General features: G+C 39.5%; 3 protein-coding genes across 4 annotated transcripts in view; 1 reads left to right on the plus strand and 2 right to left on the minus strand.

Moving 5' to 3' along the window:
* PPP1R9A (protein phosphatase 1, regulatory subunit 9A) overlaps positions 1–18,042 on the plus strand; it is a 328,117-nt gene extending 310,075 nt beyond the window's left edge. The window contains exons 14-19 of the mRNA XM_012647532.1: positions 1,912–1,999; positions 2,094–2,177; positions 12,073–12,271; positions 14,245–14,364; positions 16,295–16,477; positions 17,820–18,042. Coding sequence (XP_012502986.1) covers positions 1,912–1,999; positions 2,094–2,177; positions 12,073–12,271; positions 14,245–14,364; positions 16,295–16,477; positions 17,820–18,032 — 887 coding nt within the window. The 3' untranslated portion in view covers positions 18,033–18,042. The remainder of the gene's footprint in view (positions 1–1,911; positions 2,000–2,093; positions 2,178–12,072; positions 12,272–14,244; positions 14,365–16,294; positions 16,478–17,819) is intronic.
* Positions 18,043–25,716: 7,674 nt separating this feature from the next.
* PON1 (paraoxonase 1) lies at positions 25,717–52,712 on the minus strand. Of its 2 annotated transcripts, none has more exons than XM_012647741.1 (9): positions 52,577–52,694; positions 44,913–44,983; positions 43,326–43,381; positions 41,638–41,782; positions 38,543–38,669; positions 35,135–35,335; positions 34,011–34,092; positions 30,156–30,284; positions 25,717–26,421 (listed from the first exon to the last, which is right to left on the minus strand). In XM_012647741.1, the coding sequence occupies exons 1-9, from the start codon at positions 52,648–52,650 to the stop codon at positions 26,263–26,265; spliced, it is 1,044 nt and encodes a 347-aa protein (XP_012503195.1). In that variant the 5' UTR covers positions 52,651–52,694; the 3' UTR covers positions 25,717–26,262. The 2 variants fall into 2 exon arrangements, with proteins under 2 accessions (XP_012503195.1, XP_012503186.1); XM_012647732.1 differs by having other exon boundaries at positions 25,718–26,421; positions 41,638–41,806; positions 52,577–52,712.
* Positions 52,713–71,255: 18,543 nt separating this feature from the next.
* PON3 (paraoxonase 3) overlaps positions 71,256–72,089 on the minus strand; it is a 25,654-nt gene continuing 24,820 nt past the window's right edge. The window contains exon 9 of the mRNA XM_012647752.1: positions 71,256–71,513. Coding sequence (XP_012503206.1) covers positions 71,355–71,513 — 159 coding nt within the window. The 3' untranslated portion in view covers positions 71,256–71,354. The remainder of the gene's footprint in view (positions 71,514–72,089) is intronic.

Raw genomic sequence — 72,089 nt, forward strand, 5'->3', positions numbered from 1 at the left:
TTTTTAAAATGTCCGTTAGCAAAATCGTCTTGTTTATGCCGTGTCTATGGATTTTTTTTTTCACGTGATTGTGTCACATCTGTGGCAATTTAATTTAGTGACCTGGCGAGTAATGATGCAAATATCCGTAATAAATATTTGAGGATTGAAGTGGATTTTGATACGGGCATATTTCTGACTCTTATATTTCATTATGTACATTTCAAGGAATTGATTATTGAAATCTGAGTATCATTAACTGAAACTATGAAAAGCTCATTGTTAAAAATCCTTGCAGTGGTTGTCAGCGTCCTGTGCTGCTTTAGAGCTTTGAACCCAGACTCCTAAATGAGAAACGTGTGTGCCCTTCATGTTTTTTAAGGATGTATGTCGATGGGTATTTAGAAATTTCTCCCAAGGTACACAATAATCTTAAACAAAATAACCTGCAAGGCTAATTGAACACTTTCTTTTTTTTTTTTTTTTTTTTGAGACAGAGTCTCACTCTGTTGCCCGGGCTAGAGTGCCGTGGCGTCAGCCTGGCTCACAGCAACCTCAGACTCTTGGGCTCAAGCAATCCTACTGCCTCAGCCTCCTGAGTAGCTGGGACTACAGGCATGCGCCACCATGCCTGGCTAATTTTTTCTATGTATTTTTAGTTGTCAGATTAATTTCTTTCTATTTTTAGTAGAGACGGGGTCTCGCTCTTGCTCAGGCTGATTTCGCACTCCTGAGCTCAAACAATCCACCCGCCTCGGCCTCCCGGAGAGCTAGGATTACAGGCGTGAGCCACCGCGCCCGGCCAAATTGAACACTTTCTTGGGACTATTCTCTCTGTACTCCATGCTACAAAGTTCCTAGAAATTTTTAAAAATTTTTTTAAAATTTTAAAAGATAAGAGACAGAAAAACAGACACCAACAGACAATTAGAGAGGAATAATTTCACCCATAAAAACACACCAAATTTAAAACACCGTTTGTTAATCATCTCAGATAATTGGCTATGCTGAAACACAACACTGAATAGCAGCCTTTGCTGAATAGTTCCAGGTAGAGCCGCAGGAGTTATCTACGTTGTCTGAGGTGGACTCTAGTTCCCACACTGACACTGAAAGCCTCTCTTCTGATCAGTTTTTGGCATTGGTTGGAGGGTCCCCATCCCCCAGCAGCTGCTACCCTTGAGTGCCAGCAAAACTGAGAGAGACAAAGATCAGTCAGCTCCAAGTGCTGAGGAGATTCTGGCGTCTTCCACATCATGGGAGGCCAGCCAAGGTGTGCTCTGACCCAGCTATTAAGAAGGCCCTTTCAAAGATATAAATGTTTTATAGCTGTGCTTGCTCCTGCTTAAAAAGTTTCTGTATGTTCCACCCACCTTTGTCCCAGGCCTGGCTGTAGGCCATGAGCAAGGGAGAGACAAGAAGGGAAAACTTTGACTCTCACTTTCCCCCTAAGTCCCCCAGACTCCCAGAGGTGATGTTCTGTACGGGGCATTGGAGCTAGAGGGGCAGTGGAGTGGGTTCCTGTCAGAAGGCGCTAAACCGAAAGGCAAGAGAGGTATGGAGGACAGAGCCTAGGCACTGAAGCCAAGAGTTGGAGCCAGAGAAGGAACAAAAGGAAAGTCACGTTGGCCCCTGCTTTGAATGAAGAGGATGATTTGGTCGTGTTTATTCTTGCTTATCTTGTTCATTCCAATGTGTTTGAAGCTAAAACTCTTGGTGATGAGTGTTGGGCTTCTGTCCAACAGGACCTCTCCTGCTTAACTGAATCTTCTTGAACGTAGCTGTGTTTCCCATACTTACAAAAAGGCATCCATTATTTAGTTTTACGGTTACGAATTTATGCAAATCCCTTAGATTTACAGATGCACTGAGTTTTGACTTATGGCTTTAAAAAATAATAATTGACCTTTTTCATAAATATATATATCCTAGATGGTGCCAAAGGTCCCAAATCATTAAGGGCATCCAGTTCGTTGGTGGTGCACGGAGGAAAAATTAAGCGGAAGTTTGTGGATCTGGGGTAAGCACTTCATGATGTAAAAAGCAAGCCCTCTGTAAAAAGAAGACTAAAAGAGGAAATTTCAACTCCCCCTCTCTGTGTGCTGTCATTATAGGGCACCTTTGCGAAGGAATTCCAACAAGGGAAAGAAATGGAAAGAAAAAGAAAAAGAAGGCAATAGGTTTTCTGCAGGTAGCAGGTATGAGTAGGTGATAAAGAACACAGATTTATTTCTATACCTAAACTTTCTGCCCCCTTTTTCCATTGTTAACCAAAATCAGTGGTCAACATCTTTGAGCTAAAGTGATATGCCTAGAGTTGAGATGAAAAAAAAATGCACAATCAGTTTATATTTGTCTTACTCTAGTTATAGCCTGCATCTGGCCTTGGGCATATCCATTGGTTATTCATTGCAGAGTTATGGTCACATGAAGAGTTTCAATAAATGTTTATCTAAATACAGCGTAAACATATCTATGCATTACTTTAGACATATTTCAGATTTTTTGCCTGACTACCCACAACACTAGTGCTTTCTCTTTTTGTTAAGTCTGAAAGAGTAATTTTTCATGTAAGTACCTTGTTGGCATTCAAGACTGCCCTGCCCCATATGCGTGTAAGAATGACCACCATCTCAAGTGGACTTAGCTATTTAATTGATTTTGCAGGCACTGTCAGCTATGCTTACTGTTCAGTAAGTAACACTTCTCTTTTCTATAGAGAAGTGAGCTTTGAACAAACAACATGTTGTCAAGTTTTCCCAATCTTATTCTGAGACTACATAATTTTAAACTTAGGTTTGTACAGGGAGACAGTATAACATAAAGCTCTGAAGTCCAACTGCCTGGGTATGAATCACAGCCCTCCCACTTATTCCTCTTAAATCTTGGACAAGTTAGTTACCCTCTGTGCCTCCATTTTCTCATGTAAAATGAGAGTAATAACAGTACCTACTGCATAAGATTAGTGTAAGGATTAAATGAATTTTTATATAAAGCTTTAAAATGGTACCTGGCACATAGGAGGTGTTAAAAAATAATAAAGTTAACAAATTGCTGCTATTATTATTATCATTTGCAAGTTACAAGTAGTTTTATCACTTCATTTGATCCTTACAATAAGATTGGGAGGGTAGATAATACTATCAGCCTTTATTGAGGAAGAACTTCTCCTTCTTAGAATTTAATTGAGTTGCCTAGGGTATGCAGCAGGCAATTACTGTCAAGCTGGGGCTTGTGCCTCCTGTCTAGATAGATGTCTTTCCAACACACCGCGCCACCTCTAGTTACTTATGTATCTAATGGTGCTTAAATTTCTTTATGAAATTTAGAAATCACCTCAATAGCATAGACAAAGGAAGAAACAGAAAAAAATTGCTAAAAATAAGAGACCGTAAAATCATTTGAGGGTCATTTACCTTCTTCATTCGTTGTCCCCTGCTGTTTCCTTTTTTCTTTTTTTCTTTTCTTATATACACCTTGGTGAGAAATGTAACTTCTCCTTGGGATTACAGGAGAATGGGATGGGGGATGAAGAGAAAGAATTTCCAAATTAATTGTTTTTGTCAGTCTGGGTTTCTTTTATGCTATACAGTGGAGAAAGGGTAGAAAGCTCTCATTTTAAGGAGGACAACAATCTCAGAAAAAATAAAGGTAAATCTGAAGCCATATGCAACCCAAAAACAATGTAACTGTGCATGGTTTTAGAGTGAGAAATAAAAAATGGTCTACTTTTTGCCTTAAAGTTAAGAATACAAAACTATCAAACATACTCAGGAAAAAATAAAAACAAATAATGAAACCATTTAAGGGAGAGAAAGAGATGCACAAATATACAATGGGAGAGAAACTCAGACACATCAGAAATGACACTGCCCTTCCCTTGGTCTCTGGGCTCAGAAGCAGTCAGTGCCTCTCAGCTTTGAGGCACCACCTAAGATGGATGCTCACACTGACAGCCAGCAAGGAGGTGAATGTTTAACTCAATTTCATCATAGTAGCCAGAGATTATCACTTTCTTGTATAAATTCCAGGTAATAATCAAGCAAATCTTGATTGTGTTGGTGAGCACTCACCTTTACTGCAGGCAAAACCACAGATAGTAGGTGGTCATCAGCATACTGCCTTACCACAGCTCATGTCAGCTTCTGGACCCTCAGCTAGGATTCTAGCTTGGCTGCTTAGCCATCTCTATTTTTTTTTTAAGATAGAGTCTCACTCTGTCACCCAGGCTGGAGTAGAGTGGCATGATCATAGCTCACTACAGCCTCAAACTCCTGGGCTCAAATGATCCTCCTGCCTCACCCTCCTGAGTAGCTGGAGCTACAGGTGCATGCCACCATGCCTGGCTAATTTTTTTTTTTTTTTTTTTTTTTTGGTTTTTTGTAGAGATGAAGTCTTGCTATGTTGCTCAGACTGGTCTTGAACTCCTGGCCTTAAGCCATCCTCCCACCTCAACCTCCCAAAGTGCTAGGGTTATGGGAATGAGCCACTGGGCCCGGCTCATCTCTGTACTTTTAAAGCATTAACTCTGGATTCTCCCTGCTTCAGTAGTCACAAATTATGCCACATGCAACAACACTACAAAATAGTTTTCAATTAGAGTCATAATTTTACAATTATTTATAATTACAGTAGAATTTTAGCAGGATTGAAAAGAATTCATGTAATTGAAATAGTAGAAGAACAAGGGAACAAGAGGGCTATTTTCTGTTTCAAAAATATAATTTTCGAGCTATCACAGCAGTCGGTTAAAACACTAAAAAAAGAAAAAATCTGATGACAGCCTCTGTTCTCCAATATGGATTGATAATGGGCCCAGAACTTTATAAAACATTTTCCAGGAAGAACAGAATTACTGCTTAATAGAAGCTTAATGCAATTGAGTGGGTTTCACAGGCCCCCTGAAAGTAGGTGGGCTATAAGTGCCATTAGCTTATGGGGGTCACACCGTAATTGTAGAGCAGTACCAGGAGTAAACTCACCACCTGGTGAAGCTTTCTCAGAACAAGGAGTAAAGGATTCACAGATTGAGTTGGTAACCTTATCTTTTAGGCTTTTCATCCAATTCTTATTAGATTGTTAAAAAATCTGATGAAATCAGTCAGTTATAACCTGTGGCTGTTAAATTTTAAAGAGGCAAGACTTTTGCTGAGTTTGGCCTTGGTTTTAGTTTTTTTCTTCGCATACAGTAAAAAGTTTACTCTGTTGTGTTCCTTGTGGATACATAATGTCTCAGATTCCTGACCAACATGAGACAAATGGAGAAATTAGATGAAGTTAATAATAACAAATAAATAAACCCAATAAGAAATATGATTTGTTTCTATCCCTTTTCAAATATGTCTCAGTGAACATTCTGATTTAAACAGGTGGCACAGCAGGTAACAAAAGCAGGAAACATTTAATTGTCAGAGCTTGTTCATCCCTTAAAATATATACCAAAGGGTAAAATAAAATACTATTCTAAATTCTAGAGTAAGTAGCCATTGATGTCAGTGAAGTACCCACTTTGGAGCTCTGTAGAGAAGTTCCCAGTTTGGTCACTGAATGGAAAGCCCTGTGAGCAGATGTGTGTATCTCAGGTGAGGCCAGATGGTGGCATGTTGGGAAAGTGATGGGGAAGGGAGACGGCACTCTGTGTGGAAGTGAATTAGAATTCACCTTGAAAGTGTGATCAGTGGAAAGAACACAGAGCTGGAATTCAGGGGAGTAGTCCTGACTTTTCCATAGACAAGCCTCTGAATCTCTGGGACCTTGGTCTCCTATCAAAAAGTGGATTGGACTAAGACTATGTGGTCTCTAACTCACCATCCATCTCTGTATGCACTGTCCAGAATGGTAGCCTCTAGTCAGATGTGGCTTGAAACATTCTGGTCTCTATTGAGATTTGTGTAGGAGAAAATGCATGCTGGATTCAAAGACTTAGTATTAAAAAAACAATGTGAGATATCCTATTAATAATTTTATAATATTGATTACATGTTAAAATAATATTTTATACTTGGAGGGTAAATAAAATATATTATTGAAATTAATTTCACCTCTTTTTTCACGTGGCTACTAGAAAATTTAAATTTACATTGCAGTTTATATCATATTATTTTGGATAGTGTTGATTTGTAGGATTCTGTGAAAAACAAATCCTCCTTTAATTTCTAACTCATTATTCACTTGGTCTATAAGTTAACATGTATTCATTTGTTGTTTATTCTTTTACGTATATTCCACTCTTCTTTGTTCAAAAATAATTTGTTTATATACAAAAGTACATGTGCTACAGCAATGTAATTTATTTAAAAAGTAAATTGAATATAGAAAAATAAAGCAGTAAGTAAGTAAAGTTGGTACTTAAAATACAACATCATCAATAATACCTTCATAGTTAGTAAAACACTGGCCTTTCAGTGAAAGTCAAGAGCGCGATGTCAAAATGGTTAAAAGCCTAAGTTCACATTCCAGCTCTGCCACTTATCTTGGACAAGTTGCTTAATCTCTCTGTGTCTCAGTTTTCTCATCTGTAAAATGGAGACATATGATGCTTCTTTGGGTTGTTGGGAGGATTAAGAGGGTCACATTCAAGTATATTTCAAGTTCTTAATAAATAAAAATGGTTATAGTTACTGTTTATATTTAAAACAAGTTTGATGAGAGGGATGTAAACCAAAGTATTTTTCTCCATGTATGTTTTGCCGACAGTCTTGTTCAGCTAAGGATAACTTTTTTTATATCTTGAAGAATGAATGGGCTGTAGGGATTATGCTTCAGGCAGTTCTTTATAGGATGATATTTCTCTCAAAGAGGCTTTAGATAAATCATGGCATGACAGTGAGATTGAAATTATATCCTGTGACAAGTCCCTGGAGGGCAGCTCTGCCCTGTTACTGAGTAAGGGCAGAGCCCCTGCTTAACAGTTATCTGAGCTGGGTGGAAACACACCCTTTTAGAAGAGTTGAGGGTAAAGATGAGCACTTATGTGAGTAGAAAATACCTCCCCTCTGCCTAAGCCTGGTCCATTGAAAGCAGTCATTTTCTTGGAGACCTTTGAATAATGTCAGCTTAGCCTTTAGTGCAGACTTACTCTTTCATAACTGTCTGTCCCATTTTCAGCTGCATTTATCATTTCAATATTCAATTTTCTTTTTAAGTACTTTTTAAGTACTTCAAGTGCCTGAAAACTGACAAACTTACATTCTGAACAAGGAAACACTTCCCATACTTAAAACAGCTCTTGTAAATCTAAGAATTTAATACTATTACTGTAGTGACTCTAAACATCCCAATACAATTATCAGTATGTGTACATTAAAACACAAATCTAAAATGAGTTTAAAATTTTAAGATAGACTCAGTGGACAAATTTCTCTCTCAGATTTCTGCTAGTACAAATTTTCTTAAATACCTAAGCAATATATTTATCATTCCTAAACTAAACATTTATGTTTTGATGGTATACATTGTGTTTACATGAGCCTCGTGCTATTTCATTTTAAACCATCCCAGACTGGGGAAGACTCATTAAGGGAATAGTTTCACCACCTCAAATGAGTTAAGGCTGAACACTCTATAGTGACCACCTCAGATGGACTGTTGGTTATTGATCAGAAATTCAGGCCAGAATTCATGATATAGGAGCAAGATATGTCCAGGGTGGTTGGCCCTGAGCTGCAGATGGACACATGTTTCTCAAAGCTGTTATCCATTAGAGTCTCCAAGAGCTCTTTTGGTAGCGCTGGCTTTACAACCTCAGTCTCTTTGGTGGATGTTAGAACCTTACAGAATTACTTCGTTTGATTTAGATGAATGAAGTCTGCAACTCTTCCTCTGGTTGCAGCTAGCTTTCTTCAGTTAACTTCCTTTACTCCCTGTTTGAATTCTATATTCTTTTTATACTTAATGTGTTCTGGTGGTTTCTGAACTCTTAGTGATATTTTGATGACATCCAATTAGATTCTGAATACTTCGCATACCTATATTCAAAGTTAAAACAACAACAACAACAACAACAAAAATCACCATGGACTGTTTAGCTGAGCAATTTAATTTTGGAGGGTCAGCCCCAAGTAAAACTGATTTCAAGATGTATATAAACAAGTTAGTTGCTCTGTAGAGTTATTAGACATAAACCATTCAAATGCCAGGAAACAGCTACCCTCCAAGTGACATCTTTCGATTATGAAGACTGAATTTGAAGCCATTCTTTGTCCCAGTTCCTAATAATAAAAGTATCAAGGATATAGCAGTGGCTTGTGATTCTATTTTTTCCAAAAACAATAGCAAGCCATACAAGTATAGCTAAAAAAGAAATAAAGGAAGTGTAGAACATACACCTATTTTGATCTGAAAATTATTTTCAATTCCATCAAGAGTTCATTTTTACCAATATTGATTTGGGGGAGGAAGGAAGAAAGGAGAAAAAGAGAGAAAGAGAAAGGAAAGGAAGGAGAGAGGGAAAGAAGGAAGAGGATATGAAAAAGGAGGGAAAGAAGGACTTTATGTTGTTTCTAGCAGATTTCTGCACAAAATAAAAGGGACTGTAAGAGTGGTCAAAATAAAATAACTGCTACCAAACTCTTTTTGCTCCTTTTGTAGGCCCAAGAGTTCAATTTTTCCAGAAGGAAATTGACATTTATTTTAGAAAGCATGTCTGGTAAGCTGATAGGACTATAATTTTAAAGTGATTGAGTGATTCCTTTTGAAATGACTATTCTCTAGGTCCAAGCGAATGGAAGCATACCACTGTTCAGTTATTTAAGGATACTAGGAGGCACACAAGGGTTACATCAGTTCATGGAGTTTTAAAGTCACAAATACACAAAGAAATGAAGGAGACAGGATATAGCCTTAGCAGGGGCACAGATGGGCCTCATGGGGAACTGGAAAATGCTCTTCAAAACACCCTAGAATCAGGCGGTTTTCAACTGTGGAGACACTAGTCTCTTGGGCTCTCATCGCTCTCTATCTGACTCTTCCTCCATTCTGTGCATTATCTTGGTGTGTAAAGCTGGAGGAAGAAAGCCTCTGGGTATCACCAGAAGCCAAGCTTCTGTGATCTCCTTGACCACAAGGTGTAAGAACCACGTGGCCTCAAGACCTGTCCTCAGTGCTGGATACACAAGTCCACATGGAATTACTGCTCTTGAATATTTTCCTGGCAGTTAGAATTTTGGGAAGGAGTTTAATTAGATGGCCTATTTATAAACTTTAAAACAGTATCCATATATTTAAGCACTACCATACTTTATTGGAATTGTGAATGGAACTCCTAAAAAATTCCCCTGATTCAGAAATGTGTAACCAGAGGGGATAATGATCATCAGGTCCAGTTTTTCCTCACATATGTCCAATTATTAGGGAATGGGACTACAGAGAAAATATTTTTATGTTTCTATGCAGTTAGGGCTTTCTGAGCATCTTTACTGGAATGTGGGACCTAAGCTAAAAGACAAGCCTCAAAAGTTAAATTATGACTGGATAGTGAGAACTCCAGAGAGATTTCCCTCCCCAGAAGTATGTGGTTACATTTGAAGGGGGTAAAGTGGAGTAGGGAGATGAGACCCTGTTCCATGGAGACATTCCCAGGGTTGTAAAGCTGGAGCCACGAGTTTTATCTTCCCTCCAGAGACACATGTTTACATTCCAAAAGGTAAGAATCCCAGATCCTTCCCAAGTTGCATTTGTCTACATTGAGAATGTAAGATGTCTCCTCCGTCTCTCAGAGGGGCTTCGGGGGAGACAGCTGTCACTCTTCTGTCTAACCATCCAAATTCGTATTTTTGGAGTTCCTCACCTACGTTGTAGACCAAGTGTAAGATGACGTCTGGTTCTCATTGCATCACCCTGAAAGGGGATATGGGGAACCAGTTCAATAATTTTCTGTGAGTAAATAACAATCTGCTCTGCTCCAGAGACCTCGTATTTGCATTCAGGATAATATTGATAAATATAGATATTAAAATTTTTGAGCTGGCTCAGATCTGTGTTAAAATGCAGATTCCAGGTCAATTCCTCTATTGCCCTCCCCCAGATTCTAATTCAGTAAATCTGGGTGCCCATGACCTGTACTTAAACAGCTCCCCTGGTGATTCTTACCAGGCCTAGGGATTAAAAAGTGCTTCTTACAGATGACAGATCTGTTTCTGCTAGCACGCTTCCTTAAATTCAGTTACTGTACCACCCCTCCTCCCACCTTTTGATAGTATGTAGGTGGGTTTAAGGATACAATTTTTTTTAGTTTAAATGTTGCGACGAAATTGAAGATTGCCATATCTCTGGTTGATCTTTTTTATCCTTGCACACCCCTTTGTTTTGTTTCCTTCTTAAAGATAAACACTGTTAAAATCATCATATCTTCTGGAATCTTTAGTGTGAACAACAATTTCACTCACCCAACCTGCTGATCTCAATATTTTACCAAAACTTCACTGACTTCTCCATTTAATCATCATTCTTATAATCCCTTTACATTTGTATCTTCATAGTTTGCAAGATGTTTTTACATTTACTGTCCTATTTGATTCTCACAAAAATATCTGGGAATAAATAGGAGTTATACTATTTATATAAATTTGAAATATATAGCATTTCAAAATATATTTGAAATGAGATATGAGAAGACTGAAATACAGTATTCATGTGGGACAGAAGTTGTCTAGCTATGGTGTTTAGGCACTTTAAATTGCAAGATAATCTCTTTGTTGCCATGATATCAACAGCTATAAAATAATAGGTGTTCCATCAGATATCATTTGGACTAATTGGGGCTGACCCTACTTCTTCCAAGATGCACATAAACTGCTGCCCTTTCCTGCTTTGGTTCCTTGAACTCCTGGCCTCAAGCGTCCCAAAATGTTGGGATTACAGGTGTGAGCCACCACACCAAGCCAGTTCCTGATAATTATTTTTCTCTTAACCAAAAGATAACTACAAATATTAAAGTGTCTACATTAAGAGAAAAAAATCTGTTTTTTTCTCTTATGTTGGAAGGGATAAATGCCTTTGAATCCTTGATTGATTGATTGAGTCAGCGTTTCGCTCTGTTTCCCGGGCTAGAGTGCAGTGGTGTCAGGATAGCTCCCTGCAACCTCAAACTCCTGGGCTCAAGTAATAGTAGTTGTTACTACAGACAAACGCCACCACACCTGCCTAATTTTTTCTATTTTTAGTAGAGACAGAGTCTCTCTGTTGCTCAGGCTGTTCTTGAACTCCTGACCTCAAGAGATCCTCCCACCTCGGCCTCCCAGAGTGTTTAGGATTACAGATATGAGCCACCAAGCCCAACCTGAATCCTTTAAATGTTAAACAATACTTTAAAAAAAAAATGTTAAACAAGACTTTTATACTTCGACAGTTTTCAAAGCACTTTCCCACATATGCTCTCATTTAATTCTTAACAACCACATATGAGGTACATAGAAGTAACCACTTTTTACAGATGGAGAACCTAGAGTTTGGGAGAAAGCCTCAGGCCATGTGGCCTGGAGGTGGTAGACCCTGACCTCCAAGTGGGACGTGAGGGTTTCAGGTCTCGGGCTCCTCCTGTGAAAAGACACTAAGATTATGATGAAAAACCAATAAGCTGAATGTTCTGCTTAAAGTCTCATGAGCCCTGAAATTTTAAATTATTTAAATATATCATTTTCTAAAGTCTCAGACCCTTGGGAACATGAGTTCAGAGGAAAACAGAAAAGAGTGCTGGTTATGAGCTAATATCACCGGCCGTAAGGCACTGATGTATCGCCAGATAGAGGCAGTGCTGTGATGACTAACCCACCTAATAGCAGTTCCTAAAAGACTGTGCCCCTCCCTGATTATAATTCATCTACATACACTTATTAAGAACATTTAATAAAAATTCACCATGGCAATAGCAATACAAAAATGTTGATCATTGTCATAGAATCCATTTAGATGCAAAAAAGATAGCTATTAAGACCTAGTGTTATAGTCAAAAGGGCAAAAGTTTTACTCTGTTAAGCAGAACAATTTCTCAAACTTTTAATTGCAACTGTATTCAAAGTTTTTTTCAGAATTCAGTTTAATAAGTCTTGTATCTGCCCTTTCTCTGTCTAACACACCATTCTTTTTACAAAACAGGATCTTCAGAGGCAGGCTGGAAAACTGGAAACCCAAGCCACCCTCCGCAGCTCAGGCCTCCACTCGCTCCCCTTGCATGCCTTTCTCGTGGTTTAACGAAAGCCGGAAAGGATCCTATTCCTTCAGGAACCTGCCTTCACCTACAAGTCCCCTTCAGCCTTCTCTCACGACTCTAATTTCAGATAAAAAGGGGTCCAAGGTAGAATACACGTGGATTAAAAAAGCAAACGAGTAACCCAAACCCCTCCTCCTCTTCCATGTTGGGAAGGCATTCTCAACTGGTGTGTGTGGTCTGGATCTGAGAAACCCATGTGATAACACTGCAATAAACAATGCATGGTATTTCTTTTGTGGGGGAAAAGGAAGCCTCAATTAACCATCGCCTTCTTTAATACTTTTCTATTCTAGATTCTACATTACTCTTTGATTTGCCTGTCTTTTCACATATTGCTATTTAATCTCAGTTTGACAGTTAAGCCATGCTGGGAAAGATGCATTTGAATCATAGAACAGAATGATAGATCTGTTTACCAAGTAATCTACTTTAAATTACATTACAAAACTATTTCACTGTGCTCTTCGTGATTTACTGGAAAACAAATAAATTTGGGACTGAATATGTGTTCAGTTTCATATAAATGAAACTCTTTAAGACAAACCAATGCTGATCCTTACTACTTCTTTTAATCAAACTTCCATGTTGAGCAACTGTTGTAATTCTATCACAAAGTTCTTTAACTTTAGCAGAATTAGGAATTACATGCATGGGTTTTATTTGTTTTTAAATGCATCGTGGTTATTTCCAGCATGACACTGCAAACCTTATCTAACATTGTATCGAAACACAAACGGTGGCTAACTTTCACATGTTGTTTGGTCTCCTTTTGTCTGTGTTCACTTTTCTTTCTCAAACAGAAACGTGATTAATGTTACTTGAATTTAATTCTTTTCTTGAGGTCAACAGCTCTCAAAGGGTTTAGGCTAGGGTTTGGGGCTGTGTCTCCATTGACAAAACCAAATGGTAATATTCTATGTTAAATGCCCTGCTGTTTAAATGTTCTACCGGCTCTGATTTAGACTCCTTTTCTGAAGTTTTAGCAAACCTTGGCATTTGTTTGGTACTAATTCTCCAGCCTCTGTCATGGTATTTATTTTTGATAGCCAACTAAACCAAATACAAGGGAACCTGATGGAAAACTAATAGTCCAATTCCTAAGGAAGTAGAATATGAAACAAGATGGTATTGGCCAAATGCTTAGAGTTCCTGAGCACTTGGCCGTTCTAGAATCATTAGCAAAAGAAGTTTTGACAGCAGTAGAGCACTTTGATCTTGAAACATTTTCAGTATTGGATCTGAGACATCTAAACGTTCCTTGAATAATTGTACCATTATCTTGCACTGAAGAGACTCCAGATTTGGTTTAAAATGTTTTCACAAATGCAGCTACGTAGTCATTGTGAAGTTGTTTTGATTTTAATATCCACTGAACATTTTGATGAAGTTCTGGGAAAATTGTCTTTACACACTTCCACCTCCCCCAGCCCCAGGTGCTTATGTGGAAACGTGTGTCTGTTCTGTGCCACTCTGCTGGTGCCATGAGAGAGTTGAATTTTAACATGTAACTACTACTGTATTGTCAGACTGTGACCTCCCCTGGAACTCATCATCTTGAAGGGTACATCTAGGAGAGGATCTGCCATTTCTCACAGTATTTATCATGGCCAGCAACAAGAGATCCCTCCCAGGGGGTGCTCTAGCTACCTTTCTAATATTAATTGCCATCTGTTCTAATAATTCAGCCTCTCCACACCATCTTGTATTTTTACTTACACTGTTACTCATCACTATTAGGGTCAAAGAAGATAGGCTTATTAATATTACTCCTCTGAACAGTTGCAGAGGATAATGAATTCTGTACCCTTGAAGAGAGATTGAAGAATCATTTTTCTAAAACACCTATCCTTTCATCAGATGGAGAAAGCGCCCAGAATTCCCTGTCAACCGCAGAAGGGACAGTGTTCTCAACCACTGCCCCATTGAAGGTCATCCCCAAACCAAACAAGAATTTCTTCTTAGATTGTTTAAAAAGAGGCTTTTAGAACTTGCAAATGCACCTACCTCTGCATCATTCCCTGTACTCATTTAACACTAAACTTCATTTATTTTTACAGAGTTTTACCTTCAATGATGACTTCAGTCCCAGCAGCACCAGTTCCGCAGACCTGAGCGGCTTAGGAGCAGAATCCAAAACACCAGGACTCTCTCAGTCCTTAGCGCTGTCATCTGACGAGGTACTTCGATGGCACCATGATGGAACTGCTTTCTCAAATTGGACGTTTTACTCATGAGCTATCACTGGGAAAATGTTTTTTAGTTTAGATTTTGCATAGAAATAATCAGGACCATGGTTTTATATTTAATGTGAAGTCTTCATGACTTCTCTCCCCCTGTCTGGCAGCATGAAAGCCCAGTGTTGTTTCTTTACACTTTCCAGGGACCCCTTTTACATATATATGTAAACACATATGGTAGGGAGACTGGGCACTAGAGAGCAGAAATGGGGGAACAGCTCAGGAATCACATGGAAGTTTGCATATTATCCACTCCCTTTCCCTCTTGCTTCCCCCACAATCACCCCATCCCAGGATTCTGATACTCCCTCTGAATGGGGGCGGCCCCTGATTAAGAATCAGTGCAATGGAGAAGCACAGCTTTGATAAGGAAGGCAACCAGGGGGAGAAGCACTTATTTAGAAGCCAGGGTCAAAGTCAGCATCGGCTGAGAATCATCAGGAGATAAACACGTACAAGAGAGGCAGGAAACTGCATTAGCAAGTGACTTAGTTTCCGAAAAAGAGTGGTGGGGGTACAGGAAGCACTGTATATAAAGATATTTTTGTTCTAAATATTTGTTCTTATTGATTTCTTTCTAACATGATTTTTGTTTCATAAAACTATTTTTCTTTCTCGTAAACTTTTCTGCCCATGTTCTTCAAGCTTGGTGAGGTTTTAATTTTATTAAAACTGTGTGCTGTATATGTTGTGTCTGTTTCTGTAACACTTTTCTTCTTGATTCTTTTGTCGCTCCCTCACTCAGAGCCTGGATATGATAGATGACGAGGTGAGCTATCAGTGGGCTGTGTGTGGTGGTGTATGCGGTATTGTTTGAACTTGCTTTTCTCTCTTTGCAGATGATTTAAAAATCAGACAATACAAGAACGCTTTCCTCTGTAGTGGAGGGTTTCCTTGCGTTAAATAGCTTCAGTTTCCGCCTTTTTCTCTATCTTAGTTTAAAAGATGTCCCTGAGTCAAGAGGATCTCCAAATTCCACCTCTAGAGTTCCTCGATGTATCTCCCATCACCATCACCTTGGCACAGCCCATTCTTTTTCACCTCCTGTTCCTCCCTCTCGGCTTACCCCATTCCCTCTTCTGTGTTCCCCATGTGGGTCACCAAGGTGACTCTGGTCTTTCCTCCAGGACCTATCATCACCTTCATCTTCTCTCAGCTTAGTGGTTCTAGGAACCAACCTGCCCCTTTGTACTATTAAAAGGCGTATTCTGCAGTGGACAGACAGAGCCAAAAGTCTGGAATAAACCCCTAACTGTTGAGCTCTATCACTTCCTAGCTGCATGATCTTGGACAGATCATATAGACTTTCTGAGCCTCAGTTTCCTCATTTATTTAAAGTAATTATGGGTATTACCTGCCCTACCTTCCTCACAGGTTTTCTTGCTACTCAAGTGAAATAATGGTGGTTAAATTTTCCCTAAGAAGGCTAGAGGGCTTAATGCTCTCTTCAAAGTGAAAGATACCTCAATATTTTTTAATGTATTTTTACAAAACTCTAATTTCTTATCAGTGGGTAGATGCAGAGTGATGCACTCATTGCATGTAGAGGTTTATGAAATATTTATTTTCTACATCTGATAATATTTCCAGAGGATTTTAATGTAAAAGCTTGCAACATTAGAGTGTATTTCCTTAAACTTTCTACACTAACAATTCTGCTTTATTTGGGGGAATTTTTAAATTTCCAAATATCTAAAAACATGTAGGTAATAAGTATGTTTCTTTCTAACACAGCTAAAACCATTAGCTTATCATTTTATGGTTTAAAAATAATTGTGGCTCTCCTAGGTCAAGAAATTCCTTTTGATAGCATCATATGAGCCATAGCATTTTTTTCCTTTAACACCACTGCATAACATTCCTATCTCAGATCCTTGATGATGGACAGTCTCCCAAACACAGTCAGTTTCAGAGTCGGGCCGTACATGAATGGAGTGTGCAGCAGGTTTCTCACTGGTTAATGAGCATAAATCTGGAGCGGTATGTATCTGAATTCTGTGCCCAAAACATCACTGGAGAGCAGCTCCTGCAGTTGGATGGAAATAAACTTAAGGTAAAGAATTATATGTCTATGTTAGGTTACCAGGTATAATTTGTATTGCTCATAGTACCTAAAATGTTTTCATTAGATAAGAGCATTCTGCATATCTGAGAGGTAATTCTCATCAAAAGTCAGCAGAAAGGATGGTGAATTATTTCTAAGTAGTAAATGAAATTTCAGAAAGTCCATCAGGGGTTCTAAATCAAACGGTAGGCTGCCGAATAGAAGAGCTAGGGACCCACTCCATTGCTTCCACCTAGCAACACATGGCCCATATATTAACTCTGCTTACTTACTTTTGATATAATATGAGTTTTAATAATGGTCAATGTGGACTCTTTTCATCGCATTAGAGTTAAGACCCAGATCCATGAATCTTCTTTTTCTTATTCATGTCTCCTTCACCCTCACTCTTCCCCATGTACCACTCCAAAACAGGGACGATATCTCCCCAGAACTTATTTCCCCGAAAATGTGCAGGCCGTGTCTTCCCTCCCCCCTCCATTGCATTCTCATTTCCACTCATCCAGTCCATCGCTCTCAGAGACCAAGGTGCCACCCACCCCTGTGGGAAAGGGCAAAAGGAGCTTACAGCAAGTGGCTTGCACCCTCCCCACCAACACCTCCCCCCTGCTAGGCTGATGGGCAGGTGAGTATCTCTTGACAGTCTTGAAAAGGTTAGAGATCAATCAATAGCTTGTGAATATGAAGGCTCCATTGACAAGGCTGTCCCTGTTGGGGAGATGGATGCATCCCGCTGTTGATTCTGAAGGTCACGAAACATTTAAAGTACATAACCAACTCCCCTTATTCTGAATTCCAAGCTCATCGAGCAACCTCCTCATTATAATCAGCCTTCCTTTATAGGTCTGCCTACAGGGAGAGAATGGCTAGTCATGCTGACATGAGCATTCTGGCCCCAAAGACATTTTTGGTTCTCATTGTAAATGAATACATTGGCAGAAAGGAAGCCATTTCAATTCTTCTTGCCCTTCTTGGAGCCCTCTGTGGCAGCAGGTGCCCACTTGTACCCTTTGAAAATATCGATGAGGTTAGCAATACTTTTACCTGTAAATGTCTATAGCCCAAAGGTTGGAGGAGTCAAACTATACCCTTTTTGCATTCATTCACCCATTAATTACCAATTTGGAAAGCATTTACTTAATGAGCTTTAGAATGTACTTTGCAAGGGATGTTGAAGAACAAAAGAACAAATAAAGCACAGCCCCCCAGCGTATAAATCAGGTCTTACCTCTTCTACCTATGTTTAGTTTATGAGCCTGAACATATTGTGATATCAATGCCATCAGATGGGGCCATTGGTTTTCAAATTCACTTTGTGTTTCCTTCTTAGGCTCTTGGAATGACATCATCCCAGGACCGAGCCACAATCAAGAAAATGCTCAAGGAAATGAAGATATCTCTAGAGAAGGCTCGGAAGGCCCAAGAGAAAATGGAAAAGCAGAGAGAAAAGCTCAGGAGGAAGGAACAAGAGCAAATGCAGAGGAAGTCCAGGAAGTCCGAAAAGATGACATCAACTACAAGGGAGGGCGCTGGTGAGCAGTAATACACCCGCTCTCTTACAGAAATTCTCTCATCTTCCTGCCCTGTTCTCCTCTGGAGGATGAAGAGAAACTGATTATAGGGGTAATTCTACTCTAGGCAAATTAAAGAACCATGTGTTGAATGACTGCATTTTCTGCAATAGAATGGACTCTTAATTTCAACCTACTGATATAATCCCCAGCCACCTTTGGTTTATTAACAAACCAGAGATCTCATTTGTGAGAGATACAAAGTAGTTGTGTTTCTCTCTTCTCTTACTTACCAACGTCTTGTGTTGTGTTGGGTGTGTTGTGTCACTTGGAGAACTGGCCCAACGAGAGCATGACATGCCCTGATGTTGTTAATGGATCACTGCCTTTTCGGTATGGATCCTAAAACTGTGCCGTTGCACACATCTGCATGGCAGAGAGCACCCTGCCTTGAGATCTGGGATCACTACTTACGTCTAGGGCTGCAGAGTCCACTCCAGTGTGTAGGAACAGTTCCCCTCAATTCTTTGTCTGGACAGTGAGACCACCCTGCTGGGGAAGTATGGGTGCTCTGCCACACAATGACGTACTAAGGGAAAAGGCAAGGAAGCTGTTCTGCTTGCTGGGCATCAGAATGAGAGAAAAGAATTATAGTTATGTGTTAACTATAGAAGAAAGCAAAGGCCTTAAGAGTGTGGATGTCGGTATTACCTTGGGGGTCTGAGGGTATCATTTATCCTCCAGATATAGCTGAACAGGGGAGAAAAAAATCAGACTTTAATGCAGCTGTGGAACATTGGGATCTGTTGTTTACTTTGCTACCGCTGCGTTTTCAGTATTTCAGCAACACTGGCAAACACAACACAGTTCCTTTCTTTCCCCCAACAAATTGAACAGGAAATTGATTTTTAAGGAAACCACCATTTTCAGGTTTCCCCTCCTGGGAAACATTCTGGCTGGTCTTCAGCCCGCCTGTGACACAATCAGGAACTCATCACATATTTTCTACTCAAGATATCCCAAGTGGGCTCAGTTACTGTTTTAACAAATGTACTTTTAAGAAAAATAGAAATACCAGTTAGAGAAAATTTAGATTTGAGTAACATTCAACCAGAGAACCGGTTTTTTTGAACACAAAGAATGTTCCTGGAAAGGAGAGCTGTCAGTTGTATTTTAGAGATATTTTTCATGGTTTTTCTGAGCCATTCCCTTCCACACGTTAGAGATTTCCACTTTACAGTTAAAATTTGTGCAAGGCAGTACATAGGGTGTACATTAGTAGCGGAGGAATTTATACTTAATTTAAAGCCAGTATTAAAGAGTTCAGTATTTCACCAAAGTCAAGTGCAGGAGACTGGGGCAGAAGGAGAAAATAAGCTCATCTTGAGATATTTCAAATGAAAAGGGGTTTATTTTATTTATTTGTTTGTTTACCTGTTATGCTTATGTTTCTGGTTCTCTTTGGTACGTTGGCTCTAAATATGAGGTCATCCACTTTCCAAGGGACAAGTTTCAGAGTAAGACTTGAGGTCACGTGACTTGTTGGACAAGTATTTTACTTCCTTTACTACGTGGAGGTGTCTGCTTTGTTCCCAGCACTGTCCATATCCCCGCTGGAAGTGTAGGGCTTGGGGGAAAGCTTTCAAGCATTACAGGTGACAGATAAGGTAAGGGGACTCCTACCCTTATAGCCCCATCTCGTATTTTAAACATCATGGTTTGATTTATTTTATTTTATTTTATTTTTTGGCTTATCTGAATATCCAAGTTCTGGAATTGTCTAAATTAGAAATTGTTAATTGTGTTCTTTCCTCGAGGCCTGTCTCCTTTTCAGTGCCAGAGTATTGTCTGTTATGCTTCAGCCCCTTGTCACTAGGTACAGATCGTTTATTCAGCCCTCAGAAACATCAACATAAAGTAACTCTGTATTTTACAATGATTAAAGTCACCACTATATTTTTCTCTCTATCTTCCTTTTGGGGTATTATAACAAAACTGCCATATACTATTAATATACTATTAATATTTTGAGATATCTGGTGCTTTGCTATTTATTAATACCATGAGAAATAGGAGCCACTATTAGTGAACTATAAAATTTGGCAAATCTTTTCTAATACTAAAAAACTAAATTAGTAAAAATCTGGTAATACTAGTGCTTGCTATTGTAAATGTTTGCCATTTTTGCTGATCTTTGGGAAAAAAGTGACCTGGATCACACTGGAAGTTTCACTATATTCATTTCAAGAGTGGAAATAGAAGGATAATTATCATAAGTTATGTTTACACTCGGGTAATATTTGAAAATGGATGTACATATTGGAAATGTCTGTAAGTCTCTGTCTCTGCACCTAATTTATGATCTGTTATATTGCATTTTCTTAAATGTCTTAGAAGTATTTGTAACTTTATTTGTACACTTACAATGTTTAGATGAATGTCCAACTGACAATGTTATATATCAAATTCTTTTTCTTTAAATCATTTAGTTTGTATAACTATTTTGATTTTTTTAAGTTAAATTATAGTAAATTTAGGTCTAAATGAATTATCTTAACATTACTGCTTAAAACTGCTGACATTGTAAAAGACACTTGATTTTATTGTCCAACAAAGGATAAAATGTAAACTGCTTGATATAAGAGTATGAAAACAAAGTGAAAGACCTCAGATCTTGTGAGCATTTTGTTTTCCTATTATTTCTTTTATTGACTATAGTGCATGATACTTAATTGAAAGTTCCAATGTCTTGCACAATTGCTACTTTAATGCTAGTGGTTTTCAGTGTCCATACAATTTAACACAGAATTGTCGCTTCATGAACCTTAAAAACTGCAGTTTTTTATTAGCAGAAAATGAACAAAAAGGGAATATCTGGTTACTATAAACTTTATTCTCTAAAAAAGAGCTCAGTATGACTCTAACAATAGCCAAAAGTGTTTTGGGGATTAGGTTATGCTTCGTGGGGAGGGGATGTGTGGAGAGGCCAAGCCCTAGACAGACAGCATTGTATGAGTTGTATCTGGGTTATTTCTAGTACAGGACTTTAGTTTTATAACAGATTTCTTAAAGACCACCACCCTTAAAGTAACTCACAGTTTATGTAATACTTTTCTTATTTTTTTTCCTGAATCAGAAGTTTACTTCAGAGTGTTAAGTTAGGGCAGAAACCTCATTTCATCCATTCTAACACTTTGACGAAGTTCACCTTTAGTTTCATGACAATAAAGCTATTCTGTGGCTCGCATCCTTTAGCTGGGATTGACATCGATTTCCCAGATGCAATATCACATAAGCCTTTTTAGCCCATGGCACTTGATGATTACAGCGTCATAGGTGCTAATAACTAAACTCTACTTTCGACTGACATAAAATGGAACCGTCTATGGTGTGTTCCTTTGTTGCTGGAAATGAGGAACCAACCCTTGCCACTGCCTGTGACCCTATAGTCATCTCTAGCCTGAAATCTTAAAATATCCCAGGCCCAAGCTACAAAAATGATCACAGGATGTTTGTTCTAGCACCTCAGCCTTTATGGTTTTTGCTGAAGACAAAGAAAATCTAGGTTCTTTGTGCAGTAGGGTTAACATGTGCTTGAAAATTACGTTTTAGAAAAGGTAAATGAAAATTTGCATTTGTATATGTATTCTAATTCATTTATAAATATTAAAGGTTATATAGACTAAGCTTCAAGAGGAGACCCAATGTTTAACAATAGTGGTCAAAAAGATTCTAAAGGAAGGTGTCCCAATAATTCTAAGAGAAACATCTACACTTTGGATGTGTTGTAGCCCCCTCGTTACACTGAGATTTCTAAGAATTACCAAATTCTACTTGCATAACTAATGGTACTCCCAACAGAGCTAGAGATGAGTGGCACTTTTGTGGACAATAGTCACTAGGGTTCATGTTACCTACTTCATGCAAAGACCTTAGTGTTTTCTGAATTAAAAGGTAAAATGGAAAAGCCCAGTCTTTTTATCTTTTTAAATTTATCTTCAATCAAGCATCTACCTGTGCACTATTCTAAAGCTAAGCATTTAAGGATGAGTTCTAGAAAGAAAATGTCCATATGTTCTACTAGAATTGTTTTGATTATTATATGGGTGGGGGGAAGTAAATTCTCAAAAGAAAGTAGTGTTATGAGAAATCTGAATGTGCTTCAGTGATTTCATTCCTGAAAACCAGCCTGGGTATGTTGGCAGATTTTGTTTGCATTTGTCTTGGGTATTTAAAGTCTCAGGAAATTTAATCTTGGTCCAAAACACTGGGGAAAAAATAACACCAGACAAAACACATTTGAGTAACTTGAAGTAGCAGCATAGAATAGGCCCAACTAAGAAACAGAGAGCAAAGAAAAATCCTGTAGAATCAGTTTTCCCCTGGAAAGCAAAAGCATCAAGTTCTATTTATGGTACACAGAGGGTCCTCACGTGCTTGCGCGTGGGTGTCTGTGTGGTCTTGTTGAGGAAATGGTTGTTACTTGAAGGGTCACATATGTGAGCATATGGACCATGCACAGCCTGTGACCTGCTTCCAGATTCTCAGAGTAGGGAGTGAAATGAACATGATAATTTCCAATGCTTGAGCCTACCCCAATCCCAAAACCACTAGGGATTCAACAGTAAGACGTAAGGAATAAGAGAACAACAGACAACTTCTTGATAACGTGCATGCCGTTTGCATAGATGTTCAGAACTACTTATGTGTGGAGTATAACTCCCACCTTATACATATACACACAAGCCACAATCATGGCATAAAATAATGTGTATAGAACTTGATAATGTCAGTTAGGACCCCAAGCTGTAATCATAGCCTTACTGCCACTTTTTGTGTTGTGTATACATTGAATGCTCATAGATTTTAAAAGATTTTTTGATCTAAGTATTTCTACTAAATGCACTTATCCTTCTACATGTTTATATATTTTGGTAAAATTGATTTATTAGATACTTGGTATTTTAGTATGATAAAATGTCTTCAAATGTTTGGGTAATGCTTTGATGTGAAGATTGCACATTGCTGAGTTAGAGCTCAGAAGAAATTTATGCAGCTTTGGGCATTTTCCAGACTTGCAGACTGCAGTTTTCTTGGCTAAAAATTGCACTGTAATGCATTCTTATGAATTTGTTCACACTTCTAAAACATAATTGGTAGCCGTGATGCTGAAGTCACTCACTAGTGACTCTCTGGTAGCAGTGGTGCCATCACATGACCATTTATTTACTTGCGTAAGTAATGACATTTTGGTCATTGCCAAAAATAACACAATTGGTTGTGAGTGTGAGTATGTTGTTGGAAGGGGTACACTTCTGTTTCTTTCAGCTATTTTATTTATACACCCAGGTTTTCTGGTAAGGATTTAATCATTCATTCATGAAGGAACAATTAGCCAGAAATAATTAGATGACCGGAAACAGTGAGAATGAAGAGGCACTCCAGCTAGATAACACCTCCCAACAATGTCGAATTTAGTTAGTGCTTAGTGAGATTCCTTAAATATATATATGTATATGTTTTTCTCAACCTTATTTAATGTCATAACTACTGCTTTTGTGTTTTTTAATGGTGTTGCAATTAAACCACTAGTACACCTGCTACATATTACTGACAAAACTGGACAGCTGAAAAACAAAAAAAGAATCAATTCTGTTCCACTGTAAGAAGTTGATTTATTTTTGGCTTTCTTTATATATTGCTGAAGGAAAAGAGTTGTTTCAAAATAATTTTAAGTCCAATAAATATGGATAGCATGTTACCTAAAACTTTTAATTTGTACATTTTGATATCTGATTATTTGCATGGAAGAGACAATAGTGCCACGTATGAATCGTTCTCTTGTGCGTGGTTAATATGTACTTCTCTAGATTGTTCCGTTTCAAGTGACATTCCTTACTCTTCGGTTTTCAGAGGCATTCATAGCAAAATACCACAGCAGTCCTTTGTTTTCTGACCAATCTAACAATACCTGTGATTAAATTGACTTTGTTAGTGTAAATAAATTTCTTGCCAATGAGTATTATTGTTGTTAGACAACGAATGCAAATAAAAAGAGAAATACCGAGATCCGTGGAAGTAATTTTTTCCCCCCTCCCATTTTCACCTTCCACTAAAACAAGCCTTGACTGGGTAAACCTGTATTAACTGTCAAAACATATCTGTCAATCAAGAGGAAAGTGCACATTTTTCATGGAAATTAAACTAAAAATAAGTTTTAACTCTGGTAAAGTGTAAATTGGCAGCTAGAATTACATTTGAAAGCACAATTATGGAACTGGGCATGAGATAAAAGAGCAAAGCCTCCACTCAGAGCTCCCTCGCCAGCTCTTGTTCCCGTCGCTGCTGCTTCAGCATCAAAGTCTCTGTTACCTGCGCCCAGGAAGGCCTGTGACAAGTCCATTAAGCAGTCAGCCTCACACAGTGAGGGGCAAGCTGAGAAAGAACCAGGGCCATCCTAGAGTACAGGGTTATTTTAAACAATTTTGTCTCTAAAGCCTTAAAAATTCAGAAGACTTGGATATAACAAGTGAGTGGTATAATTTCATTCTTTAACACACACACACACACACACACACACACACAATAATTTATCTGTGGCTAAACCTTTGGCAATGCAAAAGTTTAGATCTAGGCATCACAGAATAAATGAATGAAGCTATTTTCCTTGTTAGGGAGTGTGTTATGAAATTCCTAACCAAGGCATGTCCCTTTTTATCTTGAGTATATGCTACATCTAATTGGATAGCTTTCTTTTTATTGGCAGAATTTGTTTATTCTAAGAACAAGGAAGAACATAATATGGTCATTTTATTGCAGATGTTATGGAGGCTAACTACTCAAGAGATTTCTTTTTAAATGAGGAAATATGTGGGGTTTTCCTCCTAAGCACCACGTTCATTGATGGTTTCAAAACAATATTTCAGAGAAGCCGGCTTCCTGGGTCATGAATAGCATCTCTGAATAATTGAGCATTCATAGGGCACATGATATTATGCTCACTGAAATCGTGACTAAAATAACTCCAGTCCTGATGTGAAGAAAGTGTTTCTTGATAAATAGCATGTTCCTGTTTATTACTTTAAGTCAGTGTTCTTAAACTGTTGGTGGTTCTCAATTTTTCAGCAAAACATTTTCGCCCAAATGCCAGACCATCATCATGACAAGTGCCTTAGAAAAACTTTGTTGCTAAATTGACTACCTTAATTTAATGTCCCAAAGAAATAATTCAACATGGAGGCTATACCTTCAAAATGAACAAATAAATGAAGATAGATAACCTTTATATATCAGCTTTTATAACAAAATAATGTCATGTTTTCTTCCTACTCATGTCCCTCGGAAGATAGCCAAAGGTTGTTGACCTTTTCTATTTGTTTTTTTACCTTTTTATTTTTTTTCTGGCCTCCACAGAAAGTTAGAATGGGGGAAAACAACAACAACAACAACAACCACAAAACACCCCAGCACCACCACCTCAACAACAATACAGTCTTTAGGGGCACTTAACTTTGCCTGAATCAATTTATGGGCTTTATTCTGTATCTAATCATTGAAGCAAACAAACTCCCTCCTTTAACCAGGTCAAAGAAACTATAACGTACAAAATTTGTGCCAAGATAACAGACACTCATAATTTTCAGGTGTGACACTTCCAAGAATTTCAAGATTTTCCAATATTGCATTGCTACAGGAGAATTGAAAATGTGAGAGTAAAAGGAGAGTTGGGGTAATTTAGATTAATATTTACTGAAAAAGTCATATCCAGAAGGGGAAAATGAAAGTCTGACTATGCCAGTATGCCTGAGGCTTAGGGGTAGCTTTGTAGTGCACGTCCAGTTTTCTGCATGTGCACTGAGTGGAGCTCTGAGGACCTGTGAGCTAAACCTGTTATTGTCTGTCTTCTGAGCAAGACCTGGCAAAGCAGCAATATGTTCATGTGCTTTCAGGGAACACATAAGTTTTAGGGAAAGTACTTTTGGGGTCACATACAGTTATTTAAGACCTGACAGTTGGTGTAACAAATTTAGCCATTTTAATGAGAAGGATTTTTATTGGTAAATGAAGTTTTCAAGTATTCCAAGACTGATTTGATATCACATTCTTCAAAAAAGCCAGTTAAACAGCACTTGGATGCCTCTTGATGTCCAAATTTAGTGTCCATGTTCACTGTTCAGCTGAGATCACTAAGACATTTAGAATGTGGCAAGTGGTTGAAATGATGGGCTCAGAGTTTCCATGGCCTGGGTGCAAACTGGCCTGTTAGAGCTCACAGTAAAGAGCCTTGTGGACCACAGTGCCAACCAGTATTTTTCCCTTGTACACAGAGGCCACCGTGCTGCCTTGCAACACTGTGCCATTATCTGCGTAAACCAATGTCACTTTGGGTTCTTCTGTTAAAATGTTCTGGATTCGAAGCACCTATCAAAGAAATAACAGTACGTTAACATGTTTTTAAAAGTCACGAAAGACAACTTTAAGCAGGGAGTCCTTTCTCCATGAGAAGCCATATTACCTCACGTAATTAGATAAATGATATTTTGATCCAAAATTACATTGAACACACCTGTTTCCTGATTTGTGGATTGATGGGTTTTGATTATGTGATCGTCAACAAAGATAGCACACAGACCCACCAGAGCTGGGTAGGAAATGTAAGTGGGACTGTCGTCAAGATGGGAAGCTGTCACTCAGCAACAGCCAAATTGTTGCCATGTTGTAATCCAGGTCAGTTTTTGTGTATTTTCAGATAAACCAGGAATTTATATGTTTACACTTAATTCCTGGTTTTTAAATGCAAGTAATCAAAGAAAAAAAAGTATGGCCCTCCCAAAATCCCATATCTCTGTACCACACTCATCCATTCTTCTGAACTTAAGTTCTCATCTCTAAATGTATAAGATTTTATGAGTTAAATTTCCTTCACTTAGTTGAGAAATTTGATTGTATCATTAGCAACAGTGTAGGATCATGTTAAGCTGACCATAAGAAATAGCCAATATTTAATCATTCTGGCTGACAAAAATAGCAATTTCATATGATTCAATCTAATATAAAGAACACTACACTGAACTGAGGCAGGAGACCTGAGTCCCAACTTGGATCTTCCCCTTACCATTTATTGGTTTCTCACCTGTAGAATGAGATGAGTGGGATTAGATTATCTCCAGATTCCCTCTCAACTCTAACTTTCTATTACTAAGCCTTTAGAATAAAATACAGTGACTTGAAAACAGGATACCTACATCACAAAAACACCAAAGGTGGCAGACTAGGAAGGCTAGTGCATGGATATAAAAGGGTCAATGGGAACATTCAAAATAAACACTCATACACTGTTGGTGGGACTGCAAACTAGTACAATCTCTGTGGAAAGATATGGCGATACCTCAAAGAGCTACAAGGAGAACTACCATTTGATCCAGCAATCCTATTACTGGGCATTTACCCAAAAGAACAAAAGACATTCTATAAAAAAGACATCTGCACTAGAATGTTTATAGCAGCACAATTCACAATTCCAAAGATGTGGAGACAACCCAAGTGCCCATCAATACATGAGTGGATTAATAAATTGTGGTATATGTATACCATGGAGTTCTACTCAGCCACAAAAAACAATGGTGAACTAGCACCTCTCGTATTATCCTGGATAGCACTGGAACCCATTCTACTAAGTGAAGTATCACAAGAATGGAAAAACGAACACCACATGTACTCACCATCAAATTGGTTTTAATGGATCAACACTTAAGTGCACATTAGTAATAACTTTCATCAAGTGTCACACAGATGGGAGGGGGGAAGAAGGGATGGGTATATACACACCTAATGGGTGTGGTGCACACCGTCTGAGGGATGGACATGCTTGAAGCTCTGACTCAGGTGGGGCAAGGGCAATATACATAACCTAAACATTTGTACCCCCATAATATGCTGAAATAAAAAAAAATGACCTCTTTAAAAATGGCTGGCACCAAAGACAGATGTCTTAGGAAATTACCACAGCATTAACATGTAGTAGTTACTTACAGGGAAATAGTTGATGGTGCACCTTGGCTTAACTAAGCTTCTTGTTAATAAAACTAAATCACTCTTCTACAGGGCAGAGCATTAGATAATGAATTGTTACTACTTTTTGCTATTCCTTAGCAGATCCATCATTAGAAAGAAGTATTTTTTTTTAAGAAGTATTTTCTTTCCAGAACAATAAACCAAGTTCATGCTATAGCAAATGATCCAAGTTCACCAAATGAGCTAACAAGCAAGAACAAATTAGAATCTAACATTCTGCTCAGTTCTAACAGTGAATACTCCACAGCATACATCTCTTCAATTCTATCAAACATACCATGCAGCAATCCTAATAGCTAAAAGCTAGCAAAAAGCACAAAGGATTGACATTACACATGATCACAATTCTTCCTGTAAGCCTCGAGATAAAATGTATGAGAACCATAATGTAATTGGAAATATATATTTGATTTTTTTAATACAAAAGATATGGGCTTTTTTCTATTGAGTGGGTAAGACTGACACTTAAAACTAAGCTTTAAAAATACAGCAGTAGACAAATATGTCAAAATAATACCATGTATTTGATGTAAATAACAAGTCTAATTAGTACATACTGAAAACTCCACATAGAAAATACCCCCTAAGTCATAGTAAATGTTCAAATGCCTATAGCAAAGTGGGTTTCAAGACATCTGCACTCAAATATTTATAGCAGCATAATTCACAATTGCAAAGATGTGGAAACAACCCAAGTGCCCATCAATACATGAGTGGGTTGATAAAATGTGGTATATGTATACCATGGAGTTCTACTCAGCCATAAACAAAATGGTGAACTAATACCTCTTGTATTAACCTGGATGGAACTGGAACACATTATTCTAAGTGAAGTATCACAATAATTGAAAGACAAACACCACATGTACTCACCATTAAATTAGAACTAATTGAGCAACACTAATGTGCATATATGGGAAATACCATTCATCAGAAATCAAGCAGGGGGGAGGGGGAGGAGGGAATAGGTAAATTCACCCCTAATGGGTATAATGCACACTATCTGGGGGATGGGCACACTTACAACTTTGACTCAAATGGTACAAAAGCAGTTTATGTAACCAAAATGTTTTGTACCGCTGTAATATTTTGAAATAATAAAAAGAAAGAAAACCAAATCCTTATTTGCATTGCCAAAATGATTCACTGAATAAAGACCACGGACCAAAAATGGAGTGTTTGAGTACTATGACTAAGATGGAAGAAGAGATCTTCTAAGCCAGAATAATCCCAGCAAGTAATTTATCTCCCCATTCTGCAGGGAAGATCTAGAGAGGCTAAACCCACCTACCTACATCGCAAAATGTGCTCTAGGACTGGTCCACTGTCCTGATATGTCCATATATGGACACACAGGAAGTGGGAGTTGAATAGAAAGCCAGGTAACACGCAAATGATTAAACCATAGCAGTGAAGAATATGTTTTTTAAACTGGTGAGGATTCCCAAATTAGAGAAACTCACTATTGAAATAAAGATAGGGACCTCTGTGCAGTGCTGGGTCTCCTCATCCTGGCCCCCCAGGCCAGCTCTCCACTCTGCTGACTTCGACAGAAGCCTCCTTCGAAGCGGCTCCCTTCGCTCTCCACTGCCAGCAGCAGCATCAGCAAGCAATGGGAAGACTGAAGACAGAGAGGGAGGTGGGGTATTTACTCTCCCGGCTTCCTCCCTCGGACGTTGCTGCTAGTTGGCTACATCTCTCAACCAGAGGCCAGGTTCCTCTCAAGACAACTCTCTCCACACACCACTGTCTCCTTGATCTGGCTTGAGGTAGCCATTTCCTACTCCGCTTGCCAGCCCCCGGGTCCTGCATTGTCCTCTGTTGCTTCCCATACACTCTGCCCAGAACTTTGCATAGAATCCCTCTATTAAACTCCCCTCAAACTACCAATTTATATGTGCCATCTGTTTCCTGCCTAGACTCTGACTAAAGCCCTTCCAAAAACCTTTTTTATCCTGATCATTTGGACCATCTATCCATGTCCCCCCTTTTATTTGCACATATAATTGAGAATTATGTTTTCAACTAAAAAATAGTAGCTGGGAATAAAGTCACTGATCAAGTTCATTTTTCAAACTAACCTCGGATGCAGGAGGATTCTCTGGGTCATGGTAAAAGAGTCTCATGCCATCGGGATGGCATCCAACCCAAAGGTCCCCTGTCACAGGATCCACGGATATGTTATCCACCAGTGTGTCAAAGTCAAGGGTCTTCCAAGATTAAAAACAAGGAGAGAACAAAAGACAGAAAGTTGAACACAATTGCAATGGAGCAATATGTCAGACAAAACTATCCTATAATCCTTGGTCACTACACTGCTGTTTCCAGGGACAGAACGATTCTGTCCCATTTCGATAGGGCTCAGAAAATTCCTCTTGCCTTCCATCTATGCTAGCATTTTGTCAGTTTCCAGGGTAGATGGGGTAGGATGAAGATACAGAAAGCCAAGTAAGACTGTTAAAAGTCAAATGAAATCATTTGGACTCACATCTGTGCATGAACCTAAAACTGAAAAAAAAGAGTTTTAAGTGCAGCATAAAACAGTTCCTTCTAAAATGACATGTGCAAATGATATTTTTATAAGCATTCAAAAAACAACCAGGAAATGTAGATTCATCTCTGATGAGAACATCAATGAATGTGGGCTTTTTACTGGCTAATCATAGGCTGTGCAGCCCTAGAAGAAATGATCACCCGGGGTCTAATTTTTGCCTTGGAGTTGACAAAAGTTTGTTCTTCAGTTTCCTGATGTTATTTAACTCCCTGCTCTTCTGCTGTTTATTCTCTAAATTTAAGTTGCAAGCGTGTGATGACTGCACAGATTGCTGTTGAGGCTTTGTAGCAGGATCATAAATAGTACCAATGGTTCTTAATTCCACCATTCATCATCTTGGCTGCTGTCTACTGGGGAGAAATCCCATCTATTTGTTCACCTCCAACTCTCAGCCGTAGAAACAATATCCACCAGGTACCTCAGTGCCCAGAGACCCTGTAAATAACTGGTGGTGACTCACTGCAAAGGCCAGAGCGTGGGCGGGCAGCAGCAGCGAGGGACACTGCCCCGTGCTTCCTACTCCAAATGAAAGCTGCACTCGCGCGCCCACGGAGGAATTAGAGGGCTCAAGCGTCAAGGCAGAGCCTCATCTCACCTTCCTGCAGAGCCATCACTCCTTACCCTGGAAACAGGCAAGGTAGCCGAAGGAGGCAGCTGAGCACGCATCCCCTGGTCAAAATCAGCTCCAGGCTTCCTCCATACCCTCCCCACTCCCCGCCCGCATCCATCCCAGAGTCAGCACGCTGCTCTGATGTATTCATTTCTTTAAATGAGGAACATGTTTGTCTCAGCGCTCTGCTATTATCTTTGGAAAGGGTACAGCCATAGCGGATGAAACCTACTGAGCTGACAGTCAGAGGTGGGAGTGGGAGAAGGACACGGAAGCCTGGGGTCCCATCCGTTCAACACGCAATTACTGAGCTCCTACGTGTGCTCTGCAAGAGCTCAGCACCTAGAGAGTGCTGAGTATCCGGCAGACACGGTCCCTGCCGAGGAAGAGCTGACGGTCCAGCAGGGAGCCTGTTCTGAGTCCAGAAATCAACTCTTGCCTTGCAAATAAGTAATTCCTAGCCATGCTGACTCACTGCAAGGCACGTGGGTATCACATCTCACCCTCCCACACATCCAAGTGGAAAATTTTATATTCCTTAAGCAGGGCAACTTAATAAATTATTCTTTTGAGAAAAATTGTATTCTCTGTTAACAAATATCCCAATTTTTAAGAATTGAAGTTCATCGAAGTGTGGCTAATCTATTAACTAAGTCCTGAGATCTTTTTTGGAAGGAGGACAATTATTTTTATTGTGGTAAAATATATATAACATAAAATTTGCCATTTAACCATTTTTAAGTGTACAACTAAGTGGCATTAAGTACAATCACAATGTTGTACAACCATCAGCACTATCTCCAGAACTTTTAATCATCCCAAGCATAAAACCTGCACCCATTAAACGATAACTCCCTATTCCTCTTCCCCCGAGTCCCTGGTAACCACCATTCTATTATCTGTTCCTCTAACTTTATTTGCCTATTCTAGGTTCTTCGTGTAAGTGGAATCATGCAGTATTTGTCTTTTTGTGTCTGGCTTATTTCACTTAGCACAATGTTTTCGAGGTTCGTCCGTGTTATAGCATGTATCAGAACTTCATTCCTTTTTAAGGCTGAAAAATACACCATTCTATGTTTATACCATATTTTGGGAGAACATAAACCCATCCATATCTCATCACAAATTTTAAGATTACCCTCAGCTACTTCATCAAATTACTTGGCACTCCCAGGTATTAATTAAGTGATATTAGTTAATACTATCCTTCAAAAGAAAGAATAAAACTCCAGTTGAGAGGTAGCCTCTACTGAGTCGTTATGATGGGAGACAGGCATGATCTGTCGCCAGGACTGGGACCCAAACCTGAAATAAGCCTCACCTTCCCATCTTGCCTTGGTGGGAGCAGAGCCCCAGCATTCTGTCCTGAATGTATATTGAACCAGGTTCTATTCTTATAAAATTCTTTAACTTTCAATTTACAGAAAAGTACCTCTTGTTAAAACCACAGTTTGTTTTTATTCCCTGAGCCAGTATGCGTGTGTGAAATTCCATTTTTCTTCAGCTAATACCAAACTCCCTGCCAATGATTTTTAATGTCAAACACGATGTTACATTTGATGTTGCTTCAAGATAATTTTCTCTGAGTGAAGCCCCTCATGACAGTAGCTCAGATGTGCTGATGGGAACAGTCATTCAATTGGGAGGGACAGTGCTTCCTGCTGTGGGCGGGTATGGCAGGAGAGCAATGTCTTGTTGTTTTTCCACGGTGGGGGCCTGCTTTCATTATGTTCCATTTTGTTCTTAGTCTGTCTTTCCCCTCCTTTGTGTTTTTATCCCTTTTGACTCAAACCTTCAGACTGGACCGGAACTTGCGGGGGAAGAAGATGAACCCCTGAAGCACGCCCAACTCCACCACTTTAATTTAACAAGTATTCATCAAGAGGGCCGACTAGCTGTTGAGAGCTGTTCCAAGAACAAATAGGAAAAAAACGTGTCCTTGTGGAGCTTATACCTTAGCGGGGGAGTCAGATAATAAAGATGGAAAATAAAATGTATAGTATGTTGGTAATAAATGCTGAAAGGAAAAATAAAGCCATAAAGGAGACAGGAAATAAGTGGGGTGGGGGAGCAGAGCTGCAAGTTTAGATTAGGTGATGAGGGAAGGCCTCACTGAGGTGACATGTTAGTAAAAACTGGAAGGAGACGAAGGAGAGCACCATGGAGATCTGGAGGAAAATCCCAGAATGGGGAACAGTGCCTTGTCCTGAGGCAGGGCCATGCCTGGGGAGCTCCAGGAACACCCAGAGGCAGGAGAAGCAGGGCAGGGGCCCAATGGCTGGAGAAAAAGGCAGAGGGGTGATGGGTGGCCGGATACCACAGCAGCCACCCTGAGCACGTGGGCTTTATAAGTACTCTGGAGAGCAGTTCTGTATTAAATACATGTTGAGACTATTTCTTGGCTGTTCCATCAACGTAGAGGGAACAAGAGAGAGAAAAAGGAGGGAGGAAGGGTGGAAGAGGGGAAGGAGAAAAGGGAGGAAGACATGGAGAAAGGGAGGGAGGACCTGGAAACACATCACCAAGCTTAAAACTGACTGGAGCAGAAAGAATCAAAGTTTCATAGGCGAGATGTGTGGTTCACTGTTTACTCTGCAGTTGAGTCAAAGTGAACAGCAAACACATAACCAGGCTGATGATTCTTAATAAAGGAGTGAAAAATTGGTTCTTACACACTCCAATTAGACAATCCTTTTTTCCTCACATTTAATTTCACGAATCAATTAGAATCTAATTATCACTCTGCAAACTTATAGTGTTAATACATCTTACCTTCAATGGAGTTAAAGTCCAATTAGCATGCTTTTCATACACATGAATCTTATGAGCCAGCGATTCAGCCACGTAGACATACCTTCAAAGAAGAAAGAGCTACATCAAAGTACTTGAAGTAATGCAATTCAAAAGGTTACAGTGAAGTTGTAATAACTCTTCCTAGCGGAGAACTTTGCTTAGGAACTGGGAAATGGAGCCCATCTCAAAGTACACTAAATTCTGAAAGAATTCAGTGAGTTTACAGTGCACAAAGAGGTTTAATCTCTGAAGTTATTTCTGAAGGCGAGAAGCTATTTGTCCCCAGTCAGTATGGAAACATGGGCAACACCACACACCATAAAGATCTTGTGGATAGTCTAAGCACTGTGCATCCCAGAAGAAAAAGAGAAACTACTGCTTAATTAGCTCCTATTTTTGAAGACCAGGTGATCATATGAATAGTTGAAAGCTGTTCATGTTGCTTTTTCTAAATATATGTTACTAACTCTCTGAAGTCCTTGATGACATTAGGTGAGGAAGGATATAAATGGATGGATATACAGACTTATGTATACACTGATGCCACCCAAAGTGCAGTCCCCAGACCAGTGCTGGTCCGTAAGTTGTTTGTTATAGGGCCACCCCTAAATAATATTACAAATCAACTACATCACTAAGCACGCTGCTTAGTTACGCTTAGTTACGCTTAGTTATTTCACAGGAAGACTTTCTTGATGAAGGAAGCAGTGCCTTGATTTACATTTTGGGGCAAGCTTCTTATTTTTTCACAAACCAGCACTATTGTTATATATACATGCATGCTATTAATCTCATTACACACTCGAAAATCTTCCCTCAAAACAAAGCCACTTAGTAATATTAAATCTTTATCACAGTTCCCCCTCTTGAAATGTACTTTTTTTCCAAAAAGAAAATGAAACCAATATGCCTTCACAAAATAAAAGGCTTTGATTCGATCATTTTTACCCCCTGAAAAATTAAGATATTTTACATTTTTTCCTAATTTCATCTCACTAGGATAACATGTTAAAATGGATAACGTTACTTAGAAAAGGCATGTGTTCCCAAAGATATCTCATGAGAATCCGAGTAAATCATCGCATTTTAAAGAGTTTCCATACTTGCCATCAGGTGAAATGCTGATTCCATTAGCAAAATCAAATCCTTCCGCCACTACTCCAGCTTCATCTGGAGTATAGTAAACAACATACGACCATGATAAACCCAAATAGAACTCCCAGGAGCGTAGGTAGGGGTGGACAAAATAGTGATCATTTGTGGCATAAAAGTGCTCAGGTCCCACAGCGACGACATCATTCACACTGCAATTAAAACACACACATATAATATATACAGGTGAAAGTATTGAACACGATAGGATTATGAATTGTCATCATGACTGTCTATTCCTAAAATCAAGATAGGGGATGGAGCCCTCACACTGGCTGTAATGGCACAGAATTAATATGACATCAGTGCTACATAGACAATCCTCACAGACAATAACTGGTCTAAGAAATCCTAAGAGGTGATTATAGCACTGTAACATAAAAATCTTATTAGCTGACTCTTAAAAATAGTGTTATGGTGTGTGTGTCCATGTGTGTGTGTGTGTTTGTGTGTGTGTGTGTGTGTGTAGATATACTAAATTCAGTGGGCATTAAATTGGGGCAGAAATCATTATCAAGGCAAAATGTATCTGTGCTCACATAGAACTCACTCCCTATCAGTCCCAGGCATCATAAGGCAATGGAAAAAACACTGAATGGGCAGCCTGGAGCCTTGTATTTTAGTTGAAGCTCTGCGACTATTAGCTGTGTGATCTAGGGAAAATCAATCCTTTCACATGTTGGGGTCTCAGTTTCCTTATCTGTGAAAAGAGGATGATGGACTGGTCTATCTTCCAGACTTAAGGTTTTGTGATTCTAAAAGGAATAAAATGTCCAGGAACAAGAATGCTCAGAAACAGTATGGTATGGCTTTTTTTCTTCCTGCTTAGGATTCACTCTCTGTTACTGAAAATGTTAAGATATATGAGCCTATTTTTCTGCTTTAATAGGTACAACAGTGAAGACATAAGTGAGTCATTCTTTGCTGATTGAGGTGATGGAAGTTCCCCAGGGCCATGGTCTTGGAGAAAATGATCTCTGTTCTATTGCAGAGGGCGTAATGGCCAGCGCTTCCGCTCTGACACAGTTCTGAGCTCTTGAGCAAGTTAGACAAGCGTGCAGAGCCTCAGTTTTCTCACCTGTAAAAAGAGGTTAAATAATTTTCCCAAAGTCATATAGCTCGTTAGTTGAAGACTAAGGGTCAGAATCTTAATTTGTGGATTTGCAGTGGGAATGACAATGAGACGATGCCTGGGGTGTGCCGTGCAGGGAGCCTGCCACTCAATAAATCCTCAGTCAACCATAGTCCCCCTTACCACATGAGAAAAGCTCTAGGAATTCAGGATTAGTCTGGACAGACTCCAGACATAGATCTGCAAGCTGGCTTTACTTTCTCTTTTTTGAAACTAAATTTCTGAAATTAGTATGCATTACTGTCATTTCTCTGTTTTCCATAGGAAGGAGCAGAGTGGAATGAATGGTTTGGAGTAATAGCTTTGAAATCTGATGGACTCCATTTGAATCCTGACACTGCTTGCTATCGTCACAACGTGGGGCCACAGCATGTCATTAAACTTTGAACCACTTCTCTGAACCTCAGTTTTCTCTCTATACTTTGAAAGGGTGGGGTAAGAATAAAAAGGAATAATTAATGTAAAGGCCTTGCTACCATGCCTAGCATACAGTAAATGACCACTAACAATAGCTGTGACATTATTATAATGACAGGCTTAAATGATAATAAATTCAGTAATGGGAACATTAATGTTATTAACAACCATAAAATACAAAGCAAAAAAATACACATGGCTAATCCATGAGTTGAGAGAGCAGAATTCTACTTAACTGTGGCAGTTATTTTCAGTCTTGTTCTATGCTGCCAAAGACCAATATTTTTGCAACTGGCCCAGGAAAAAAATCCTCCAACTCCAGGAAACTGGACAAACCTGAGAATGTCCAAGATTAAATGGCAAAGCAAAATAAGTTTCCGCTATTTTGCAGTGGTGTGGAGCACCAGCTCTGGACTCAAGCTACCAGGATTAAAATCCCAACTGTACCATTTACTGATGGGGTCATCTGGGCCAATTTAACAAATCTCCAATCTCAAATTTTTTTAACTCACAATGGATATAATAATAAAACACAATTAAGACAGTATTTGTAAAAAGAAAATAATTTGTTTAAATTGGTTAGTGCAGCACCTGACTTACAGTTAAAGCTCATTAAGTCATTATTATTGCTATTATTATCATCATTAGCCCAGTTTCTTCATTCTACATACTTTCCCCCACTTTAGATCTTGGTATTCTTCCCATTCTCCAAACACTCAGTGATATCATTCTCTCTCCAAAATACTTTTGTTGAATGAATATATGAATAAACTCTTCCACCAAGAGCTGTTCTCTGAATTTTCACTCATCCTAGGGGTGCAGAAGAAGACCTGGGCTGTAGTTCCCACTCAGCCTCTAACTAACTGACCTTCGTTAGTAAATCAATTTCTCTACAATCTCAGTTTCCTCATCTCCAAACCACCAGGTAAGAAAGGAGAGGAAGGAGCACCGATAACACAGAGTGCACGCTGTGTGCCAAGTACTTCACTAGGCACCTGCAAAGAGTACAAATCTGGATTTACAAATACAGAGGCAGTCACATGCGGTACAGAAATTATACAAATAGAGTTGGGATTCTAGAACATCATAACAATTAGGAGGTAAAGATTGTTTTGGAAGACAGTGTCAGGTTGTTATCCTAAATCCATCTCTAGATTCATAAGCCGTATCTTCACAGGGAGCAAGCAGAGAAGTTGACTTTACTTTGGGTTGACTGGGATTGGGGATCCTTGGGTGTTTTCTTTCTCCATGTGTTATATGGTCGAGGAGCCTAGAATGGAACTGAGTGTCGCCATAGATCTGCTTGTACCTAAATGCAACCAAATAGAGTGGAGGTAGTACAGGAAGGTCTTAGATGCACTAGATTTTGGATTGTTTCTTAGATAAGTGTTTCTAATTCGCAGAAACATCTATGATTCTGTTTTTTAAAATAAAGATGAAAATAAATAAATTAGTCTATAAAGCCTGACTTTGTCTATAAAGCCTATATGGGTTTGAAATACTAACTCTGGTTTTGAAGAAGAGCAGAGTTTTGTGTTTTGTTTTGTTTGGTTTGGTAAAAGCTTGAATAGAGATCCTGAGGCCAGAAACCAGGTGCCAGCTTCAACCAACCCAGCAAATGAAGGCAAAGAAAATGGGCCTCCTCTGAAGCGTTTGAGTCCTCGAAATATTCTGCAGAAGGACATTGGAGGAGTTTTCAATCGTTAGAAAGGAAAGTTGAAGAGCCATACCCACCTTGGCCAAAAGGAAACACTAAAACACCAGCGCTATTAAAGGAAAATATTAATAGAAATATGAAACAGTTCAGTACCTAGGCAGAAGTTTGTGTCTGATGGTTTTTAGATGCAAAAGTGATTTTTCTTCTTCTTGAAATTTAAACAACTCTACCGTGGTCTTGGAATCTGGATGGTTCACCACCAGCAGGTACACGGCATTGTCTGAGAGGAGATTAAAAACAAAAATTGAAACATTAACTGAGCTCTCAGCTATCAGCCCTCTCTCCAAAAAGTAATTTCAACCCACCTCCAGCTAGTACTTAGGATGTCAGGCAGATGGAATATTTTCATCTCTTTGTAGAGAGAAGCATTTTTGATTGCTCCTTTTCCAAAGAAAAGTGGCTCAAGGAAGAACCAGTGACAGTCTCTAAAAACTCAAAACTCCACTGGTGGGAAAAAAACCCTCAACTTAAGAATGAGCATCACTGTCACTAGAATTCGAAAGAGCTCATTAAGCATTCTAGTTCAAATGGTCTCCCAGAAATGCAGAGTTGAGATAAAAAGGTTAAAAGATGTGGGAACTCCCAATAGGAGAAGTTGTGCTCAGGTATAATTTATACTGTGTAAGATGATAAATTCCATAAGAAGAACATATGAAAGATAGTAGCAAATAGAAGCAGCTTCTGTGAGTCAGTGGGATTTGGGGACATGAAGGAGACTAGTCTAAGTGGTCAAAAAGGTGTGAATCAGAGTTGGTGAGTGAAGTTAGATTATGGTCTTTGCCTTAAGAAGCAGGAAGTCTTTGGAAATCACTAACAGATCAAATTGGTATTTAAAGGAAATGATGCAAAGCTTAGCAGGTTGAATTGAGGACATATGAACAGAGAAGCCAGCTAAGAAGCTTTTCATTTACCCATTCAACAAACCAATGTTTATTCTAGTTGATGTTAAACCCTACAAAGAAAAAATACAAGATATAGAGAGTAATGAGATGTTTTCTTCATGGAAGTCACGGATGTTCTCTCTGATGAGGGGATGTTAGAGCAAAGATCTACATGAAATAAGAGAGCAAACCATGTGGCTATCTGGGGAAAGAGCATTCCAGGCTGAGGGAAGGAGGCATGCAAAGGCCCTGAGGCAGAGCCTCGTGGACACATTCACTTAACAGCGAGGTTGTGTTTGGAGCAGAGTGAAGGAAGGAAAGAGTGAAAGAGTGGGAAGGCGGAAGCCATAGGGAGCCAGAGTCAGTCTCGCCAGGGTTTAGGGTGGGGATCCCGGATTTGCTTACTGGGGGCTTTGAGTCAAGGAATAGCATGTACTGAGACTACATCAGTAATCCGGGCATGTAGAGAGAAGGAACTAGACCAGAATGATGCCACGGACAAAAAGGCAGGAAAGGACTTGAGAGGCATTTGACAGAAGTATCAAAAGACTATGGTAATGGCTGAGAAATGAGAGAGTCAGAAATCAAATACAAGTGAGAATTAAAACCAGAATTCATATTTTGCATGGTAGATTCTACTTCTAGAAATTTATCCCAAGAAAATAGTCACAGAAGATACATGTACGAGAATGTTCATTTTGGCATTGTTTGCAATGAGCATGACTGCTGTAACAACTTAAAGATCCATGAGCAGAGGAACTACATTCTGCATTGTAAAGTAGCTCCGAACGCGCTGTCAGAGAAAGAAGTCTGTGACATGGTGTTTAATGCAAAAGCAATTTATAGAAGGGGTTGTATAATATCACCCCATTTTTATTTTAAAAAATATACACACACCCAATACTATATTTCTTTGCTCTTAAAAATATTTTAAAAATAAAATGTAACAGTGATAAATGGGTGCACAGATGGAGAGACCATTGCAAGGGATATATATAAATCATATGGGTAAGAGGTGAAGATGGGAAGATAAAAGGATGGAAAATCATTTTTCAACGTTTTGCATTTAAAGTGGCTATAGGAGAGGAACTCAGATGGAAGTATCTGTTATAGTAAGCACCTCCAGTAATGGAAGTGAAGGGCTAATGAAAAAAATAATAATTATATCCCATATTTGGGGATGTTCTCCTAGAAAGCAGACACCATGACACTGGTTTGAAATTTCTGAAATAGAGAAAATAAAGAGAAAGTAAAACATGGAACCTCTGAGGGCATGCTCAGAGAACTGGCAATGAGTGAGAAAACAATGAATGGGGGAGAAAACCTGCAGCAGGATCAGAACTAGGACAGATAAGCACATTGGAATATCAGGGAAGAGCCAGTTTTGTGAAGGAGAAAATGAGGCGAAAGGAGGAAGGAAGGAGAGGGAGGAAGGGAAGAGAGAGAGGAGGTTAATAAGGACATCACTGATGGCTTTCAAGGCAGCAATTTTAGCTACCCATGTGGGGAAAGTCCAAAAGAAAGACTGAATGAGGGATTATCTGATGACGAAATGCAGGCAACAGATATAGGCATGGTTCTTAACCCCAGCCTTACATTTTTATCACCTAGACAACTTTTAACAAGTACTGCCACCAGGCCCTCCTCAGACCAACTGAACTGGAATCTTTGGGGCTGAGGCCTGGGCACTGAGTCATTTTAAAATCCCCAGGTGCTTCTGTGTGCAACAGGGAGTGAGAATTAACATAGCAAACAAAGAAATGACAGCAATACAAGGGGAGAAATAGGATGAAGGCTTAACGGACAGGAACAACATGTTATGTTGAAAAGTATCACAATGTGGAGAAGTAGTTCGAACAAAGAACACAGGGACAAGGAGGCATTAAGGTGACGGGGCCAGGAAAGAGCTGACCATGGTGACTTCCTGTCACTGGATCCATTGGTAGCAGATGCCTTAGGTTAGAAAAATCTCTTCCTACAAATGCCTGAGACTTTAAAATTGCTTAAAATAGAAAACCTATAATGATTAGGGCTGAATATTATTATTATAGTAATTATAAGGAAAATGTGAATGTTGGTATTTTACAAAATTAGGTGCTTTACAAATCTTAAATATTTTAGCATTCTCAAGTATTTAAGCAGGTTTAATATTAATTCAATTAACATAGGGGTAAGTTTAAAACCCAGAATAAGAACACTATTCATGATTATGCTTTGGTTGGATGAGAAAAAAAAATTCATTCATTGGCATGCTTTTTCTGATTTTTTAAAAAAATTTGATTTTGTTTAAATAGTAAATGCTGTTACCTTCATCTGTGAATGTGCTAATCCCATGAGGGGTAAATGAAGATAAATCAAAGTTACTTCCAGTGATCTTCAATTCCAACGCTGTTGGATGTTTTTCATTCAGGTCCATCAGAAGTATTTTTCCAGACTTATCAGGTTCTAAATCCTTTTGTACAAGAGATTTTAATCCCTCAAAGGAGAAAAAGCAGGCACATTACAAATACTTCAAATGCTAATGTAGATGGTGGATAGCACATGAGTTTACACTGTCTGCTCTGAACCACAGGACTGGCCACGGGGCCACACGGGAAGCCTCTTAACTGGCAATAGGTCCCCAGGGGACTCTGGAAGCCACATTCTCCACCAGGCCACCCCACACATACCCTTCCATCCCCTGCAGCAAAGTCATATATGAACCATGCCACAACTTCCAACCTTTGAGGAAGATCAAAAATGGAAGGGTAGGCCTGGCGCGGTGGCTCACACCTGCAATCCTAGCACTCTGGAAGACTGAGGTGGGAGGATCGCTAGAGCTCAGGAGTTCGAGACCAGCCTAAGTGAAAGCAAGACCTTGTCTCTACTAAAAATAGAAAAATAGGCCAGACATGGTGGTGCATGCCTGTAGTCCCAGCTACTTGGGAGGCTGAGGCAGGAGGATCACTTGAGCCCCGGAGTTTGAGGTTACATTGAGCTATGATGATGTCACTGCCCTTTACCAAGGGTGACGAAGTGGACCCTATCTCAAAAAAAAAAAAAAAGGAAGAGCAGACTAAAGGGGCAATTACTAATAATCTTTGATAATATAAGCAAGGAATACAAAGAGAACATTGGTTATGGTTTTTAAACTGTTCCCTGGCAGGTCCTGGGAAGAATCCCAGGGACAGAGGCTTAGAAAAAGTCCAGTGGGGCCAAGGAACTACTCCTCCTTCAATCAGAACAACAAGAAAGCTGTTGTTTTATATATTGGAGATCCATATATGATTTTGTTGCTTTAAAAAGGTTTGTAAGACACAGCTTTAGAGGATGACTAGTCTTCCATTTTCATAAGAGAAAACTGGACTAAATAAATTAGAATAGGTAGCAGAGGTTTTTAAATGGCTGGATGACTTATCTATTGTATCCTATCAACGAACTTTGTTATGCTATGATCCCTAGGCCAGATGGTTGACTTGTTTTGTTTTGAGCTATATTACCTACCATAGTGATCTACATGCAGGAGAGTTTCAACAAAAATGGTGGGTTTTCTCTTCAAGGCTTGGGAATTGTAGGATGACCTATCAACAATTTTAAATTAAAGGGTTTATTTTAAAGTGTAAAAGAAGGTAACAATTGAAATGACTTGTAAGGGAATCTACATAAACATACATTTAATTCAGCAAATATTTGAGTACAACAGTTAAGTGCTTCAAGGGATAGACAGTTGAATGGGAAGCCATTCTTGAAAGCATTGAGCTCCCAGATGAATTGCTACAATGGAAGCTAAGGTCATGTAAAAAGTTCAGTGTAGACACAGGAACACAGATATGCATAGAACACATATGATCATAGTTATAAGACTAGTGCAATGTGGATAGAGTTTCTTTTTTGAACCATATGGCTGCTCATTTATTTGAAGGTGGGCAGTGGTATGCAGAAGGCATAAGTGAAGGACTTAAACTGCCAGTTCTAGAAAATATTCTAAAACCCAGTAAGTGAAAGGAAACACTCACAGAGCTAATGAAAGCTAGTCCATTACTCAGGATCTCCAAGTCTTCAGAGCCATGTTCTGCGAGAAAAAAGAATAGACAGTACAGATTGTTTCATATTAATATATTGCAGGAAGATGATGATCCATTTCTTCATCACTCTTTGCTTGAAAGAGGGACTATATGTTAGCTCTTCTTTGATAGATTCAGAATATTCATTCTCCCATTTATTTATTCAAATTGATGAATGTGATTTTATGGAAATTAAAAGCATATTCATATCATTAGGTGTCATTAAAATTTACACTTAATGTATTTGTTTTAAATTGATGGACTAGAACTTTATTCTGAGAGCCTGAATCCTCTTATGTAAAGTTTATGAAAATTCAACAACATATACAAAAGATACGATTATTTGAAAAGCTTACTGTTTTTCTAAAGATATAAACTACAACTATATATTGATATTTAATACTTCCAAACCAATTAAATCCTTTGAAAACCATATCAGAAATATAAGCAAATTCCAAATGCTTGATTTAAAATGGGGATACATTTTAACTGACCAAGGACATGACTTTATTATTAATTATAAATATCGGTAAAATGTCACTATCTTCAAGTTATTATATAATAGTTACACTTTAAGTGCATGTAAATTTTTAAAATTGCAATTAATCTAGAGACAAATGAACTGATTTTGAATTTATACTCTAAGTGGAGATATATGTTTTTCAAATACCCAGTGATATTTGATATTGATATCATATTTTTCTAGAAAAAATATTGTACCATAAGATACCTAGACAAGTATAATATTAACTAAGTCTTCTGGTCTAGCCATCTGAACCTTAGTCAACTGAGATAAATAATTCTAAAAAAAATAAAAAGAAAAACAAAAAACACTCAAAGTATAACAAAAGCATGGAGCTCAAATAAGTTGTCCTCAAATAACAAAGCTGGTTGGTTGAAACCGCATGAGGAGTTGAGCCCTGGGACACTCCCTGTTAAGGGCCTACCAGCTGAGTCCCCTGTCCTTTTAGCTTGGCTGACAGGGCTGGTCTCCCAAGGTGGAGGCCCAACAATTACTTTCCCAGCTTCCTTTGCAGCTAGAGCACCAGCCTGTCCTCCAACTCCAACTAATGAGATCTAAGGGGAAATATGCTGAGAGCTTCCGGGAAAAATTTTTCCTTCCTGATATTAAAAGAGAGATTCATGAAGAGAAGCCTTGTGGTAATTACAAAGGCCTGTGAGAGCTTTTTTTTAAAAAAAAAAATTTTATCCTTTACTGACTGCTTTATGTCTCACTTCCTTCCATCTCCTGCCATTTCCTCAGGTTAGATTACCATGAAATCAAACATCATTCTATTATTTTTGCTCTATTGACCAAACAAAAATAAACAATTAAAACTGCCAACACCTTGGCGATACGTTGATGAAGTTGAATGTCAAATAACATGGTATTTGTAATTAACTACTGACTCTATAATAAATACCTTCCTAAGTTTAAAGTTTTATTTTTGGACAAAGTTAAACAGGTACGTTAATCAAATAAATAGCAAGATAATATGGCAAATTGAAATGAGACAATTCTTCCTTTCACATACATACCAATGCCTTTAACTAAATTACAGTTAGGAAGTTCCACTGGTTTTACTTCTCGGAAAGCAGAAATTCGTGTTCTGTGGGTGAGAAAGAAATAAAACACACATAAAACTGTTCAGAAGTTATAATTAAGTCGCAAAGGTAAGCAGCCCACAAAAGTTCTCCTTAATTGTACTTTGTTCAACCCGAGTTAGTGATTCCTGGCACCTGTAATTCTACCAAGTAAGGCAAGACAAGTGGAGTCCTCTGGGCACAATTAGTATTTATTTAGTGGAGATGGATCGACACACAAAAAGGATACAAAGTGTTCAGTCTGGTGCTCTGTGCACTTTGGCAGGAGCAGGAACTATTTCATCATTTGTGGAAGGACTCCTATGTGGAAAGTTTGGGTAAGTGGCAATATGGTTTCGTTTATTCCATCGATGTTTTAGGGTTGCTGACAGATGGGCCTCCCACCCATCTGCCCAGTCTGCTTCCACAGCCTGGATTGGGCATCTCCTTTGGAATGTAGTACTTGAAAAATGCAGGTATATTTAGAGGATTTGTAACTTCAAAAAATCATACCCCAGGCCTACCTAAAAAAAGGCATTTCACACAGGCGCATGCACACACACATACACACGAGCAACTAACTTAATATGAGTTCATAAACATCATGGGGAATGTCTGCGTAAAAGACAAAGATAAAATGAACGGATGTGAAGTTCCAGCATGCTGCCTGAGCAGAGCAAATCTATGGATGAGGCATTTGGAAGAAACAGACCACAACATGAGCACAGCCAAGAGATTTAAATATTAACTTTTTTTTTGGATAACTAATGATATAATACAGTCATAGCGAGTTGTGATAATTATCCAAGAATCCCTAGAAATCTTATTTGGCTACAGATAGGCCAAGAAATTCATAACTTGCCCTGCTGATAATTTAGTCTCACAGAAGGAGAAGGCGAACAGACACTGGAAAAAATTCTTACCAACATAGTATAAAGTGATAGGAATTTGGGGGCAGTTGATCTTTCATTCATACACTGAGAGAAATTTTTGTATGTTCCTACTATCAGGCCCTTGGCTGGCAATTCTACCCTCTAAGAAAGTCTGACCTAAGAGGCTAGTAGTGGAGTCCAGTAATCTGCTTTGTAAAAGCGCCACAGTTTGTCCTGATGTTCAACCAGAGTAGAGAAGCACCAGTCTAGGCGCTAGAGATACAGAGATGAACGATTAGGTGAGGAAGACTTGGCCTGCCAGGAGGTTGTGGTTCCTTGACTGATAGACATGACCCTAGAAAGGAGGCTTCAAAGGAAAGTTGGAATCAATTATCATTAAAGGAAAACTGATACGTCATATTCTTCTTTACAGATATGAAAAAGGAAACAAGAAGGCAAAGCTGAGAGAAACAGATGCTACCCACAGGGCCGTGGTGCATTTGTTTGTTTTGGTCTTTGTACCAGCAACTCCCACTCCCCTGGCAGGGATCCAGTTCCTGCTGGACTCCACGGTTTTCCTTGCAGTCAAGACACGAACAATGGACCCTACTCCTCCAGCAGCAAGTGCCTTTTCATGTCATTGCAATAACATAGCACTGCTATTTTCAGAGGGGCTCTCAAAGCCTTTATAAATATACTTCCCTTATTTAAGCAAAATGTGTTTCCAAAATAAGTGGTGGGTGAACACCACTACCAAGTCCCAGCTTTGTTTCTGCTCGCCTCCAGATTTTCTGTGCTGTGAGTTGAAGTATGCTGCTTCCTCTCAGCATCCAGTAATCATGGCCTCTCAATTTCAGGGTTCAGAGCAAGAAGGCTTGCTCTATACAAATGTATCTGTAAAATATCTGCTTGTTTGGCATGAACGTGAAAGTTTTGTCCCAATAATATGGCTCTGTTTGGAGAAACTACTCCAAATCAGAAAGGATGTGGAAAACATGATGTAATTGAAACTCGGGGCAGCCTCTGAATGAAATACTATTTTCTTTAGAAATATAGTAGCTGCCTTAGACATTATGAGGTATACAGCTAGTATTTAATACACTATTTAATATGCCCCATAAATGTCTTCAGTGTTCTTCCGGGTAATGTGGATCTCAAAAGATTTGGTTCAGATCCAAACAAATACACATTCTGTATTTTAGCTCAGTGTCTTTTAAAAAAAGAAAACATGCCACACAGCAAAAAATTGTTTACTTTGTTGGACAAACCAAATCGGTTCTCAAATAATGACTGGTGCTTATAAAAAGTTGTTGTTATACAGTAGCTCCAAAACAAACCACCTGACCAAGAGGGAAGTCAGCCTGTGTTTAGTATTTGTATTGGACACCAGTTTCATAATCACTGACTTATGTGAACACTGGTGCAGAAATTCTATAAACTCTTTGCTGTTTTTGATACCTGCTTTTCGTTCTGTTTTGTTTCATAAAAATGATGAATTTCAGAAAATAAAATGTCAGCGTTGAATAAAAAAATGGAAATCTGACATTATAATCACAAAAGTTCACAGTAAAGAAATAAAAGGAGAGGTGATATAACAGTGGCTTACAAGCTGTTCAGACTGAGATTCATGTTAGGAAAAGCATTTTCCATGGTACAAATACATACCATGTACACATGTACACATATACATCTGAAACAAGGTTCACAAAACATTATTCACCCTCGTCTAGGTGATACATGTTTAATTTTTCTATTCAATTCTGTTCCATTTATTTTAAAATGTTGGTAATAATCTACTAAATTGATTTTGATACCCACCATTTTGAAAAACCCCAGTCTAGGGAAAGTATGGTAAATAGTCATAGAATGCCCCAAGGGACTCAAAGGACAGGTACAAGATGTTAAGGGCGAAGGTCATAACCAAGGACAATGCAAAGAGTGGCATGGAAGAGATTCAAGGATGTCACATTGCTGAATGGGCCAAGACTTATGAAAAATGCCAAGGATAGCCAAATTAGCTTTTCTTAGACTCAAAACCACATGGGAAGAATAAGGTTCATTAAATGTGATGGGTTCACAGAGGACAGAGAAAGGCAGACCTGTTTGGCTCCTATTCTAATTCAGGTTCCTCTCTCCTGGAAGATGAACTCTAACCTGGAAAAGGTAGAATAATCACAGTTAAAGGGAGCCCAGGGTAAGCAAGGAGGCATTAAGTCACCACCCAGTTGCTTTGGGTTCCAATTTGTGGCCCAAACAAGTCATATCTCAACAGGATAATCATTGCTACTGCAGTTCATGTACTGTATATATCCACGTTTAATCCTCAAACACCTCCCTGAGGTGTTATTTCCCCTATTTTACAGATGACTAAGATTAAGTAGCTTTCCAAGACCACAAAATTAGGAAATGGTCGAACTGGGATTGGAGCTCAAGCATGAATGTGAAGCTTGCATTCCGTCCTCTAACCAGGCAAAATATACAGATAACACCACTTAAAAGCTGGAAGAAGCACCTGAAGACTAATCCACCTGCATTATTATGATCCAGTTCATATTTTTTTCTACCTTATTTTCAAATTATCAGGAAATATCTTGCCAAAGGATTGATTGAGTCTAAATGTTCCAGGTCTAAGAGATAAAGTTCAATGTCTGAAATGTGTCCCTGACGCACAGCCTCTGAACTCTACCCAGAAATCACACAACCTTCGGCAGTGAACTTGTCTTAGACATCTTTGTGTTGCCAAAAAGAAATACCTGAGGCTAGATAATTTGTAAAGAGAAAAGGTTTATGTGGCTCATGAGTTTGGATGGCTGGAAAGTTCAAGATTGGGCATCTGCCTCTAGTGAGGGTCTCAGGCTGCTTCCACTTATGGCAAAAGGCGAGACAGTGTGTGCAGAGATTACATGGTGAGAGAAAGGAACCAAGAGAGAAAGGGAGAGGTGCCAGGCTCTTTTTAATAACCAGCTCCCTCAGGGACTAATAGAGTGACAACTCACTTAGCTCCAGGGAGGACATTAATCTATTCAAGAGGGATCCACGTCTATGATCCAAACACCTCCCATTAGGCCCCACTCCCTTCTGTACAAATACACACTGGTTCCTTGCCAAAAAAAAAAAAAGCAAGGATCTTTAGCTATGCATTAAGAAATCCATTCTGGAACTTTTCTTGGAGCTAAATTCACCCTCATCAGTCTATTTTCTGCTATTGCACACTCCCATTCATTCAAATTCCTTTTTGAGGACTAACTATGTGCCAAGCCCTGTGCTAAGGGCTCTCACATATACTTCCTCATTTAATCTCCTTAGCCTCCTTTGAGACAAAGATGAATATTTTCCCTGTTTTACAGATAAGAAAATGGAGGCTCCAAGAAGGTAAGTAATTTGCATATGGCCGTTTATTTAAAAGAGTAGAGTTAGGATTTGAAATTAGGTGTCATGATACCAAGGACTTTTTCCTGTATCTTTCTCTCTTCTTTTCATTTGCTCACCCTTTTCCCTCCACATAGAATGCCTTTTACCTCCTTACCCAACTAGGAAGAACACGCTCATGATGTTTTGCAGTGTCTCCTGATCTCCCGTGGTGGGACTATCAACTCTTTAGTTTATCCTCATGAACCTTCACATACACATCTGTCAAGTCTCCTACCATGTTCTTTTGCAGTTGTTGGTTTTTGGTCTTGTTGCTCCTAGAAAACTTTGAAATTAATGAGTGAACACTACATCCTATTTATCCCTATGACTTCCAGCATGAACACAGTGCTGGCAGACAGAAGGCACTCGACAGATTTCTGTTAAAGTGTTTTGTGGAGCCACGAGGCTATTGCATCAGACCGAGAAGATGGTGTTGATGGCATTGATGGGGTGACTGGAGGGTTGGATGGTTATTTGTCCTTAGCCTAGGGTTTCAAAGAGATAGGATCATAACATTTACTCATCACTCATCACTCATTACCCATTACTCATCACTCATCAGATTTCATAAGTGGGTTTTTGAGACTATACTTGGCAATTATAAAAGTTAACACTTAGAGGGTACCTATTATGTGCCATATTTTATATATATCCTACTGTGATACATATTATTATCCTATAATTTTCTGGAGAAGCAGGCTAGAATTTTTCTTGGGGTAAAGTGGTAAAGTAATTTGAAAGTTGCAGAAATGAGATCTAACACAGGTTGTCAGGAATTCGCCATTGCCCTCTTCCCACTACAGTGTGTTGCCTGCAGTGAGCATGGGGTAGCAGAAGTGCATTGAGAGGCCGAAGGCTAGCTCTGTGGTTTCCTTCTAAAGAAGGGAAACACAATGGTCTCATGCATTACCATTTGCAATTGAGGAACAGGGAAGTTGCCATACAGATGCAGCGCTGCAACACTCCACAGCCACAGAGGCAATGTCCAAGGTGGTCCCTGGACTTGTGCAGTGCATCCTCCACAAGGCCACATGCAGCTGACTACGAAGAAGGACAGGAGACTCTTGGTCCTGGGGAGTTCTCCCAGCTTCTTCTCTGTGCTGCTTCCACTTTGGAAGCTCAGGACATCCCTAGAGGCATCCCTTATATGTGTCCACTAGTTCCCTCTAGCCCAGGCCTATATAACTTCCTGCAAACCCCCCACGGGGACAGCCTATCTAGGAAGAAAAAAGGACATATTCACTTTGGGGATTTGGCTTACTCCTGGTGCAGGTCTCAGGACATAATCTCTTTCCTTCTCTACCTTGAGCAGATTCATGATCTTCTCTGGGACTCAGGTGCCTTATCTCCAAAATGAAAATAAAGGTCATTTAATGATCCTCCAGGATCTCTTGGTCTGATTCTAACATGAGCAATAGCAGAATTTGAATGTCCTTTAGAAAGGAACATACATATCCCCTGGGGAGTTTGTTAAATAATGCTGCTTCTGATGCAATCAGAAGTGTGGGGTGGGGCCTGAGATTCTGCGTGTCCATCAAGCTCCTAGGTGACACTTGAGGAGTAGTGAGATTTTAGGCGCTTCCAACAGCGAGTGCAATTTCCCTTCTGTCCCTCGTCTGGGCTACTCCAGGAGCCTCTGCACCCATCCTCTATCTATTAATATACATCTCTCTATATGATCTCCTTTGGTGGCAAACAGATTAATGGAAATTCGCAATATAATTTTTACATGATTTGAAAGCCAAAATCAGTAACTGCTTCTTACTTTTTTCTAACACTTTGTGATTTCAAAATTAACAATAAAAAAATCCACAATAATTTATGAAAACCTATCAGAAAATTAGCTTCTAATTAGCCCATAAGATTACAGAATTTTTTTAAAAATGAAAAATGTTCAATTTAATTTCGTTAATGTTTTACTTCAGAGTAAATAAGATACTATGGACTCAGCCTTAGAGATTAGGATGATTATCTAGACTTTGAACTTCTGCAAAAACTTACCATGAAACTTCTGATACATTCTTAAAACACTTTTTCCCCCTTTTATAGTACCTAAAAGTTTATTTAATACTTTAAAGAGAAGCAGGGAACTAACATTTACCAATAACTATGTCCCAGGCATGGTGTTAGCTGTTTCCTATGAGTGTGTATTACCGGTTCCAGGTTACTGAAGCAGCTGAGGTTTAGAGATGTAAAGTCATTTGTCGGATCCCACACTAAAAGACCAGACCCAGAACCCAAGACATCAAATGCCGCTTACAGGGTTCCTTCTTTCCTCGATGGGCCCCCACTGGAGCGGGTGGGCCACCGCAGTGTGCATTAGCTCACATATGCTCTCGTCCACACTCGGGTTTTTTGTCACCGTCAGCATGGTCTCAAATTGAGAATCTTCAAGCCAGGAAGGTTTGCACCAGGACCATAAAGTCAAGGCAGAGAAGGGGTGCGGGCTCCCTTCCCTAATTCACACAACTTGGTCATTTGGCGGTGTTTTTTTTTTTTTTTTTGAGACAGAGTCTCACTGTGTTGCCCGGGCTAGAGTGCTGTGGCGTCAGCCTAGCTCACAGCAACCTCAAACTCCTGGGCTCAAGCGATCCTCCTGCCTCAGCCTCCGGAGTAGCTGGGACTACAGGCATGCGCCACCATGCCCGGCTAATTTTTTCTATATATATTTTTAGTTGTCCAGATAATTTCTTTCTAATTTTAGTAGAGACGGGGTCTGGCTCTTGCTCAGGCTGGTTTCGAACTCCTGAGCTCGAACGATCCGCCAGCCTCAGCCTGCCAGAGTGCTAGAGTTACAGGCGTGAGCCACCGCGCCCGGCCTAATTTTTTTTTTTTTAAATTAGCCAGGTACAGGGGTCTGTATTCCCAGCTGCTCAGGTGACTGAGGCAGGAGGATCTTGTTCAGGCTGGTGTTGAACTCGTGGCCTCAAGCAATACTCCCACCTCGGCCTCCCCAAAGTACTGGGATTACAGGCATGAGCCACCAAGCCTGGCCTGGCGGTGTTTTTTTGTTTTTGCCAGGTTGAGAAGTGAATCTGTACCCAAAGCACACAGATCTTCGTTAAAAATTAGTTTACTGACAACTTGGCCACTCACACCAGTGACAATTGTTTCCTTACCCATCTCACAGACCATGAGCAAGGGTAGGTTTTCAAGTGGCGCATCAGAGTTGGCCAAACATTTATGAAACCCCTGCAGGATGTGCATCCAGCACCTGCCTGTGTATTTTCTAACAGCCTGGACCCTACTTTCCGGGGTGAGGGTGGCGCGAGGCGGAGCTCCTGGAGCTGGCAAGGGGAGTGGGAGGGACAGGGCCTGCAGCGCAACCGAACTTACTGGAAAGAAGCCCGGTGGTCCCTGAAGAGTGCCAGTGCTAGCCCCAGGACGGTGAGCACGAGCAGCTTCGCCATGGCGTGGGACAGTCGGACGGAGGACAGGGCGCGGCGCCGAGGGCTGGGAGAGGCTGCCCGCCCCAGCCCCGCTCCGGCCGCCCCGCCCCGCCCCGCCCGCAGGCGGCCGCTCGCAGCGCGGCAGGTGGCAGGTGGCAGGTGGCAGGTGCACCGAGCGCGCGGGCTCCCCGTCGGTGCTCCGGGCTGGGAGCTGCGCCGAGCGCCTCATTTTGCTCCCTCAGACTTTAAAAAGAAAGAACAATACCTCAGAGAGCTAAAAATAGAAATACCATTCGATCCAGCAATAGCACTATTAGGCATCTACCCAAAAGAGCACAAAACATTCTACGATAAAGACATCTGCACCCGAATGTTTATGGCAGCACAATTCACTATTGCAAGAATGTGGAAACAACCCAAGTGGCCGTCAATCCATGAGTGGATTATCAAAATTTGGAATATGTTTACAATGGAATATTACTCAATCATAAGAAACGACAGTGATCTAGCACCTCTTACACTTTCCTGGATTAAACTTAAGCCCATTATCCAAAGTGGGGCACCACAAGAGCAGAAGAACGGGATCCATTTGTACTCACCATCAAATTGGTACTAACTGATCAACACATAAATGCACGTATAAGAATAACACCTATTGGATGTAGGGCAGGGGGGGAGGGCGGCGGGAGGAAGGGGGAGGAGGGAGGAGGGGACAGGTATTTGTATACACAAGGAGTGCAATGCGCACTACCCGAAGGATGGACATATTTGAAACACGGACTTGGTGGGGGTGGGGGGGAAACCAAGGGCAACATACGTAACCTCAACATCTGTACCCCCATAATATGCTGAAATAAAAGAAAAAGAAAAAAAAAAGAGAGAACATGGAGAACAGGTGCCTCGTTCGGTCAGGGAGGGGTGATCAAGCAAGTTGAAGGAAATAGAGAGCCGTGGGAAAGGCCAGCCTAGCTTCGGTGAGCGTTCGGTTTGTGCCAACAAGGTCCTAATCCTTGTGTCTCAGACGAATCAGTAACTTGATCATGGTGACCCAGCCGAAAAAGACGAGGAAAGGAGGGCTGTGGTAGGAGCCCCAAGATCTAGCCGTTCTCACCATGCTACTACCGTGTCACCTTCCCACATCGGGATTTCAAGCATCCCTTCTGACCTTACAGCTCACTCAAGTACAGCATTCCCCAGTGCACTCATTTCCCCATACAGAAAAAAAAATAAAGCAGGGGAAGGGGATAGGGAGGGCTCTCTGTTTGAGAGCCAGCAGTCAGGGAAGACCTCAGTGGCAAGGCGACTTCTGAGCAAAGACCCAGAGGAGGTGCCTCTGTACAACCACGTCTCTCTTCTCTACTGTTAAGATGAATGAAGTGTTTCCTGCTTTGCTAAAGGCCAGCCCCTTCCTTTGCTCCCAATCGCTTTCCTTCTCCCTTTTGGTCCAAATTACACATTCTTCTGTAATATCCATCTCTTCCTCTTTTCTGGAATATTGCCATCAGATACCAACATGCTTTAGTTATCACCCATAGTTTTTTGGGGAAAAACTCTCTTGGACCCCATATTCTAACTACTGCCCTTTCTCTCTGCTTCTCCTGAACACTCGCTTTTTACACCTTGAGCTTCTATGTGAGAAATCTGAGCACTCCACTGGAGCGTCCAGCTGTGAACACAAGGAGAGGGGAAGTGGCCGACTAGGGCCAGCCTTCTAGCCATCCCCACCAAGGAAACAGACATGCAAATGAAGCCTTCTTGGACCCTTTAGACCAGCCTGGCCACCAGCTGAATACCTCTGAGACACCGTGGAGCAGAGGAATCCACCTAGGAGAGAAGGATCACAGAATCCAAGGGAAATATCTGACAAGAGGGGAGTGCTGATCTGTGTCCAATGCGGTTATGAATCTTAAGTATGATTAAGGCAGAGAAGTAACCACTGATAACATAGATACAATGGGTGGTTTAATAAGAGCAAATTCTACAGTTGGGTCAAAGGAACATAAGCCATATTGTAATAGGATGGATTAAGGAGAAAATGGAACATTGGAGATATTCCCCAAAGTTAGTTGCTAAGCCAAACAATCATCTGGTGCTCATAAACTATGGGTAAGGAATCTGAGTAGGGCTCAGCAGGTTGCCTGGTCGACATTCTCACTGGGATGTTTAAGAGTCTTTTCAAAATGTGCCCAAAACAGAACTCTCGATCCTCCTACCTCCACTAGTTATGCCTCCAAGTTCTCCACACTTCAATAAATGGCACCACTACCATCCAGTTGTTCAGGCCCAGAATCTAGATATCCTGTTTCATCCGTCTCTTCCCCTCACACCCCCTTCCGCCAAATATATGGGTCACTTCCATAAGCTCTACTCTGTATTAGTTACCTATTGCTGTGTAACAAATTACACCAAAATCTAGCTGTTAAAAACAGCAAACATTTATTATCTCATAGTTTCTGTGGGTTAGGAGTCCAGGCATGGCATGGCTAGATACCTCTGGATCAAAGTCTCTCATGAGTTGGCAGCTGAGCTGTGAGCCAGAGATGCCATCTCACCTGAAGGCCCAACTGGGATGAGTGGACGAGGTGAGATCAGCTCCCAAAATCACTCACACGGCTCTAGGGAGGCAGCTGTTTCTTGCCACATGGGCCTCTCCACACAGCCACAGCAGCACGAGATAGCTGACTTCCCTCCGGACGAGCCATCTGACAGCATGTCCCCAAAACAGAAGCCACAATTTTTTATTAACCTGACTTCAGAAGTGACATCCCCTAACTTTTGCCATATTCTACTTATTAGAAGCAAACTATTAATATTGTACTAACTCCAGTTTACATTCAAGGGGAGAGAAACTGAGCTCACTCTTGAGGGGAGGTGTATCTAAGTATGTGTAGACGTATCTAAAACCACCACAATTTCCAGATAAATCTTGACTCAACCCACTTCTCTCCATTTCCACTGCCATCACTCTGGTCCAGGCTACTATTGTCCCCAGGCTAGAACAGCCTCTCCATTGTTCTCTCTCTAACCACCCCCCTTCTAATCCATTCTCCTCACTGAGGCCCCAGTAATCTTTTAAATATATAAATCAGATTATATAATTTCCCTGCTTAAAATCCTTTCTCTCACGGCTTCTCATTTTACTTTTTTACCATGGCCTAAAAGGCCCCACGAGATCTGGCCTGTGCTCACCCTCTGACCTAATTTCTTACCACTCATTCAGCATAAGGTGCTGCAACCTTAGCTTTCTTACTATCCTGTACACACGCTAAGCTTGCTGCCCTTCACCGTCTGCCTTTGTTGTTCTTTGGCTACGATGCTCTCCCCATCCCCTCACTTGCTCCCTGACTGCTCCTTGCATGTCTCTTTCTTGTCATTCGGGTCTTAGTTTAAATATTACTTCTCCCAAGAGGCCTTCCCTGGTATCAGCATCTATAGTAGCCTCCCCTATAGCCTCTCCCCACACACTCACTGAGACCCCAGAGCTGGTGTTGAATGGTTGGCATCAGTACAGAGTTACTATTTAATAGTTGTTAAAATAGTGACATGTTTCTATCCTGGCTGGTGAATAGCCACTTTCTCAATGTCCCACCCCACCCCAAAGAGGCCCCCCCTTCCCTAGAGCCCACCCCTCACTTCACCACGATCTAGCAACTTAGGGAATATTGCCTGGCACAGCAGGTCTCTAGGATCCTTCTTTGTTCACTTGTGACTGATTTGACTGACTGAGGCTGTGCTGTACCTGTTGTTAGGGGCTCTGTCGCCCTGCCTTTATAGCGCTCTTCACCATATGAAACCGTCTTTTACCTATTTGTTTACCTGTATGCAGCTGTCTTCCTCCACTAGCATGTAAACTTCAGAAGGGCACAGGCCTTAACTGTTTGCTACCTTCTCTTACAGGAGAGAAGTGTATTTCTCTGAAGTCTAAATCTAGTTGATCTTGAGATTTGCTCCTCCAAATAGAGATCTTGACCCTCACTAGTGCTTAATCTATTTAGATTAGTCACAGGGAAGGTCTCATTATTTCCCATCCTCTCTTTCTCCCAACTTGCCCCTCTTTCTTCCCCTAAGTTTTCCAAATTGACAAGATTCACTTTACGTAAGGTTATTTAGGATACACTTGCTTCTAGAATTGTGAAAAGATATGAAAATTGTTCCTCGAAGGAGCTAAGGTTCCTAAAGTCAAGGAGAGAAGTTGTGAGGATGGAGGTAGGATGTGGGGACGTTTAAGTTGTGCTCAGTGTTAACTTGGGCTCTGAGGGTATGTGGGATACTGGATCTGGGAACGAACAAGTTAGTTCAGATAGTGACTCATTTTCTGAGGAACAGTCGTGCTCAGTTCTTGCTGGGCTTAAAAAAAAATAGATGCATTATTAAGTCTAGTAATGGGATTCTTATTCCAAGAATAAATATCATCCAGAGGCCAATGCCAAGAACCTGCCTCTTCACAAAAGAACTTGAGTATAGGATCATAAAGAAAATGTGGTACATACACACAATAGAATACCATTTAGCCTTTAAAAAGAAGAAAATCCTGCCATTTGTAACAACATTGATAAACCTAGAAGACATTACGTTAAGTGAAATAAACTGGGCACAGAAAGACAAATACTACATGATTTCACTTGTAGGTAGAACCTAAAAAATGTTACACTCAGAAGTAGAGAGTAGAAAGATGGCTACCAGGGGCTGGGGGAGGGGGAGTGTTGGGAGATGTTGGTCAAAGGATACAAAATTTCAGTTAGGAGGAATAAGTTCAAGAGGTCTGTTGTACAACATGGTGACTATAGTTAATAACAATGCTATTATTCTCTATTGCCAAGAGAACAGATTTTAAGTGTTCTCAGAATAAGAAATAAGTATGTGATGGAATGCATATGTTAATTAGCTCAATTAGCCATTCCACAATGTATACATATTTCAAACATCATATTGTACATGACAAATATATACAATTTTTATTTGTCAATTAAAAAAAGAATAAGCATAGGCTCTGTTCACAAGGATCTTACCATTTAAAGTACAAAATTATAGTGCAAAGTAACCATAAATTATACAATTTTTCAATTTTTTTTCAGTTTATTTTGTTCTACTCTATGAGACCTTAGAGCAGTGATTCTTAACCTTTTATGAATGAACCCAACTAATTTTGAGACTCTGACAAATGTGATAAAACCTGTCCTTGGATTCATACATACATACAATGCTCACATTGCATTTCTGGAACTTTCCCTACAAAACCTTGAAGCCCATTATGACCAGGTGAGACATTAAGAATTGTTATCTAAAAAAAAAAAAGAAATTAAAACTCTTGAGCAATTAATGACATCTAGTGTGCTATCAATTACTTTGAAACGGCCTACTCTCTCTGGAACTCTTGTCCCGGGCTTTTGTTTTCACCTGATCTTTTGTCTGAGACACTATTTTCCCATAATCTCTCCATATTTCCCAGTTTTTTCTTTTTTTAAAAAAAAAGCTTTATTGAGATACAATTTATATACAATAAACTGCACATATTTAAAGTGTATAAGTCAATAAGTTTTGACATTTGTACATACCCATGAAACCATCACAGTAACCAAGGTAATAAATGTATTATTCACCCCCAAAAGTTTCTTCATGCCCATTTGCAATCCCCCTCTCCTGCCTCTCACGCTCGTGCCCCCCCAATCTGCAGATGTATTAGTTATTTCTTGCTGTGTAACAAATAATCCCAAAACGTATCAGATTAAAACAAACATTTATTATCTTGTATTTTTTGTAAACCAGGTGTGTGAGCACAACTTACCTGGGAGCCTCTGCCTCAGAGTCTCTCCCAAGGTTGTAGCCAAGGCATTCTCCAGGGCTGTGATCTCATTTCACAGGCAAGATGGAAGTCACCATCTCTTTCTACCCTAATCTCAAAAGTGGCATCTCAAGGCCGGGCGCCGTGGCTCACGCCTGTAATCCTAGCACTCTGGGAGGCCAAGGCGGGAGGATTGCTCAAGGTCAGGAGTTCGAGACCAGCCTGAGCAAGAGCAAGACCCCGTCTCTACCAAAAATAGAAAGAAATTAATTGGACAGCTAAAAATATATAGAAAAAATGAGCCGGGCACGGTGGCGCATGCCTGTAGTCCCAGCTACTCAGGAGGCTAAGGCAGTAGGATTGCTTGAGCCCAGGAGTCTGAGGTTGCTGTGAGCTAGGCTGATGCCACGGCACTCTAGCCCGGGCAACAAAGTGAGACTCTGTCTCAAAAAAAAAAGTGGCATCTCACTATTTTTGCCATATTCTGTTCATGAAAAGTGACTCACTAAGTCCCATCCCCTCTCAAGGGGAAGGAATTGCACAGGATGTGAATAGTATTCTGAATTTTTGACATGGCCAAGTCCTACTTGCTCTTTCAGGTACCAGTTTGGAATTTACTTCTGCTTATTTATTTATTTTTTTTCATCCAACAGATTAAAGGAGTACAAATGTTTTCTGTTACATGGGTGAGTTGTATAATGCTGAAGTCAGGGCTTTTAGTGTACCCATCACCAGAACAGTGTACATTGTACCCGATAAGTAAATTTTTATCCCTCACACCTCTTCCCCCACCCTCTTCTGCTAGTTTTTCCTGATCCCTAAATCTTAAATACTATTCTCATATGTCTCGTTGCACCATACTTCTTCTTTATTACTTTTTATTACTTTATTACTTATTACTTTATTACTTCCTTATTACTTTACTGTTTTTCTCCTTAGACTACAAGCCTATATAGCAATGTCTTATTTATTGTTGTAGCCCTAATACCTGAGATAGCACCAACAAACACCTAGATAACCCTTCAGTCATCTAAGCACACAGCTCAAAAAGCTAAAAAACCCAAAGACATTAAAAGGATGAACATAAAAAAGATAAAACCAGCAATCAATAAAACAGAAAATAAACTTGAAGAGAAAATATCCATTGAATGAAATGTTATTCAGCCATAAAAAATAATGAAGGCCTAATACATGCTACAATAGGTACTCAATAAATATTGTTGAATAAATAAATGAATGAATGAAGATCATTATAGGAGACTCTGGAATACTTTAACATACCATATTTTATTGACTTTAAGATGCCATTGATATTAAATACATAACTATTTTATTATTATTTTATGTATTACTAAGAAAGAATATCAATCTATAATACAATTCTAAGAAACTATCAATTATATAATAACTTACTATTTCAGAGGTGTTAAAATGTGCAAACAAAAGTGAGAGTTAATGGAATATGAAAATTTAAAATTTATTGAAAGTTATGGAGGTGTTTTAAACTTAGAATTTCTTTTTATCACCAGAAATGTATAACCGAACACTAAAAAAACAAACTCATGAAAAACTCAGGTATCACCTTGGCTTTTGTAATCCCTTTTCTTTCTTTTCTCAGTCCTCATGTGCTAAATATTTATTTGCACATGTACAAATATTACTTCCTAAATATATTTGGTAAAAAGTACATCTACTTATTCTTTCATTTTCCCACAAAAGCCTACTTCACTGAGTATTCAGGAAAAACTGTCAATGAATTGTTAGAAAGTCAGAGCCAAATTTGCAAAGTTTAACTTTGTGCAGCACAGAAAGGTTGATTTAGTGGCTATCCTTGGTATTGTTCCTCTGCAGAGGATGTTGAGACCCCTTGGCAGTAGTTGCAATGTTCTCAAGTTTCTGAAAGTGTGAAATTCCAATGTCTTAAGAATGCCAATAACACCATTCTGCATAAGGCAGCTATCATAAAGCTGGGGGAAAAAAACTAGACTTTAAATACTGAATTCATGGTCACTTCCTGAAAATTCTATATTAGCAGAAATAACATCTGTAAAATGGAGATAATTCCTATGGGTTTGCTGTAGGAAATTACAAATGAATCTGTGATACCACTGTGCAGATACAAAGCCACTGCAATGCAAACTATAAAGTTCTAGCCAAGTCTAGAAGTTAGTTTAAAAAATGATTTCACCTTGTATCATCTCACAGCATCCAAGTAGAGGAGACAGGTCCAAATAATCCCCATTTTGTACAGTCATCCAATTAGGAAGTGTGAGAGCCCTAAGTTTGTATGTCTCTATGTGGTGATCCTAAATTTATGTGCACCTAAAAACAGAACCTCAAAGTATAGGAAACAAAAGGTAACAGAATCATACCACTTCCCTTCAGTCATCTAAGCACACACCTCAAAAAGCTAAAAAAAAACCCCAAAGACAGCAGAAGGATGAAAATAATAAAGATAAAACTGGCAATCAATAAAACAGAAAATAAACTTGAAGGGAAAATATCCATTGAATGAAGTGTTATTCAGCCACAAAAAAGAATGAAGTCCTAATATATGCTACAACACAGATGCACCTTGAAATCATTACGCTGAGTGAAACAAGCCAGATGCAGAAGGCCACATATTGTAGGATTCCATTTATATGAAAGAGCCAAAAACGGCAAACCCACAGAGACAGAAAGCAGATTAGTAGTTGCCAGGGGCGGCACGGGAGAAGAGCAGGGGGAATAACTACTTAATGGGTAGGAATTTCCTTTTGGGGTGACGAAAATATTCTGGCACAAGGCAGTGGTGATGGTTGCACCGCATTGTGAATGTCCTAAATGCCATCAACCTGTAAAATGGTGAAGTGGTGAATGTTATATTATGTGAATTTTACTACAGTAAAAACTCAGAGAAGACAAAACATTCAAAAGTTACTTATTGAAAAGACTAATAAAGTATATAAACCCCTAGTAAGACTGACAGAGAGAGAGAGAGAGAACAAATTCTAAATAGGAGGAATGAAGAGAATATTACCACAGAGCCCAAGGATATTAAAAAATAATAAAAGGATATTATGAACTATTTTATTACACTAAATTTGCAAATTTAGATGAAAAACATGAACTCCTAAATTTACCAATGCATATACAAGAAGAGACAGAAAATTTCAATATTTCTATATTGATTAAAGATATTGAATCCATAATTTAAAGTCTCCCTAAAAGAAACCATCAGTCCCAGGTAGCTGCATATGTGAATACTTTCAAACATTTAAGGAAGAAAAAATGCTAAATTTTACAATAACTTCCAGAGAATAGAAAAGAAATACCTCTCAACTCTTTCACCAAGTCAATATAACCTTGATATTGAAACCTGACAAGTTAATTACAAAAAAGGAAAATTAAAATCACGGGCAATCTTTACCATAAACATGGACATTAATATCTTAAAATATTATTCAAATGAATCCATAATGTATAAAAAGGTAATGACATCATAATCAAGTGTGGTATATGCCCAGTTTGTGAGTTCGGCCTGAAGTTTTAAATCAATCCTAAAATTAACATAATTAAAGGAAAAATATAATATGAGATCATCTCAATAGATGCAGAAAAAGTACTTTATAAATTCAACCCTCATTTATAGTCAAACACATTCTCAGTAAATTAGAAATAAAATGCAAATTTCTTAATCAAATGAGGAATATCTCAAAGAGAAATCTACAGCATCATGCTTGATGAGAAATTGAAATCTTTCCCTGGTGCTTAAGAAAGATACAAGGATATTCACTATTATAATTTATATTCGATATTAAAATAAAGGTAAGAAAAAGAAATAAAAGATTTCAAGATTGAAAAAGAAAATCTAGAACACTCATTGTTCACAGATAACATGATTGGTATGTAGATAAAACAGTATGTAGATAAAACAAAAGACTGTACAGATGAACTATTAAAAAGAATATGTAAATTTACCAAGGTAGTCAGCTACAGGATTAGTATACAGAACAATTTGTTCTTGCATAGTAACAAATAATTAGAAAGTGAAATTTTAAAAAGATACAATCTACAAGAGCATCAGAAGTGCTAAATTCTTAGGATCTGACAAAAGATGTACAAAATCTGTATATGGAAAACTACACAATTTAACTGACAGAAACAAAGGAAGATCGAAACGGACACGTATACCAACTTCAGATCTTGGAAGATTCAAAATTAAATGATGTCTATTCTTCCCAAGTTGATCTATACATTCGATAAAATTCCAATCAAAATCCTGAAAGGGTTTTGTAAACATTGGCAAGCGGATTCTAAATTTAAGTAAAAATGCAAAGAGTAAAGAAAAGCCATAAAAATTTTTGAGGAAGAACAAAAGGATTTTACTACCAAAAATCAAGATTTATTATAAATCTATTGGAACCAAAACAATGGTATTGTAGATGGTCATGGTGTCGCATGCCTATAGTCCCAGCTACTTGGGAAGCTGAGGCAGGAGGATAGCATGAGCCCAGGAGTTTGAGGTTGATGCCAATGCACTCTAGCCTGGGCAACAGAGACGCTGCCTCAAAACAAAAAATAAACAAACAAAAACAAAACAAACAAACAAAAAGCCCCAGTGTGATACTGGTGCAATGTTGACAAATAATCCAGTGGAACAGAATAAAAAGTTCTGATATATGGTTATACATATACATATACATATAATATATGTATATAACCATATACACATATATGGTTACCTTATTTATGAGAAAGTTTCACTGAAATACAGTGAGAAAAGAATTTTCTTTTCAATAACTGATGCTGTATCAATTAGATATACATATGGCCACAAATGAATCTTGATCCCTACCTACAGGATACTCCAAAATATTCCAGGTGGATGAGAAATCTAAATGTGGAAAATAAAACACTAAATCTTATAAAAATAACAGGGAAGCATGTTTCATAATTTTGGAGTACATAAAGATTTCTTAAAGATGATATACAAAGCAACATCCATAAATAAAAATATTCATAAATTAAACTTCATTAAAATCACAAATTCTGTGTTCATCAAAAGACATGATTGAGAAAATGAAAAAATTCGCCAAAAAGTGAAAGAATATATTTTCGATACATGTATCCACAAAGGACTCATACATACAAACCAATAAGAAAAATAATGTCAACCCAATTTTTTAAATGGTCAAAATGCTAAATATTCACTGCACAAAAGAGGACTCCAGTTGGCCAATAAACATAAAACAAGGTATTCAACTCCTTTAGTCATCTGAGGACTGCAAATAAAATCCACAATGAGATGTTCCTACACACCAGCCAGAGAAGTTAAAATTTAAAAGGAGAAAAACTGACACTATTAGGTGTTGACAAAGACCTTGAGCAACTAGAACTCTTCAGCATTATTCATGGGAGAGTATGCTGATAAACCACTTTGGAAAACTGCTTGTCAGTATTTTCTAAAGCTGCCCATATATGTACCCTGTTGCTCAGTAATGTCAATTCTGTATGAACATTTACTCAACAGAAATGTTTACATATGTGCATTAAAATATATTGCACAAGAAAGTTCATTGCAGTTTATTCATAATATACAAAAAATTGGATACAATATAAACAGCTATCAATCCTAGAATGGATAAATTGTGATATATTCCCACAATGAAATACGATACACAACAAATCAAAAAGAATGAATTACTGCAACGTGCTACAACAGAGGCTTGTAAAAACAGTGGTTTATTTATTATTCATGCTACCTGTCCATTGCAGTTCTGCTTCCTAACATTACTAATCCAAGGTTCAGCATGGCAGAGTGAACTGTATCTATAACATTACCAGTCTGGGGCCTGGTAGAGAAGAGACACACAGTGAATCACAGTGACTATTAAAATTTCAGCCTGGAAGTGACCTGTGTTCCTTCTACCAATATTTTATCGGCCAAACTAAGTCATATGACCACTCTTGAGTTCAACAGCCCACTGAGGGTAGCATGGCAAGAAGAAAACTAGAATATCTGGGCAACAGTTATTCAACCTACTACAGAGGCTGAGAAAGTGATTATCTGGCTTCTGTTCTGGGCAAGTTGGACTCATGTTCAGTGTCTGTGTCCTTTTTCCATTTATTTTCTGAAGATCATCAGTTTGCATTCTACCTTTAGACAATTTTCAGATTCACTGAAGAAGCCAATATTTTTTCTGTAGAGGAAATTGATGACAATCCACAGAACGCTTCACCTGCACTTCATTTAGGTTTTACCTTTTGATAGAATCAATGACATTTTATGGTTTATGTGATTCACCAGTCAGCTGTCAGAAACCACAGAGTTCCTGTGGCGTGCAAAGCCTGGAGCTTCATGAACACAATTTTGTGGTAAGTATTCATTTTACCATTTCCCCAAGACATCCATAATGGACTGAGCTTTTTCCAATGTGTTTGTTATAGAAAACATAAAACTAAGTATGTTAAAAAGCTCTCATTATATTCTCTGCTCTTACTTAAGAACATTACTCTTGGTTTTCCTCAGTTAGATTCCTTGCCCTTGGCTGTGCTAATTATGGTCTTTTACATCTCCAGTAAATCACTTTTCTGAACGACTTCATTGCATGGTAAAAATGAGCTTTTTTACTTACAAAATCACTTACAAAAAGTAAGCGATTTTTGTTCTTGCTATAGAAAATGTCTGCAGTCTTGTGACAAACAATAAAGCACAAGCACATCAATAATACTCAGTGTGTGCTTAGGTCTTACTTCTGTGACATGTGCTGGAGACACTAGGTTGGCACCTTCAACATCTTTTCCAACACCCTTTGGGGGCAGTGTTTTTAAACCCGGGCTACACATTAGAATCATGTAGGGAGTTTTTATAAAACACCAGTGCCTGAGCCCCAACAAGGGGATAGAAACTAAAAGTTATATTCCCCAAACTCTCCTGATGCTGGAGTATAGAATGTAATTTTGTGTCTAAGTCAGCAGGGCTTGAGCAAAACTAAAATTTAGAAATAATTAAGCGAGAAAAGAGGCAGTATAGCTTGCTAATCTATTCTGCTAGGGTGGCCCATGCCTGCAGGAGTGGCCCTGGAGCCTATTGTTAGTTATTGGGGGTCCTTGAGCTCTGGGTTTAAGCTGTCATGGCTACAACTGTCTACAATACCACCAACGATGCACGAGGTCTCCTATATCTCCACCTCCTTATCGACACTTGGCAATATCAAGCCTTTTAATTTTTGCTAGTCGAATAGACACAGTAATTTAAAAGTGCTATTTTAATTGGCAATCCTCTGATTACTAAAGATTCTGAGCATCTTTCATGTGCTTCATTTTTTCCTCTCTTCTGTAAATTGCTTCTTCGCACCATCTGCCTGTTGTTCCTTGGGTTTATTATCCCCACTTTGTTATTTTTAAGAGCTCTTAATATATTCTACTTATTAATACCTTGTCAGTTTAACATTGCAAATATTTCTTATTCCAATATCCTATTAATAATATCTTTGACAGTTGTATTCTTCACTGAATGAAAATCCTAAATTTTGATGATTCAAATTCAATCAACTTTTTTTTGTCTTAGGGTTTATGCTTTTTAAATTTTGTCTCAGAAGTCCTTCCCTACCCCTAGGTCATAAAGATACTCTCCTGCATTGCTTTCTGTTAACTCTACAGGTCATCCTTGACCCTGAGCTCTTTAATACATCCAGAGTCCATTCTTCTTAGGTAGTTACCTAGAGATGCTAGGTAGGATCTAGTTTTATTTCTTTCCTTAAAGCAAGTCCGTCTTCCCAATGCCATCTTCTAAACAAAACATCCTTTCCCTATCGATAGGTGCTGCTAACTTTACCTTATGTTAATTCCCCATATACAAGTATGTCATTTTCTGAGATCTCCATTCTGTTCCACTGATCTATTTGTTTTTTCTTGAACAAATACTAAGCTGTTTTTATTATTAGGCCATCCCCTGCCCTTTATTTTTATTTTTTGAAGTTGACTTTGCTCTTCTATATGCATAAAAAATATCTTGTGAGATATGTAAGGCTGGTGGTGGGCACGCCTCCCCTCCCTAAAGAAAAAAAGAGAAGCCCACAAGACCCACCAAAAATAACTGCTAGGCCCAGCTAAGTTAAAGAATAATCACAAATAACCACACCTGAATATTTACCCAGGTAAGAGAAATTTTGGTCCCTGGAGTCCATACAGGTCACCGGCCCCTCCTGGAATCCACACATACCACCGGCCCCTCCTACTTCTCAACATCAGCCCTAAAACTGCAACAAAGTATTCCTCACTCTTCACGCCAAAGAAACCCCCATCCCCCACCTCTAAAAACATACATAAGCCCGCTCAAAACTTCCAGGGCGGCGCGACTTCTCTGGCCCCTCTCTTGGAACCGGTGAACCTCGCCCGGGAGCGCTCAAATAAAGCCTCGTTGTTTGCCCTTTTCACTCTGCTCGTCTTTCTTCCTCTGGCACTGACCATCCAAAAACCTTACAAGATATATCATACATACCTGAGTGTGTATAAAATACATATGTACTGTTTTAGTGTCGGGTTTAGGGATCTGAAATGTCAGTTCTTGGCGAGCTCATGGCCAAAGAATGACTAGACGCACCAAAGTAAAGCAAACATGAAAATGAGGTTTATTGAGGAGAGAGAGATAAGATTATAAAGCAAGAGCAACATATAGGTTTACAGAGCGTGATACATACACCACAGATGACAACCTGACCCATTGTTGCAGCAAAGCGAGAGCAAAAGGAAGGACCTGGTTATGGTGTGTGCCTTGTTTCATAGTGCCCAGATTGGGACCTCCTGGTGGTACAGGTGTCACCATAGAACCACTTTGACTGGACAGTTGGGAGTTGCATGACCTCCATCTTACTACGCATGCAGTTTGTTCTATGTCACTTTTCAGACTCTGTTGTACCTTTGCTGCTTGGCCCAAGTCCTCTCCATTCTTTTAGAGTTGGTCCGTAGGCTGTTCCCTCTTACCTCAGGTATGGCAGTTGCTCAGGACAGGATTAAGGTGAGGCAGGACCAAGACGGGGCATGGAATCCACCCTTGTCCTTCTTCCCAGGTGGGGCAATTGCACCAAGGCAAGACACCCACTTTTGTCCCTAGGAGACCCAGAATCCTTCACTATCTATCTAACGATAGGATAATAATAAAGCAAACATCAGTGTAAACCACCATCCAGGTCAGGAAATATATTACTAGTCTTCCAGAAGCTGCCCCTGTATCTGCCCCTGACCACAATCCCCATTTTCCCTCCAGGCAACCAATATCCTAACTTGTGATAATTATTACCTTCCTATTCTCTCTAGTTTGACCACCTAGGACACATCTTCCAAAAAAATTGTTTAATTTTGCCTCTTTTGGAATTCTCCCAAAAGAAAATCATACTACGTGGATTTCTTTTTATTTTCTTTAGCTCAACAATATTTGTGAAATTCATCCATGTTGTTGCATGTATGAGGCATACCTTGCTGTACAGCATTTCATTGTATGAGTTTACTATAATTTATTATCCATTTCAGCATTCATGGACACTATTTTTTCTACTTTTTTAGTTTCTTTCAATGTGAAGATTTTTTTATACTAACTCACTGACTCAATTTCTGTAATGGTTACAGAATCTTAATGATTTCCAAACTCTTTTTGAGTCAGTTTAAGAAACTATGGTAGGAGGTATTAGCTGCCAGGCAGGGCCACAGGGCTCCTGAAAGAGTTCAACTACCCCTGATCTTCACCTTAACATCCCTGACAATTACTTAGAAAGACTGGGGAAGGGAAGAGCCAAGTGAGGGAAGAGGCTCAGAATAATCACATGAAGATTGAGAGCGCTTACACAACAGGGAGATTGGTTTGGAAGACTGTCTGGGCAGAGGGACTATTGGTAAACCTCTGTCTAAGAAGGGGCGAGAAAAATTAACAAAGGAAGATGACAGGGCAAAAAGAGGGTGATAGTGGGACAATCTGTGCTCCTATCCTTTGGCAAGAATAGGTAAATTGCTTGCTCCAGGAGGGATCCAAACTTGAACCATCTTGCCAGGGCTGTTCCCCAAAAGAAGACATACTAGGTGAAAGGATCTCGATAGCTGAAGGCTGAGAGTAACCCACTTGGAGCAAGAGCAGGGGCAAAGTACGAAAGAGCTTCTGCTGGAGCTGGATCTTCCACTGGCATCCCAGAGGAGGGCCAGCGCAACAGCCAGTTGGCTTTAGCCACAGAACAGCCAAGGAAAGATTGTAATCACATGTCCATTAGCCATAGACTTTATTCCTTTCCACTCTATACTGCTCTAACTCTGAAAAAGCTAAAACCATAACGTATATCAGAACTTATTTTTTCCGTAGCCTTATGTAATTTTATTTATTTATTTATTCATTCATTCATTCATTTTATTTTATTTTTTTAGAGGCAGAGTCTTGCTCTGCTGCCCAGACTGGAGTGCAGTGGTGTAATCATAGCTCACCGTAAGCTCGAATTCCTGGGCTCATGCGATCCTCCTGCCTCAGCCTCCCAAGTAGCTGGGACTACAGGTGTGTGCCACCATGCCTGGCTAATTTTTTTTTTCTTGTAGAAACAGGGTCTCACTATGTTGCCCAGGCTGATCTCAAACTCCTGGCCTCAAGCGATCCTCCTTCCTTGGCCTCTCAAAGTGCTGGGATTATAGGCATGAGCCACCATGCCCCTCCTGTAGTTTTATTTTTGAGTCCCCAAGTCCCCATACTGATTGGCAGCAGGAATCAATATATAAAGCAATTATATCAATCAATATATAAAGCAATTCCAAGCTTACTGCCCCCCCCCCCAGTCCCTGGAGTGTTGTCTAAATTCTGAGAGGCTTTGGTAGCACTAAAGCATCATGGGAGATAGCTGGTCTTTGGGATTGCCATCTAAGCTCCAGTCTTCATTCTAATCAAGTGACTACTGTCTTCTTTTCCCTGACAGCAAGACCTCTTTCAGTCCAGCAATTCACCTCTTACACGGGAATTTGTTTGGATCTGTGCCAAGTTCAAGCGCAGGTGAAGTTGTGATGCCACCCTCAGTAAACACTCTGGCATTTCTGCTTTGTTCTTACATTGGGCTGGGCACAAGGAACTCCCGAGCTTTGTGACTTTCCCAGGCCCTCCCTGAGAAAGAACACACTGGTCCCTTGGCAATCAGATCCCCCAAATTTCTTGAGGTGTTTTAGCACCCGGCTTCTCCTAACTTGCTCTGGAAAGAAGGCAGAGCAAGGTCAATTCTTGGGAACCCACCAGCATCTAAGTTCTCTTGGTATTTTCATCTCTCTCTTTATTCTTGCCTAGTCTAGTGAATTTTATCTAATCTAGGAGTGTGAGGGTTAGGGACCAAAAAAAAAAAAAAGTTTATAATATTCTTTGAAACTGACTGTACTGTATATAAGCCTTTCATTTCTATTTTTTTTCTATGTCCCCCTGATGGCTAGGCTTTTGAAACTGAGATCTGATCATTGACTCTAACCATCTACTGGGCCATTCTCCCTTGAAGCCAGGAAAACTACAAAGTCTCACTGTCTGAATCACACAGTGTTTCATGAAGTAAAAGTAGAATTTTACCCAGTGACAAAACTTTTCAGCAAAACTTACATCTAACTGGACACTCTTCTTTAGGACATAAAGAGACTGCCCCATCTTCCCATCTTCCTGTCTCCAAAAGAGAAAAAAAAAAAAAAATCAACCAACCACTCCACAATAAGTCACAAAAAGGGAAGAGGGGTGCTTGGGTGCACTGGTTCCCATTAATGGTTTGCTAAAGGTTGTCCTGGTTTTTGACCAAGAAAGGGACGCTGCTACTCACTCTGATCAAACTAAGGTTGGGTTGGTCTTTAAGACAGGACTTTAGGCTAGAACCATGTTATTCATTTAGATTCTTTAGGACCACGTTTCTTGGAGGTTGCTTCCTAAGTGTTTATTGAATTAACCAGAAGAGCAAGCTGAAAGCAGAGACAATTGCTCCAAAGCGGTTCAGAGGCAAGTAGTTTAGCAATACAGTTGTCCCTCAGCAGGGACAACTGTCCTCTTTGGGGAATTGGTTCCAGGACCTCCAGTGGATACCGAAATCCACAGATGCCAAAGTCCCTTATATAAATTGGTGTAATATTTGCATATAACCTACGCAATCCTCCTGCATAGCTTAAATAATCTCTGGATTAGTTATAATACCTAATACAATGTAACTACCATGTAAATAGTAGTTACACTGTATTGTTTAGGGAATAATGACAAGAAAAACATCTGAACATGTTCAGTTCAGATACAACCATCCATTTTTTTTTTTAATATTTTTGATCTTTGGTTAGTCGAATCCACAGATGCAGAGCCCACGGATACGAAGGGCTGACTCTACTTTAGCTACTGGTATCAGTACAAATAAAGACCTATCACAGATGAACGGATAAGCTCTGCCCTGCCCTAAGTTAGCCAGTGAGGCCCGTCTTTGTCAGATTTCCCGGAACCTGTTTTCCTGTGTGTCTGTACAATGGGAGAATGCAAGTTCAAAGAGGGCTTTGCACAGTCTCACGATGCCAATTCTTGCTTTTATCTGCAGGAAGGGCCACTTGATTAGTAGTTTGTGCCCATAGCAATTGGGGGAAGAGCATACGAATTGTAAATATTTGAACATTACCTTTTTTCCTGGTCTAGACGGCAGAAGACCCAGAACATCACAGCTGTAAAAGGTACTTGGCTACACAGTTACTGAGGGCCTCTAGGTGAGCTGGACACCTCACTGGCCACAGCCCACACATGTTATTGTAGAAAGAATACTGGGGGTGCTAGCAATTTGGTGAATATTAGGTAACCTCTCTCTACTTCTTTATTTCTATCCATAAGAAAAGACACACACACTTTTGTTGGTGTTTATTATTTACTTACAGTTACACTTGTCACACAATTACTAGTTTACTTTTACCAAACATGCAGACTTTTTGGAACATCTGGAGTCTAGAGCTCACAGTGCAGAGTTTTGTGAAATACGGTGCCTATGAGAATTTTCCCACGGTACGTAGAAGCCACAGAGGTGCCCTGAAGCACGGAGCCATTATTAGCATACACGGTGCTCACTCTGGGATTCTCAGAGAAAATATTCTGGATGCGGAGTACCTGTCAAGAAAAGACCACTCATTAGTACACTATGTGAGCAAACAGCTATCTACTGATGCTTTCCTTCCAAAATATCCCAGGATGAATCTATTTTTCAGAAACCAGTAAGCTAAAAATCTGTATATCTTCAATAAAATGTCCTTCTGATGAAAGTGCTAATGTCCTAATGACATGCACCAGAGTGAACTGGTTATTCCTCAATACATGGCTGGTACAATGTTGACAGTTTGGGCGTCCCCTAAAGAAGGAGGTAAGACCCAGTTGGGGCTCTTATTTAATGTGGTCGGTGGTCCTCCCTCAGTGGCAAGAGTTTTGCCTTTGAGCCTATAGCGTGGGGAGAGAAACATGGGACAAAATGATGAGGGGACACCCGGGTAGCCAAGTGGTAGCCAGCAGTGTCACAGCTGGAGCCCTCCCACCGCTGCAGAGTGTCTCTGAAGTGTAAAGAAGCCATGCTACTTTAGAATTCCATCTGGCACATCACTGACTGGTGCTGTTACTAATCCCCAGGATTAACACACTTAACTTTGCTGATCAGTAAATATTTGAGCACTCAGGTTTCCTAATAGCCTGAAG

Source organism: Propithecus coquereli, unplaced genomic scaffold, assembly GCF_000956105.1.
Source record: "Propithecus coquereli isolate 6110/MARCELLA unplaced genomic scaffold, Pcoq_1.0 Scaffold108, whole genome shotgun sequence".
Lineage (NCBI taxonomy): Eukaryota > Metazoa > Chordata > Mammalia > Primates > Indriidae > Propithecus > Propithecus coquereli.

Excerpts from the sequence above, each read along its gene's own strand:
- PON1 (XM_012647732.1), bottom strand. The coding sequence starts at position 52,650 with ATGGCGAAGCTGCTCGTGCTCACCGTCCTGGGGCTAGCACTGGCACTC. Across the intron at positions 41,807-43,325 it reads GACTAGCTTTCATTAGCTCT|GGATTAAAATCTCTTGTACA; the intron begins GTGAGTGTTTCC and ends TTCTCCTTTGAG. Across the intron at positions 34,093-35,134 it reads AGCATTTCACCTGATGGCAA|GTATGTCTACGTGGCTGAAT; the intron begins GTATGGAAACTC and ends TCTTCTTTGAAG.